At 35.2% G+C, this 72,089-nt stretch overlaps 1 protein-coding gene and 1 long non-coding RNA gene across 2 annotated transcripts; one reads left to right on the forward strand and one right to left on the reverse strand.

Annotated features, from left to right (window-relative positions):
* Window positions 1–18,340: 18,340 nt before the first annotated feature.
* On the forward strand, window positions 18,341–19,024 carry LOC133784030 (uncharacterized). Its single transcript, XR_009871086.1, has 2 exons — window positions 18,341–18,412; window positions 18,796–19,024. It is a non-coding gene; the product is annotated as an uncharacterized LOC133784030 (long non-coding RNA).
* A 15,048-nt stretch (window positions 19,025–34,072) lies between these two features.
* LOC133785118 (uncharacterized) lies at window positions 34,073–44,653 on the reverse strand. The gene is made up of 2 exons (XM_062224372.1): window positions 44,339–44,653; window positions 34,073–34,135 (listed from the first exon to the last, which is right to left on the reverse strand). Exons 1-2 carry the CDS (start codon window positions 44,651–44,653, stop codon window positions 34,073–34,075), a joined length of 378 nt encoding a protein of 125 aa, XP_062080356.1.
* Window positions 44,654–72,089: the final 27,436 nt, after the last annotated feature.

The raw sequence follows: 72,089 nt of genomic DNA on the forward strand, positions 1-72,089 counted from the left end.
TACTCACAGTTAATCACTAAAACAGAATGGGATGAGTTCTCTGTTTCCCGTATGACTGATGATTGGAAGAAAAAAAGAAAAATACATCAAGATCGTCAAAAAAAATATAAACAGGGCCATCATATTTCACGAGGTGGGTATTTGTTGGCAACGGAAAGGCTGCAACAACAAAATTTTGGACTCGATGTGTCTGAAATTGACAGGTCACAGTTGTGGTTGGTGGGACATTCTAACAAAAAGGGTGAGTCGATTGGTACCTAGGCAACAAGTGTAGCCCGCAACATAGTAAGTATAATACTTTTTATATGATTGGATTACTTATTTTTAATGAGAATAACTATATTTTTATATTTTGTTTACAGGCGCACTATAGTAAGCTCAAGAGTGATAGAAAATTTGAACCTGATGGGTGTAAGGATGTGCTTACTATGGCATTGGGCACCCCTGAAAGTAGAGGGCGAGTGAGGGGTATTGGGCTCAGTGTAACGCCTAGCCAATTCTTGAAAACCCCACTATCTAGTACGAAAAAGGGAAAAAAATTTAAGACTTCCTCAGTTGATGCTCGATTTGCAATGATGGAAGAAAAATACCGTCAACAAGAAGAAATAATGAAACAACAGCAGGAAATGATCAAAAGACAAGAGGAAATGATGCGACAATTTATGGAACAGATGAAAGGACAACACAGTGGCCTTGGACGATCTTCTCATGCATCAGTGCCAAACTATGGATCACCCATAGATTAGGCAACACCATCTCATCAGGCATCACCGAAATCGCAGCATCAACCTCTAGCACCACCGCTCCCATAACCAGAAGAGGCACCTATGTTTATCCCCATTCCTGGCTCAAATCAGGTATAACTTTATCTTTTTAAAATCTAAATTCTTGAACTTGTATAACATATTTATACATATCTAAATATGTGCAAGATAAAATGATTGAATGCTAATTTGCACAGACACTAGTAGCACAGACATCCATGGAGAAAACTACCGTAGTGCAATTGAGTTTGCTGACCAACCTGATGCTCTACTTGTTAACCCGATCCCTACCAGTGAGAATTATACAGTCAAACAAGCTATTGGGACTTTGATACGTTGGCCCAAGTCACTAGTCATCTTCAATGGAGTGACACAGGTAATTTTTTTTAAGACTATTAAATTTTTATTTACTTATTCCATTAGTAATTATTTGTTATGGGTTTATTATGAGGTGATGAAAAAAATAGGAAAGCAAGCTGGGAAAAAAACTTCTCTACCATTAGCACCACAAACACCAAAACTAGTTCCAAAACGAGCACCTAAGGCATCATTGTCACAAGAGGTGCAACAACCATCTCCATTGTCGCCTAAGTTGAGCCAAGTATATGAAATCGTCAATCATTGGCCTAAATATGATTATGTCGTTGAAGTGTCCATTCACTTTGACGTGTTTGGCCATGCTTTTGAATACTTTGCTTTGTTTCGGGATGAAATACTTGAATTTTGTAGAAATGAGATGATTGGACAATCATGCATTTTCTTCTACATGAGGTATGCTCTATATGAAGTCAATAATATTTATTGTAAGGATTTTCATTCATCAACTATTTAGTTTCTTTTAACTTTTCTTTTTAATTAATGATGTTTGTTGGTAGGATTTTGTACCAGACACTATTATTAGATAAGGAAAAGAGAGGATCTTGTTGTTTATGAATCCGAATAAGGTTTCTACTTCCGTGACTCGTGCAGATAGTCGTGCTCAAGCTTTATGAGATAGGATGTTATACTGCACGTCCAAAAAGCATGATTGGATATATATTCCTTATAACAATGGGTAAGTTTAATTAATATGATTTTTATTGATACAAAAAAATAGAATCTACAGTTAAAAACTTTGTAATACTTGTTCTTTCAACAATGAGCATTGGATGTTATTTTTATTATATCCCAATTGACATTATTGTTGTTTTCTCGATCCTCTCAATGCAACATTAGATAACATGACAACCATCAAGGAGAACATCCGTGATGCATTTGAGATGTATTTCCGGAAAAGAATGAAAGCACATAAAAAGATCAACAAACGCCCAGCAGGAGTAATGTATTTCCAACCTACTGTATGTTTCTATTTGTATATGAGTTTATGTATATATAAAGATGATTAAGATATTCAATACTAAGATTTGTACATGTATTACCAATCTTTATATAGTGTCGTAAACAACCAAACAATATTGACTACGGATATTACGTTATGAGGATGATGAAGAATGTACTTATCAATGCCCCTCATATCAAACATTTCTTGTCGGAACAAGTAACAAAGAATATACAACTACATAATATTAATATAGTATAATTTTTGTATATGCTTTGAATTTATTACCACTAATATAATTCTAATTAAAGTTTTTTTCTTTGTTTTTTGAGTTCAAGTCTGACAAACCATATACTACTCAAGAAATTGACGAAATTTGAGAAGAATGGGCGATGTCATTTTTACAATTGATTAGAGCAAAATGATGATATTATAATAGCTAGCCTACAATACATGTTGAGAAATTTAAATTTCTTTTAAAAAAAAAATTGGCGTTTTTTTAGTATTTTATTTTCAAATTTCTTTTAATACATTTTGGACACTCAAAGGGATATATTTTTTAAATCAAAATGAAGATTGTAGCTGCATTTTTTTTTTAAAAAAAATTACTTTTAAGAGCATGCAAAGCGAGTCCTAAATTATTAATTTAAAGACACTCAATGGGATCTTTTAGGACACACATTGCGAGTCCTAATAACATTGTTTTAGGACTCGCAAAGAGAGCCCTAAAAGCTTACTTAAAGGCATTCAACGGGATTTTTTAGGACTCGCGTTTGCGAGTCCTAAAATACCTCAGTTTTTACGCCTCTCAAACGGGAGTCCTAAAAGCTTTTTTAGGGCTCGCAATGCGAGTCCTAAAAGCCTTTTTTGTACTAGTTTATTAATTACTAAAATGAGATCTCTATCATTTAGTACCTTGAACCAAACTAAAAGGAAACCAACGTTTCACTTCTTCATCAGAAGTTATAGATGTTCATATCTTTGATTAACACTCCCATTCAATTATACTACCAAGTTCCCAAGATGTAAGTATGGGCTAGTCGGTAGGGTAAGCCGGTAACGAACAAGTCAAAGAACTCAAATAATACAATCAATTCGAATACTAGCCATTCAGAATTGAGATTGAATTGACCTATGGTCAACTATATGATTTGACTAGAATAGATAATAATGGTATGTTTACTTATCCTATCTACTGTCAATATTGGTCCAGTCCGATGTAACAAATACATCTGATCTTATTTACTTCGCCAATTTCTTAGAAAGAACATAACACTACAATGTATAAGTAGATCATATCGTAGATTGGCAAGTCAGTGCACTGACTAATCTTAGGACTAATTTATTTTGAACATATAATCATATTTATATTCCACTATGATTATGTCATTATAAATACAATTAGGTATATGTTAGGGATTTAATAAAAGTTTATATTAAACAAATAATCTTGAAAATAAAACATGTGGGCAATGTGATCAACCAAGTCAAAAAATGATTTCTATTCTTTTATTGATAATTGTTGACCCTGATTTTGGCCAACTAACACAGAGTCAAAATACGCTTGACGTGGAAAAATACGTTGAAATGAATGTGATGACGAAAATAATAAGAACATAAGAGTTTATAGTGGTTCGACTCCAGGATCTGGTAATAACCTACGTCCACTTGAATTGTTATTGAAATGAGATTCAAAGGGCTGATCAAAGAATTAGGGTTCAATGAGTTTCACTAACCTTTGAATAAGAAAATACAAATATTCTAGTGGAATCTCTCTCTAATCTCAGAAGATCTTCTAGCCAGAAAGAAAAAGAGGTCCTCTCCCCTGAGCTCTCTTCTTCTATTTATAAGCTCAGAGAAGATTTACATTAATTCGTTACAGATATTCTTTCATAAATAATCGGATACTCTGGAAATTATGGGAGATAATTTTGGGATTGAATCATAACTGCCTAAGATTTCCTCCGTGTATAGCATGCGTATGACCAGGCTAGTCGTAGGAAGAAGTTTATCGTGTGACAGTAGGTGTCTTCCTGGTCGATAGTCGGGCATGGGTTCTACCAAATGCCAGCCACGTGTATTTAATGCCTACCATGTCATTCACCTCTGATTTTTGGGATAACAATAATAAAATGAGATTATAAAGAAATTGAGTTTTAATAATTAGGGCATAAAACCCCAACAAACTCCCACTTGCACTAATTGAAACTAATGCATTAATTCTATTAATCCCATTTTCTTGATATGCTTATCAAATGTAGCTTATGGTAGCGTCTTTGTAAATGAATTTGCAAGATTGTCTTCAGATGCAATCTTCATAACCTTCACATCTCCCCTGGCCACATATTATCGGATAATGTAATACTTCCTTTTTATGCTTACTCCTCTTGTGACTTTGAGGCTCTTTCGAGTTGGCTATCGCTCCTGTATTGTCACAAAACAACACAAGCAGTTTATCCATTTCTGGAATAACACCAAGATCCGAATAGAACTTCTTTATCCAGCATATTTCATTAGTAGCTTTTGACACGGCTATGTACTCAGCCTCCATTATGGAATCTAAGATTACAGACTGCTTTATGCTTCTCCATATCACAGCTCCACCCCCAAGAGTAAACACCATTCTAGGAGTAGACTTCCTGTCATCGACATCAGTCTTAAAATCTTAATCAGTGTAGCCTACAAAGTTCAGAACACCACCCTTGTAGACTAACATATAATCCATAGTTTGCCTTAAATACTTCAAGATAGGCTTAACTGTTATCCAATGTTCCGGTGTTGGGTTTGACTGATACCTGCTCACTACTCTCACTGCATAGCAGATATCTGGTCTAGTACACAACATAGCATACATAAGACTTACAACTGCAGATTCGTAAGTAACTTTTCTCATTGCATCTTCCTCTTTAGGAGTTTGGGGAGACTGCTTCTTTGAAAAATGAATACCATGGCAGGACGGTAGACGCCCTTTCTTGGAATTTGTCATTGAGAAACGTTCAAGCACTTTATCGATGTAAGCTGCTTGAGATAGAGCTAAGAGTGTGTTCTTTCTATCCCTAATGATCTGGATACCTAGAACATAACTTGCTTCATCCAAATCCTTCATTTGGAATTAAGTTCTCAACCAATTCTTCACATCTGATAATTTCTTAACATTGTTTCCAATGAGTAGGATATCATCTACATAAAGAACCAGGAATACCACTATTTGATTTTCCTTCAGTTGGTAAACACAAGGCTCATCAATATTTTGTTCAAATCCGTAGGTTTTAATTATTTATCAAACCTAAGATTCTAGGAACGAGAAGCTTGCTTAAGTCCATAGATTGACCTATTCAACTTGCAAACTTTTCCTTCTTGTCCAACTACTTTAAATCCTTCTGGCTAATCCATATAAATGACTTTGTCAAGCTTCTCATTAAGAAAAGCAGTCTGACGTCCATTTTCCAGATCTCATAGTCGAGAGCGACTGCTATGGATAGGAGGATGCAGATGGACTTGAGCATGGCTACCGGACTAAAGTTTCCTCATAGTCCACACCTTCTCTTTGGGTATAACCCTTTGCAACTAATCGAGCTTTATAAGTCTCAATATTTCCATCAACACCTCGTTTCTTCTTGTAGATCCACTTGCACCCAATTTCCTTAAAGTCATTAGGTGCAGCCACAAGAACCCAGACGGAATTTGAGTACATGGACTCCATTTCCTGTTTCATGGATTCGAGCCATAGTTCCTTTTCAGTGGTAGACATTGCCTGTTTGAAAGACATCGGATCATCATTACTAGTGTCACCAACAACCATATTGGTTTCACCATCCAAACCATAGCGAACTGGGTTCCTAGAAACCCTCCCACTACGATGAGGCTTCGTGACTATTTGCTCAAAAATAGTGGTACTTTCTTCATTTAAATCGACTTATGTTGGTTGGACATGAGAGTGGGAATTTCATCATCAACTTGCGTTGATGACGATGGAACATTGGTTGGAGTCAATTCTTCAACCATGTCCTCTAAAACTACTTTGCTGCGTGGTTTGAAGTTTTGAACATAGTCATTTTCCATAAAAGTAGCATTCGTAGAAGTAAACACTTTCTTTTTTGAATGACTATAGAAAAGTCCACCCCAAGTACCTTTAAGATAGCCAACAAACATGCAAACTTCAGTTCACGGTTCTAGCTTTACTTCCTTTTTCCTCAGGACGTGGTCGGGACACCCCCAAATTCTATAATGGCGTAATCTAGGTTCACGACCATTCCAGCATTCTAAAGGTGTTTTGGGGATTTATTTAGACGGCACAACATTGAGAATGTCGTTCGTGGTTTCAATTGCATGTCCCCAGAATGAAGTTGGTAGAGTTGACTGACTAAGCATGCATCTAACCATTACAAATATAGTTCTGTTCTGGCATTCTGCTACACCATTTTGTTGCGGAGTACCTGGGGCAATAAGTTGTGATAAAATCTCAAGTTCAGTTAAATAATCTTGGAACTACATATCCATATATTCTCCACCCCTATCATATCGCAAGATCTTTAAAATTATACCTAATTGGTTCTGAGCCATAGCTAAGAATTCCTGAAACTTTGAAAATGTTTCCGATTTCCTATGCATTAGGTAAATACATGAGTATCTAGAGTAATCATCAATGAAAGTGACGAAATACTCAAAACCACCCCTGACTTGTACATTCGAAGGTCCACAAACATTTGAATGCACAAGTCCAAGTGGTTCTTTGGCCCTATCACCCTTTGCGGAGAATGGACGCTTGGTAAGTTTTCCTTCTAGACAAGATTCAAAGACACATAATTCACCTAAGGTGAGTTCCCTCACAATCCCATCCTTTGTAATTCTTTAAATTCTATCATAGCCAATGTGACATAGTCTCAAATGCCATAAATACATCATGTTGTTGTAGAGTCCAAGAACTTTACTTAGCTAGTTAGATAGTAGTAGCAATAGTAATAGTTGTAGTATTTTTATGACTGTAGATTTTAGTTCAGACCGGGATTTAGTTGGACACTCGTAGTAACACTTGTAGATTTTATAAGTTTAACCTATAGTTTAAGAATATTAATTATAACATAAGGTTTAATTAATATGACTGATTATAAAGGTGATATTTATTATAATATAATGTTTAGATAAACCCAATAAGGAAATGACACTTGTCATATGTATGTTTAATGAATAATTAAGTATTTTGAGGAATAAATTTAATAAGAGTAATATTTGAATATCCTAGGGTCTGCCAGCAGCTTTGAAATCATTAGAGGACTTAGTCAAGGTTGTTTACTCATTTCAAATTAGGAGAAAAAGTGCAATTACGTGTATAATATTTCAGCGTATGCCAATATATCGCAGCACTAGGGGGCGATATATCGCCATACGGGGATACGAAAAAACACGTAACTTCGCACGACCACCTCGACGAGCCTCGGGCATATTAGCCTAGGCGATATATCGACTCATGTGCATGATTTTTGAATGTTTTTGAAATCGAGCTTAATTTATTCTTTAACCTCTTGATAAGTCCAGAATCTTTCTAACCGAGTCTTCAGCCTCTGCTGAATGATTATTCAAAGATTTTTCAATTAAAAAGAAATTATTTTATTCAAGTTAAATGAAGATCTTTTCATTCTTGAACTCTATAAATAGGACCTAGTACCCAGCCATTTATTCATTCATCAAGCTAAGTTCAGAGTCTGTAAGCTGCTAGGTTATTTTATAGTGATAAACACTTGGGTTGGGGTTATAAGATTTATCCTTATAAGCTTAATAAACACTTGGGAAGTAAGGTTCATAGTATATTTCAGTTCGAGGTGTAGTTCGATTATAGAAGCACTCGAGGTATTCCTTCTTCTAGTTCCTTTATGTGCTATTCTTATAGTTTTTCTACTCAAAATCCTAACTCATATTCTCTATTTTGGTTAGGCAATCTAAGATCTTGAACGTAAGATTTGTTCTTGGGGATGGTATAGTTTGTTCATTTCATCCCTTTTCTTTAAGTATACTCACCTTTCTATTATGGTTTTTAGGAGTGTTCCAAAGCCCTAATTCTATTCTCATATCCCGATATATTGGTAAGGAAAATAGGATAGGATTTTATATGTTATATGTTATCTTATGTTATGTTGTGTTGTGTTATGAAATGTTATATTGGTAGACTTGGGCATATGACTTGTATAGCTAACAAGCCCCAATAAATTTATGGGCATATGACTTGCTTAGCTAGCAAGCCCCACAAATCTAATGGGCATATGACTTGATTAGTTAACAAGCCCCAAGTAGTATAATGGCCATTATAGTATATATGATATATGTTTATAATACGCTTATGGTATATGTTTATGACATGTTTTTAGCATATGATATGAATTTTATGTATATGATTTATGTTGTTAGATTTTCCTTGCTGGGCATTAGGCTCATTCCTTTATGTTTATATGTGCAAGAAATTAGCTATGGCAGCGGGAAAGGTTCTTGGCAGCTTGGGGATGTGTATTGAGGCTGGATGGAATCGATGGACTAAGCGTTCGATTAGAGGATGAAGTCTTCAAGTCTTTAAATCATATTTTCTATGTATTTTTCCGCAATTAGTTTTGCAATTGATTTATTAGGATCATGTTATGTTTTTATTTTTAAAACAATGGGATCCCATATCCTAAATGCATTTTTATGTATTCAACATTTGCTTTACAGTTTTAAATAAAGTTATGATGTTTTCATACGTACGTTTTCTTATGATTAGCATAGTAGTTTTTAATGGTCCAAAGTCTAGAATAGTTGGGTTGTTACAGTTGGTATCAAAGCAATGGTTCATTCGCATGAAGTTCTCCTCGATACACACACTCAAAGCTCTGAATCTGACTGCCAAGTAAATGTTTAAGTTATAGTTATTATGTTTATATGTATAGCTAACGATTTTAGCATTTATGTTTTCAGTTAAGAATGAACGGAGCATTAACCTATGAGGATATCCGAGCCATTAAGGCTTTAAAGAGAATAAGAGAACCGAGAAACACTGTAGGAGCACTAGAGAGAATCACTCGAAGACTGCTTTTGTTCCACAGAGAAATAGGTCACCTTCAAGAATCTAAGCAGATCATGATGAGAGCAATGGAGCAATACATTTTAGTAATTAGACTATTTAGAGATTTTCACCCCGTAATTGCAGCCTTAGAGGAAATATGGGAAACAATGGATGATGAAGATGAACTGCCAGTAGCAATGAGATATTATTTTCTCTTAATTATGTTCACTTCAAAATCAGAATTTCAGTTTACAAATGAGCAAAAGCATAGGATTTTTACGAACCTTCCTCGAGGGCATTTTGAGGCACATGATAATGAAGACTATGAACAGTTAGATGATGATATGCTAGATGAAGGATCGGATGTAGAAGATCCTGATTTTTAGAATAGTTAGTTTCATTGTTTGTTTTATTTATTATTTGTTTTATCACTACTACAAAAATGGGCAATTGTGTTAGCCAAACGCGTCAGTCAACGCAGTTGACTGACGCTGTTGACCAAGAATTAACATTTGTGGCAGTAGGACACTGCCACAATTGAGGGCCCAATTGCGTCATAACTTACACTGACGCTGTTTAATGGGACCGTTTGCATCAGTGGGGTACTGACGCAAACGGGCCGTTAATGGCGTCAGTGGGCCACTGACGCAACTGGGTCTCCAATATTAAAACCCTCTTCATCCCTAGCCGAGCCCCATTTCATTCAAACCGTTTCAGACTGCGTTTTCTTCCCAAACCAGCGGCGCCCAACAGAGGTTCTCCACATTTAGGTACGTTTTTTGCCATTTTTTTCAATTTTAATGTTAAAATAATGATTTATATAAGTTTATGAAACTTATATATAGTTTTTTTGGATTTTTTTGTATAAATTTTGTTTTTTGAAGATTATAGTTTGAAAACCCATAATTTTTATTGGATTTTTGGGGTTTTCTACATCAAGAACCCACATTGCTCAATTACCACAAGTAAGTGTAATTTTATTAATTTTTATGATTTAAATATAATTTTTGTGAATTTTTTTTATAAATTGACTATATTTCGGATTTTTAATTTTTAGATAGTTTTTTTAACTTTTTTTTTAAATTTAATTAAATTTCGAATTTACTATGTAAATGAGTATATATATATAGATTAATGTATTTATTTTGTATAAGTTTCATTTTATTAATTGTTTAGTTTGATTATTATTAGTAAATTTTTGTTTGTATTTTGTTAACTTTTTAAAATTATTTTTAAATTTTGGGTTTAATTGGTTAAATAGGTATATATTAAAATTGTTTTTTTTTTTAAGTTATATTTTATTTTTGATTTAGTTAGGATATTTATATTCGATTTTTATTTATGTGAGTTGTTAACGTTTTTTTTTTAAAAAAAAATTATTTCGGGTTTAAGTAAACAAATGAGTACATATAACAAATTATTTGTTTTCTTTAAGCATTTTATTATTTATTTAGTTACAATATAGCTTTATGATATTTTTCTTTATATTTTGTTAACTTTTTTATTATTTTTTTGTATATTGTTATATTTGAGTAGGTATTTTGTTGACAACTTTGTTGGTGAGATCAAGCTTTGGAGGATTTTATATTAGAGGTAATATTTTAAACCTTAATGTATAATTAATATATTGAACTTAGTAGCATGTACGAATTATAAAATAGTGGAGATAGGATCTGGATTGTGTGCTGCAGTGATATAAGGCTGTAATTGTGCATGTTTGATTGATTACTTGATTTGTTGAATATATGTGATGAATATAGGTTTATTTAAATTCTGGGAAATATAATAGAAATAGGGGAAATGCTGCCCAATTTTTTGTCAGATTTAGTAATTTGAGAATTATGCATGTTTGATTGATTAATTCGTTTGTTGTGTTCATGTGATGAATATATGTTTATTTAAATTTTGGGAAATATGATAGAAATAGGGGAAATGCTGGTCATTTTTTTTTAGGATTTAGTAATTTGAGAATTATGCATGTTTGATTGATTAGTTGGATATTTTTGTGTATACCATGTGCTATATAAATGCACATTTTAAATTTAGGAAATGTGATAGAAATAGGGGAAATGCTGCCCAATATTTTTGGACATGTTGTTTCCTTTATTTACTTGTCAATTAAGTAATCCACGAACTTAATTGTTAATGTTTGTTGCTTTGTTTGTTTTTTTTTTTTTTTTGTGTGAAGTTTGACAATGGATAGAGATTGGATGTCAGCAGATAGGTTATCCATGAAATATAGGAATGGAGTTGAGTTTTTCTTGGAATTTTGTGCAAGAAATACTCAATCTCCTAATAGTATTCCTTGTCCATGTGTTAAGTGTGGTAACGTTGTGAGGATGCCAATTTTTAAAATAAAAGACCACTTATTTAGGAATGGAATCGACAAAAGTTTATTGACTTTTTTAATTATATGTAGCGTGCTCGATGATTTAGTGCAATCGAAGGGGTTGAACCACATGTACACTTTCATGCATCCTGCTTTAGTGTCCACTAATGCAGGAACCAATGAAATACGTGCTAAAAATCTTTTCGATTGGTTTCTACAGATGGAGCTAGAGACACAGTTTCTAATTTGTCCTTGGAACAACAAGTAAGTCAATTTAATTTTATATTTATACATTTTATTTATTGATAAATATCTTACGCAAGTTTTTTTATTGTAGCTATCATTAGATGTTAATATTAATTCAGCCACATAGTCATTCGGTAGCTTTTTTGGATCCTGTAAACTCACATTTTCGCACAGAAATCAAGGAGATAATTATCATGTAAGTTATACATATTACTTAATTAATTTATAATTTCATTTCAAACTCATAATTGGGTAAATATTAATATTTTGTGCAGGGCATTGGATCTATATGATACTCACCGAAGACAAAAAGAGTCAATCAATCTTAAAGTTTGTGTTCCTAAGGTAAGTAAACTATATTACTTATCGTATTAAAGTTTTTGGCATATTTTTATTATAATCACTTGCTAAATATAATACTTAAATTTGTATAACTATGTTGTAACAGTGTCGAAACCAAACTGGGCCAACCGAGTGTGGCTTTTACATTATGAAGTTTGCTAGAGAGTTGATTTCACAGCCTAGACCAAATGCCTACTTGAAAAATGAGGTATTGTTTTACCTTTTAATTTTAATTTAAACTATCGTTCATGATTTTATTTGGATGATTTCTAACTTATTATTTTTAATATTTTCTAATTAGTTTACGAGTACAGGATGAGTGGGTTGAATTAGTTTTGGCGTGTCTTGCTTAGCAAATGAGCATGTTGGTGAGGAAATTTTAGTTAAATGAGTTTTAATACTTAGAGATTTAGAACACAAGTCTCCCTATATACATAGATTAACATTGAAATCTGAATTACTTTTGTAGATTTGAACAGAAAAGTTAACTTTAGATAAATGTTTAAAAAATTTATACAGTTGTTTTTCTGTTTCTGCTGCTGTTTTTTTCTTTGTTTCTGCTGCTGTTTTTTATGTTTCTGCTGCTATTTTTTTAATCAAAATAGGCCAGGGAAATTGGCATAAACATTTGAAATTTCCCTAGTTAATACTTTATGTGACAGTTCCCAACTGACGCAAAAAATACCCGTTTTTAACATTTGTGGCAGTTGGGGGAGAAGAAACAAATTAAGAAAAAAAGAAGACGAAATTTTCTTTTTTGATGAAAGTGTGGTTTATAGAGCAAACCTGCGACCGCAAGAATCACCTTCTGCGGCCGCAAGACCAGAGAGTTGGGCAAAATGGGTGAAATCCTGCGACCGCAGGAAGAGCATGTTGCAGCCGCAGGATCAGAGATCTGGGCGAAAGTAGAGAAATCCTGCGACCATAGGAAGAGTGTTCTACGGACGCAGGTCCAGAGGCATATTGAGGACAAACGCCTGGCATTTGCGTCAGTGGGGCACTGCCACAAACGCCAGATTTGTGACAGTGCCCCACTGACGCAAATGCCTAGCGTTTGCGTCAGTGGGGCACTGCCCCAAATACCAGATTTGTGACAGTGCCCAACTGACGCAAATGCTACTCTAGTTTGCGTCATGGGCAATTGCGTCACATATTAAACTGACGCAAAAACTCATTTGTGGCAGTTATAACCTGACGCAAATTGCCTTTTTTGTTGTAGTGTATGGTTGTAATTAGTGAAAACTCTTTTCCAAATAAATATCATGTTATTTTGTTATCATGTATGAGTTTGATTTTGTTATTGGCTCTAAGGCCATCTTATTAGGGCAGCAACCCCAAAATTAGTCCAATGAACACTTGCTTGTATCTGAATGATGGTATTTATGGATTAATATTGCTGAATTTGTTAAAAGGGTATCTGGAAGTTTATATTCTTTGTTTATGCACATGTTTAGTTTTCTTACTGAGCCTTGGCTCACGGGTGCTTAGTGGTGCAGGTAAGGGAAAAGGAAAGCTTGACCAGCCATGAGTTGGAGAGCTTCGGTTGTGGCATGTACATATGCGGCTACTCGACCACCACGACTGGGGTTATCTCAGAGGAACTAGGGTTAAAGCCCTGTTTTTTCTTCCTAGGCCGACTAAATGTAACTTTTGATATATTTGTGCCATTTTAAAGTTTATTTGTGATATTTTGGGATCCCATGTTTTTACGAAACTTTTAAATAAAACTCAACAGTTCTTTGACCAAAATTTTTAACCCTAACCCTTGACAGTAATCTTAGTTACACATTTTAAACCAAATGACTTGATTAGCAAGTCTGACACAATTTTAAGTACATAGTGTAATAGTCCTGGATTAGGAGAACGGTACAAAGAAACTCACCGGAGAAAACTTCCTCAGAAGGAAGCAAAACATCAACATTGTGTTGATTGGTGACAACTTCAAGTTCATCATGACTGAGGACTCCCTAGAAGTTTCAGCTGAAGGAGCTACCAAGTCTGTGAGGGATAAGAATGAGTGTTGGCAGGAAGATAACAACAAGGCGTGGTACTACATGTTGACTAGTATGGTTGACACTCTAAAGAAAAAGATGAAGAATGTCGAGACAGCCTACGAAATCATTGATTATCTCCGAGACATGTTTGGTGCAAAGTCAGCACAAACTAGTTTTAAGGCCACCAAGAAATATGCCAATGCTCGGATGGCACCATCCCAACATGTTCTTGATCACTTGATCAAGATGATAAACTACTGTCAAGAAGTTGAATTGCATGGAGCAACAATAGATGAGGAAACTCAAGTCGACTTAATCCTTAACAGTCTCTCTCCAGCTTTCCTGCCGTTCGCCACCAATTATGTGTTGATTAAACTCAATTATGATCTGATGCAGCTCATGAACGAGCTTTAGACTTTTGAGTCTATCATGGGTGGACCAAGTAAGGGAGGAGAAAAGAAGGCAACTATTACTACTGCTGCTGATCCAGCTAAGGCTGAAGCTAACCAACCTTCATCTTCGAAAGCTGGAAACAAGAGGAAAGATGGAAAAACAACAACCCCAAGCCTGTAAAGGCTGCAAATATGAGTGCACAACCAAATGCACAGATGCCTAAGGGGAAGAAAAAGAACAAGAAAGGTAAAGTTAAGTGTTTTACTACAAAGAAAAGGGGCATTGGAAACAGGATTGCCCCAAGTTTCTAGCAACAAAAAACAAAGGTAATGATTATACTTCATATATCTTAGAAACATGTGTTTTAGAGAATGACAAATCCGATTGGATTATTGATTCAGGATCTACTAACCATGTTTGTAACTCTTCACATCTTCTTGAATCGTGGGAGGAAATGGACAAAGGTGGCTTAAAGCTTAGAGTTGGAAACGGAGCATTCATTGCAGTCCAATCTAGAGAAAGAGCGCGTCTGAAGTTTGGAAATAAAATTTTAATTTTAAATAATGTATTTTTTATTCTGTATTTTATTATAAATTTAATTTCAGTTTCCATGTTGCAATTAGAACAATTTTTTATGACTTTCACAAGTTCTAATATATCTATTTCTTTCAATGGATCACAATTGTGTATTGCATGTTTGGAAAACGGGCTTTATATTCTGCGACCTAATGAACCCCTCGCTCTTTTAACAGGTCGCAGTGCCCCCCCAGGCAAAGACCTCCCAAGGCACCTGGACACAGGCTGAGTCGCGACTTCTCAAGAACAAAGTCACGACTTGGCCCCTCAAACCTAGAAATTCATCCAATTTCAACAGCCAAATCCTATCCAATTTAACCCAAACTCACCCCAAAACTATAATTCAATTATCACAATAGCTCTAACACCTTACAAGCAACAAAACCCAACAGAAATTCAGTCCTAAAACTCATTAAATCACCAATTAAATCCTTGAGCTTAAAGGTTCAAGAACACTCAAAACTAGCCCAACAAACACATAATTATGGCCAGAAAACATAATTTAAAGCTTATCTCTACTGAAGATTGAACCCACAAGTTGCAACAGATTTAATCCCCTAGTTTAAAGCTCTAATTCTTGTGATTCCTAGTCAAAATCCCCTTGGTTCTTCAGTGGTTTAGCTTGGAAAGAGTCTTGAGATAAAGGGAATGAATTAGGCGAGAGAGCGAGTCAGTTTGGTAGGAACTTCCAAATGTTTTGCCTTTTGTTTCCTTAAGCTAAATGAATTAAGTCAATCCCGAGGCTCAGGGTACCAAAAACATCCCCTAGGGCAAAATGTTCAAATTCCCCAATATTTCCTCCTAAACTCTCTAACTTCAAATATATCTCCAATTATTTATACTACTACAAAATACCCTTTATAGGACACTTTTTTAGGACACACACATAAATGCAAGTCCTTAAAAATGTTTATGGAGTTTTTAGGACACTCATTGAGAGTCCTGAAAAAACACAATTTAGGACTCGCAATGAGTGTCCTAAAAAAATATGCGAGTCCTAAAAAAATCTAAGCTAAAAAATGAGTGTTTTACTTAACAATTTTAAGGACTTGCTTTGGAAGTCCTTAATACTCTTTTAGGACTCGCAATACTTGAGCTGAAAAATTAGGAATGGTAACTTTTAAGGACTCGCTTTGCAAGTCCTAAAAGAGTATTAAGGACTCCCAAAGCAAGTCCTTAAAATTGTTAAGTAAAAGAGTCATAAAAACACTTATTGTTTAACATATTTATAAAACTAGTATTAGTTAAAAATGAGTTGTTTTATTGATTGGAAAAATATTGTAAAATAATTATCATGTATAAATTTACTAGTTATAATTTTTATAATATATGGCATTGTTTATTTATTTAAAATTTATGTAAAAATTAAAAAAATATATATTAATAAAAATAAATTAATATATTTTTAAAATAAAGTTAACTAAAGTGCACTTTTACCTAGTATTTAAATTAAATAGCAGTTTAAGTTTCAAATAACAATTATTATAAATTTGAAGAGAATTTGTATAGTTGTGATTTTTTAAATTATTTTTTATAGTATTAAGAGTATAAAATTGGGAGTTTATCACATTTTTTTTGTTTGAATAATATAATCAGATTTTTATTTATAAAATAAAAAAATAAAAAAAATATAAGTGACAAATCATTTTCTTCCTCCCTCCCTACCCGATCCACTTTCCTTTCTCCCTCTCTCTCTCGCATGCTCTCTGCTAGCCCCGAATGGCTGCCCTCCGATGGTCGCCACCGTGTAGACACCGGATCAAGAGTACCAGACACCACCGAAACTCCAGCCTCGCGAGCCCTTCGTTGCCGTTCTCCACCGCGAGCAGAAGCCTCCAGGCTCGCACGTCGCCGCCGTGGCTTCAAGGCCAAATTCTTGCTTCCTCTGACATCGTCTCAGGCGAAGGGTAGCATGGGTGAAACTCAGGGTATCAAGACGAACAAAGCCCAGCCAAGGATCGGGCTTTTAAGTGACCGGAGGAGACGGAATCAACTCTCCATTTGCTGCTTGTAGTCTTCTTCTCGGGGTGAGTTCTTGTTTGTCTCTAACGTTGCCTTTTCATGTGTGATTGTTCAAATTTTAGAACTATTTTGTTTTCTTGCAGTTTATAATGGATATGAAATTAGGGAAGTTCACATTGATTTATGTTACAAAGGGGGTTGGTAAATTCCATTGCTGTCAAAATTTTGTATGAGGTAATTAGTTTATATAGAGAAGTTCACATTGATTTTGATCAATAATGAGTGTACTACTGAACCTTTAACCTTTAATTAAACATATTGTTAGCCTACTCAGATGAGACTCCAAACCTAATAGGTTATAGATTGAGGAACTAATAGTAATTGGATGCAGGACAGAAAAATTTGTGTGTTCTTGTTTCTAAGGCCACTCACAAGTAATTTCTTTATGTTGGCTTGCAAAAAATGGTTTTTAGGTGGTGAGAGCTTGTCAGTTTCAGCTGCCCAAACCTTTTCTTTAATCTTAATTCAACTTTATTTTTATCTAACATTTGATTGTAGCTATATCCACACACATACACAAAAAAAGAAAGGAGTGATGATGTTGGAATCTTTTCTTGGTTAATTGATGTGGTCAGTTTTTAGTTTAACTTTGATAGTCTCATATTTAGATTAAGCTAACATTAATTTTCTCTTAAAAGATGCTTAATTAGATGCTTAATTTAGTCAAAACTTTTTGATTTGAATACAATTTGTGTAGCTTAATTATTCATTTTCAGTTTGATTTGATTGTTAAAAGCCAAATGATGATGATGATGTGTGCATTGTTTTTTTTTTTTTGTTTAGTTATTATTTTATTTTATTTTTATTGTCGGCTAGGTGTATTATTGACATTCATAAGTTGGATCAATAGAAAGTAAAAATTGTATTATCGTATTGTCAAAATAGAGAAAGATAGATATGATTTGTAACTTTGACATGAGTCAAATATATGAGAGAAAAGAGAAATACATTATAATATAACTCATCATTTCTTAATAATAATAATAATAATAATAATAAAATCAATGCTATCATGAAGTTTTGGCAAATTAACAAATTATTTTTCATTTCTTTTTTCAGAAGATATATATGTTAATTAATAATAATTGATGGAGCTAAAAGTTTTTCTTAAGGGAGGGACTAATTGCATTTAAAATAATGAGACTTTTTTTTTAACAATTTTTCATAAAATTTTATGTTAATATCTATTTTGTTTACAAATTTAAAATACAACCAGAAAATTAGGGGAAGTTGAGCCCCCAAACTTAGTAAATGCCGAATTATATTACAAAGTTAAAACAAAATTAAATATTAAAATTATTAAAATTTTGTTACAAATTTAGTTTGCTATTGTGCAATGGAGACTAACTGAGGTCTGCCAAAGATTGGAGCATGATCTTGTGATCCAGAGTTTTAATGGTATATTTTGCTATTGTTTTAATGGTATATTTTCTGTATTGTGCTACTGGTTTTTTGTGTGTATTTTGTGACAGATTTTTGGTGTATTTTGTTAACTAAGTTGAATGAATTAATATGGTAGATTTATGGTCTATTTTGTTGTTGATTTTGGTGTAGTTTGCTACTGTTTTGAAATACCTCTATGTACTGGATGAATAACATTTTATGAAACAGTACTATCTAACAAGAAATTGCTTGCTCCTTGACTATATGAATACCTATGCTGATAGTTTAATTCTTGCATCTATTATATAGATATATTTATAATTGTTGTGTGTGTCTACTTATTTATAAGTTTGAATTATTATATATTTATAATTAAAGAACTTTTTTATAATATGCAGGTCTATATTGAGATGCATTTCTTTGGTGCAATACTAGACAACATTGGCAGTTGAAGTTTTTAGAATAAAAAATATATTTCACTAACATTGTATGCATTTCTTGTTTAATATTTGGTGATGATAGAATTTGATTGTAGTATAAACTATCATGTAATATGATTTTGTAAGCTGAGTAGACTAAATATTGAAAATATATTTTTGAGTAATTAATAAAAAATATTTTGTTGTATTTTCTTTTAAAATTTTAGAAATCTAACATATATAATACATTTTGGACACTCAAAGGGATATGTTTTTTCTAAATCAAAATGAAAAATGTAGCTGTATTTTAAAAAAATAAAATACTTTTAAGGGCATGCAAAGCGAGTCCTAAAAAATTACTTAAAGGCACTAAACCAGATAAAATGTCTAATACCCAAAATACCCCTTGACTCGCCTCACGTCGGGTATTGGGTCCCATTGTGACTTTCTCGCTAGCTTGCTCCCTAGGATCGTCTCGTGCTGAGTAATCCAAATAAACCCACATAATAATGTGGTCTCTTACATATATCACATATATGCACATAATTATACAATTATGCCCACAATAGGCCTGTAATGCCCTGGATAACCAAGACTTTTATACTATGTTTATAAAGGTGCAAGACTTGCTAACAAAGTCATTTATTTATAAATGTGACACTAGAACCATAATCGAGTTAGGGTTAAAGGATTTTGGTCATAAATAGATAAATTTTCATTTAAATAAACGGTTTGTAAATGGGATCCCAAAAATAAGGTTTAAAGGACAGTTTACAAAATTTCAAAAGTTATATACAATCACAAGCCACTCTAATGGAAAAATAAAAATTTTAGGTTTTCCTGTCCATGTACTATCCCTCGGCTATGGCAGACGAGCAACTGACTATGTACATCCTACCCTCAGAGCTCTCCAACTCAGGATTGGTCCACCTTACCCTTGCCTTTACCTGCACCACGTAGCACCCGTGAGCCAAGGCCCAGCAAGAAAACCATAATACAAAGCATAAACAATACAGACAATCAAATGATCCATAAAGCAGTTAACCAGGTATTCAACACCTTATGACAGACACATAATGAGTGCTAGAAATCAGCAAATCACAAACCATTTCAACCAGTATTCAACAAGCTATAGGAAACAAATTAACAACAATAAACACATCATAGTCATCATACAATATCCAGGGTCGACGCCCTTAGGCCACACCCTCTATTTAACACAATGAATCCGCCTCGCTTAGGCCGAGCTCAATGATTATTTAGCTAACCTTAGCTCTCAGCGGCCGAGTCGCGTCCTGTGCGCAAATATCAATTCCGGCACTCTTAGGCCATTTATTTCATGCTCCCATGGCATATCATAATCGTACAACATTGTATTATTCAATATAGGGAACCCTAGTCCCAACATAGCCACATAAACGGGTGCAGTTTTCTTACCTTTGATTTCGAGCGGAGAAGGTGAACTGGTTCTGAGCACGGGTCCTTAGCCTTGGGCCTCGGCGATAAACCTTAAGTGGCCATCAAATTCTTCACAAATTCTCTGAGTATTTCCAGCTTGATCACCCAAATTCCCCCTGTTTTCAGCTTCAATTCCAGCTTGATTTCCCCTCCAATTCATCAAAGCTCACTAGCCCCCAATGACAAGCCTAGGTCCCTTTGCTCCATTGCTTCAGAGTGAGAGAGAGAATCGTGAGGGATGAGAGAGAGAGTGTTGAGAGCCTTTTTTCCTTCTTTCTTTCCTTAACTAATTCAACACCTTTCTGTTATGTTCTAAACAAAATTCTGAATATATCCTCTCCAATAAAAGACCATTTTGCCCCTCATATGGTTACTAATTCCTTAAGTGGCCCTAGGGGTAAAAAGGTCATTTTGCTCTCAATTCCTGCTAATTCTTCGAATGTTCCTAATATTTACCAACTAAATCTCTTCATCCAATTAATCACCATATATTTACCCAATGTCTAATAATCCCCAATATATTTTCTAAAATCCCAAAGATACCCCCACGCTCCCCCGAGCCAGGTATAAATCCCCGCCGTGACTATTTCGCCAATCCACTCACTAGGACTGTCTCGAGCCATATGCTGCAAATATATCCACATAATAATGTGGTCTCAACAATTCACCACCAATAATCACATTTATGCCCTCAACGGGCCAAAATTACAAATACGCCCTCATGAGCTAAACAGGGCCCACATGCATATTAATACTCATAAACATGCATTTCACATATCCATATAATCATATAATCATGCATATCACATAATCATTTAAATCAGATATAAACCAATTAGGCCCTCCTGACACGCTAATCAAGGCCCTTAAGCCTTGATAGCGATTTTGGGTCGTTACAATGCCAAATTATCATAATTTCCCTTCTAATAAGAAACGGGCCCACATGCATATTTAATACCCCTAAATATGCAACACTAGTCATATTATCACATAATTACAATCAATATAACAATTAAGCACATAATTTGGTCATCTCCAACTCCATACTTCTCTAGCCAATCCATACCCAAAATTAGGTCAAATTTGGTCATCTCCAACTCCACCGAGTCAACTGATAATTCCCTGCCATCCACTATAACTGGTAGTGACCTAATCCATCTCCTGGATACCACTAACTCCTCAGTTAAAAATATCGTACCAAACTCCACATAATAGAAATCACAAGGTCTGCATAACCCATCTATAATCCTACTAGCAACAAAGGAATGTGTAGCACCCGAATCAATAAGAAAGTATAAAAGGTTCCAGCACTAGAAAGCTGAACACCCGAGCTGGCATCAGGTTGTCCACTTTCTTCGGCTCCTCCTTTCTGGCTCTCAAGAAATCTTTCTCCATGTCTCACTGCCACTCTGACAGCCCATCTGTATACCCTGTGGCCTCCTATCTGGCCCTAAAGTTTAAATTGTTTCTGGGGTCTTCCTCTTCTAATCATTGGGGCCTCCGCCCTTTCCAAAACCTGGAAATGGAGGTTCCAGCCTCCTAGAATCCCTTCTAGTTGTATTATCATGCCAATCTTGTTCTCAACACTCTTAGTTGTAAGTGCCTTTTCCACAACTTGTGCATAGGTAGTCACTACTGTCACAGTTGTAATACGAACATCGTGGGCTATCATAGGCTGTAGCCCCTGAAGAAATCTCTCTCTTCTGGTCCCATCAGTGGGCACCAGATCCCTGGCAAACTTTGCAAATCTGTCGAACTTCAAGGCGTAATCAATTATTGTCATATTACCCTAAAGTAACCTGTTGAACTCTTCAGCCTTCGCAGCTTTAACTGTGTCATTATAGTATTTCTCGCTGAATAAGGTTCTAAACTCTTCCCACTCCATGGTGGTAACTGCTCTGGTCTGGGATACCACCTCCCACCATATTCGGGCATCCTTCAGAAACATATAAGTGGCACAGGCCAGTCTCTCATTACCACCTACCCTCATAAAGTCTAGGGCAGTGGTTATCATGGTCATCCACTGCTCAGCCTTCAGTGGATCAGAATCGCCCTCAAAGACTGGAGGGTGTTGCTGCCTGAACCTCTCATACAGGGGTTCCCACCTATCTCATCCTGCCTGGGGCTGTACAATTATCGGTACCTCTGGCTGTAAAATTGCAGGTACTATGGCCAGTAGGTTCCCTCTTGGAACATGTTGCTGCCTCAAGAGGCATGTCTCTTCTTCCTCCCTCTCTAACTTGGCTTGCATGTCAGCAAGCACCTGTTTCCAGTTCTTTGGACCTGGCAGTGGGGCCTGGCTCTGGTCATTCCCTTCACTGGCCTGTAACTCTTGGCCAGCCAGTGTCTCTGACCTTCGAGTGTACATGCCCGACCAGTCTTCAGGAACCCTTAAACCTTGGTAGCTCTAATACCAAGTTGTAATGTCCTCCTAATCAAGGACCATTACACTCTGTACTTAAAATTGTGTCAAACCTGCTAATCAGGTCATTTGGTTTAAAATGTGTAACTAAGGTTAGTGCCAAGGGTTAGGGTTACAAATTTTGGTCAAAGAACTGTTGACTTTTATTTAACAAGTCTCGTATAAACATGGGATCCAAAAATATTATGACTAAACTTTCAAAAGGTACGAATATATCAAAAGTTACATTCAGCCGGCATAAGTGGAAAAAACATGGCTTTAACCCTAGTTCCTCTAAGATAAACCCGACCGTTGTGGTCGAGCAGCGGCATATGTACATGCCACCACTGAAGCTCTCCAACTCATGGCTGTTCAAGCTTTCCTTTTCCCTTACCTGCACCACAAGGCATCCGTGAGCCAAGGCTCAGCAAGAAAACTCAACATGTGCATAAACAAAGAATATAAACTTCTAGATACCAATTTAACAAATTCAGAAATATTAATCTATAAATACCATCATTCAGATACAAGAAAGTGGTCATTAGACCAATTTTGGGGCCGCTGCCCTGAATAAATGGCCTTAGAACCAATTCTAGGGCATATGCCCTAGCTACGTGACCATAGAGTCTCCTAGCGCCCTCACCCTTAGCTTTGTCTCACTAGCCATAGAGCTAGCCCAAACCCTAGGTTTACCATCGACCTCAGAGTCGATCAACGTAAAACTACGTTGCTGGTTTAGACCTAAGTCTTTCGACCAGCGCGCTGTTGTCGTCCTTAGAAAAAGGTTTCCATTTAAAACAAACTCCCCAAGGCAAAAATGCTCAGGCGGATCGCGACCTAGCCTAGTGAGTCACGGTGCGCTCCTCCAATCAGTAAGCCTCCACCCCTCTCTCCAGAGGCACGGGCCGCAACTTGCCCTAACAGGTCGCGACACGCTCCCAGGTAGAGGCCTCCCAAGGTGCCTGGGCTAAGGCTAAGTCGCGACTTCTCTAGAACAAAGTCGCGACTTGGCCCCTCGAACTTAGTTCATCCAATTTCAGGAGCCCAAAACTATAATTCAATTATCACAATAACTCTAACACCTTCCGAACAACAAAACCCAACAAAAATTCAGTCCTAAAACTCATTAAATCGCCAATTCAATCCTTGAGCTTAAAGGTTCAAGAACACTTAAAGTTAATTTAAATCAAATTTTTTAAAAAATAATTTAATAATTGGTTTGAAAAACGTGATTTTTAAAAAACAAAAACATTAACCAGTTATAAATTTTTAAAAATAAATATCATCTGCTATTTGTGAAAAAATATCTAAAATAGTAAAACAAATTCAAATATATATAAAATATCTAGTCAACAAATTTTCAAATTTCAAATTATTTAAATATTAAAATCTATAGAATAATCAGATATTATTATTTTCAATTATTAGATATAAAAAAAATATCAAGTATTAAAAAATATCTTAAATATCTGTAACTTAATTATAATATTTTAATATATTAAATTATTTAAAATTAATTAGTTAACCTATTTTTAAATTTGAATTTGAATCTTTGTAGAAAATATCTATTTTTTAAAAAGATCAAACAACAAAAATATCGTATTTCAAAAAAGATATTTTGAAATAATAGAAAATATTAGATATTTTGTATTAACCAATTAAAATTACATTCAAAAAATGAAATGTTTAAGAAAAAATTAATTCAGGTCGCGACTAGGGAAAGTTGGTGGCCACGGCCATGGGACTATTCTGGACATTTTTCGTGCACTGGCCGCAGGCAAAGGTATATGGTGTCCGTGGCCACTAGTTGTTGTTACCCAGGTTGCGTCCACTGGCTGAGAAAAGAAAATTAATAAAATTTATGCAATTTTTCAAGGCAAAAATGTTTTCTAAATAATTTTTACCATGTTTTACATCAAATAAAACATTTATGTAAAAAAAAATTTGCAAAGAAAACACAACAAAAGAACCCAAATATGCTAATCACATAAATTCAATATGCATCATAAAAAAAATGAAATCCACCCAATTACTCAACACATCAAACAACTAAATTTTTAACATGATCATGCATGAAAATAAAGATTACCAAAGGCTCTCATACCAATTGTTGGGAAAACTTATACAGTATCTTCTTTATTTTCATGTAAATCATATATTAAACAAATCAATATAAGATAACCTAGAACATGTTTCTAAAATTGAATTCAAACAGAAATAATGATGAGAAAACTTACATTATATGCAGCGGAATGATAGAGTCCTTCCTTCAATTTCTCTAACCCTTGCATCCTTTCTGTCCCAGAGTATTACCAAGAAACTGAACCGTTCTTCAAATTTCTTCACAGCCTTCCAAAGTATCCTTAGAATTACCTAGACTAGGGTGGGCAATTCTCAACACATATGATAGATACAAAGAGAAGAAGAGAAAAGAACAATGAGGCTTAGAAAAGGACTTATGTTTATAGAGAGAATCTAAAAACTATCAGAAAACCAGAGATTAAACTTGTGTTTTGACTTGTGTTTTCAACTCCCTCTAAGCACTACTGTTATAGACTCAATTAGGCCATTTAATTTAATTAATAAATCAACAAAATAGTAGATAATATCAGCCCTAGGTCAAAACTATCATGGGCTTTAGGCCCATGAAATTTTCCTTTTAATTATAAGCCCGTTGGACTTAAAATCAAGGCCTGTATTATTTTCTATTGATTTATTTAATTAAATAATTATTTAAATCCTTTGTAAAATTAATTATTTATAATTTAAACCTTGATCTAAACTTATTTATTAATTTAGATATCAATTTATCTTAATTAATAACTTTGTCATAATTTCTCTTTTCTTCTCTAAATTACATAACTCTGTGAAACTATCCAAAAGTGACCTAGTCAACTTTGATAATTCTAATTGATAATTAAATCAATTAATTGGTACTATCTAGATGATTTTATCCAAGTTACAGTGGGGACCATGGGCCTATGAAATCAAGCTCCAATAAGTTATCATAACTCTAACAGATAAATTTACTAACTTATTAATTCCTCGTGACTCCACTAAAGACTCGGAATTGTACTCTTGAATTCATAGAACGCTCTATATCAAATATAGATACGCTATTAATTATCAATTGTTACAACCATAATTGTCACTCAATCCTCTATAGACGGTCTACAATGAGATGGGACTAAAATACCGTTTTACCCCTCATTGTATTTTATCCTTAAAACACTTAGTTCCTTGTAAATGATATTTCAGTAAACTAATATTAATTACTGAAATGAGATCGCTATGTTCATATCTATGATTAACACTCCCACTCAATTATACTATCGAGTTCCCAAGATGTAAGTATGGGCTAGTTCGTACGGTAAGCTGGTAACGAACAAGTCAAATAACTCAAATAATACAATCAATTAGAATACTAACCACTCAAAATTGAGATTGAATTGACATATGGTCAACTATATGATATGACTAGAATAGATAATAACGGTATGTTTACTTATCCTATCTACTGTCAATATCAGTCCAGTCCGATGTAACAAATACATCTGATCTTATCTACTTTGTTAATGTTCTGGAAAAAACATAACAATACAACGTGGAAGTAGATCATATCGTAGATTGGCAAGTCAGTGTAAATCCTGTGCACTGACTAATCTTAGGACTAATTTATTTTGAACATATAATCATATTTATATTCCACTGTGATTACGTCACTATAAATACGATTAGCTATATGCTCCAGATTTAATAAAAGTTTATATTAAACAAATAATCATGAAAATAAAACATGTTAGCAAAGTGATTGACCAAGTCAAAAAATGATTTCTATTTTTTTATTGATAATAAAATGATATTATAAAGAAATTGAGTTTTAATTAGGGCATAAAACACCAACAAAAACAAAATACAACTCTATGCAAGAAATACAATAGGCAAGGTAATTGATTAAAGAAAGGTTACAACTCAATTGCACAAAATACAAGTAAATAGAGAGATGTAGAAGAAGAAGATTACAAATTCAAAACAATAATAATACAAGTAAATAAGAACAAGAAGAACAAAAGAATGAACACAAACTCTCAAACAACCAAAGTGTAAAGTAGTGTCACCAACTTGAACAAGGTTCAAAACCTTTGTCCAAAAGTTTATTTCCCCCTATTCTCTAAGTACTAAGGGATCTCACAAGAAAATAACTCTTTGGAATTATCAAGTCTCTATGGTGTATAATTTAGCCAAGTGCGTTGTGAATAGAAAATCATTTATCTTACAAGTGAGCAATAGGCTCCTATTTATAGAGTTTTGAGACACCCTTTGAATTTCAAATTCCACTAACCCCATGGTTGTTACCAATGTTTAATTAGATGTTTATGGAATTAAAAATGAGTTTTGGGAGTTACTTGAGTTGTTAGAGCCATTCAAAGTGAAGAAAGGAGTATAAAATTGGTTGAACACATCTCTAGCCGCGGCCACCAGCATTCCTGGCCTAGGGCGTGTGCATTTGTCCATAGGCCACAGCCAAAAACATTGGTGGTCACTGCCATAGGCCAATTTTTGGCATATCACTTTTTTTTCATTTTCATATGGCTCTATACTCTTCTCACATGACTTTGTAACCTCCAAACACTATATGGGGGTTAAAATCATGTCTTCAACAGTCATATCACTAATGTCTTTGATCAATTCAAATAAAAAATGTATGATTTTTTAACTCCAAATCAACATAAAATCTACACATTATTAGGTGATATTTTGGAGTTACAAATTTGTAATTGATTTTGTAACTCCAAAATATGTTATATTTTGGCACACACATGTATCCAATTTGTAACTCTCAATTATATGTTACAAGATGTGACAAATCACATTTTTTTGGACAAATCATATTTTGTCATATTATTTAATCTAATCTTATATTATATGAAATAATATAACATTTCTTGAGTAGATTAAATATTAAATTTTTGTAATAGTTATTTAATCAATCAAACATTATATTAAAATATAATATTCCTCCACTTGATTAAATAATTAATCTCTATAGAAATCTTTGCATTAATGTAGAAAGTAAAATTTATTTCGACTTGAATTTTACCTTAGTGTAATTATCACAAAGTTTGTTGAGATTTTGGTTACCGAAGCATTGAACCATTATCCATTGATAACAAACAAGGGATAACACACACACATCTGCTATGTTCACTTGAGACCTCAATGTCTCGCTTTTGCACCGTTAGTGGCCATGTGCACATTCCATTCATAGACTTTTATTGATAATGGCTCCTAATTCTCATGAGGGCGGCACCACCTCTGATCTATATAGGTAGAACTCTTATAGTGTTTTGTTACCCCAAAATACTTATCTTTTCCAGACTGAGTTTTATTAAAAAAAACCTTTTGGTTTGAGCCCTCATTTTGGTAACACTCTAGTACTCATATCTTAGATGGGACAAAATTTTGATTACTACTACTATGCACTTGCGATTGACTTGTTATTACCTATTGAACCTAATACTAGTTTGATTACTAGTATTAAAATAGATTACCACCAACCGTGACTCTCTTTAGGGAGTCTAAGTCTCATCCCTTGAGATGTAAAAATGATTCAATTTGAGTTATTTCTTTTCTCATCTATGCATACTTAATCATTCTCTCATTTTTATTTATTCAAACCTTGTTGCTAGATATAGTTTGATTAAAATAGTTACACCATTAAAATGGTGATTTTAACCATAGTCAAGACTCCCACTAATTTATACTTCAATATCCAAGATAAACATTTTTCTTGAATATTAATTTTAGAATTCCCTTTGTTTCTAAAAATTCTCCTTTTTTTTTTAAATTGATTCCTTCTTGAATCAAAATATTAAAACAATAACTTTAGACACCAAGCATGTCTAGATTTATCCATTCTATACACATAGACAAATTGATTTAGAATGTGGAATTCCAAGTCACCTATTTAATAGGATGACAAAATTAATAAACCATTATGAACATAAATTGATTAACATTGGAGCATCACCCCTACATTTCTCACATAAAGTGAAAATATCCCTTTCAAATAGAAATATATTTATTTCTATTAAGTCATTTATCCTCCAAGATAAATCTAGACTTGTAATTCTCAAGGTTCATCGTGAGTCATTTAAGCAACATGGTTAATTTCTCAATAGATCAATATAAACAAAACCTCAATGTTTGTTTATTTTGATTTATTTACTTGCAAAAGCAAGACACGATTCTTTGAAAGTAACATTCACTTGGTTTGCTTTCTTTTATATTTCATAATGGCAGCTCAAATACCTAATGTTTTCAAAATATTACACTTTTATACCTAATATCTTCTTTGGCGGTAATATATTTAATGTCTTCAAAATGTTACACTTTTATACCCAATTTTTTTTGCAGTAAATATACCTAATGATTTTAAAATGTTGCACTTTTGTACCTATTTTTTAATATTATTTTTAGAAATATAAGAAAGTGAAGAAAAAATATAGGATTTTAGTTATTTTTAAATTTTAAAATTACTTTCCCTTTCAAAATAGTAAAAAAAAATTAAGATTAGTAAAATTACTTTCCTTTACTTTTTTTTTTTTTTTAAAAAAATTTATATTTTAAATTGATTAAAATATATAAGTTTTTAATTATTTTAAATCATTTTTATTAATATTATTAAAACATTTATTAATTTTTATTTTAAAATAGTTATTTTGAGAAAGAATAAGAAAGAGAAAATAATTTAAAATTTTAAAAATAAATGAAATCCTATATTTTTCCTTCACTTTCTTATTATTTATCAAACAATAAAAAATAGGTATAAAAGTGCAACATTTTAAAAATATTGAGTATATTTATTGCCAAAAAAAATTAGGCGTAAAAGTGAAACATTTTGAAGACATTACTAGTATATTTATTCCAAAAAAAAAAATTGGGTATAAAAGTGTAATTTTTTAAAAATATTAGGTATTTTAGCCGCCATTTACTCTTTCACAAAATGAAATATGTGAACACAAATACAATGTGAAATTTTCTCAAGAAAATGACCACTAATTTTCACTTTTAGCTATCTATATAATCTCAAAATCACTTAAACGACTTTTGTGCATTTTCCTAGAGTCTCTTTGAGATTCTTTTGAAAACACCACTTTGACATCCACTGCTTTTCTTTACTAAGATCAATTTGAAGATGTCAAAAACACTTAAATAAAATAAAATAAACCCTCATTGATTTATTTAAATACTTTGATTTCTTATACTTTAAAGTTGGTTTTACAACTAAAAATGCCCCTCATTGAGATTAAATTAATCATATCAACATTTTATTCTCTTTAACAAAAATTAACGAAATTCTCATCAATTCATTCACTATTTTTGGTTTAAAGTTTCTCCAAATTTGCAATGTCTCCTCATTGATACATTGAATATTTAAGGATTATTGTCACTAAATAATTATTAACTATGTTTTCATTTGACCACAATCTAGACTACAAGTCTATTGAACAATATGTTATCTCAAAATTTTAAATCCACCTTGATCCATTTTTTGTTGCAATGACAAGATACTTCCAAAAGATATAACCTCCTTAGGTTCATCGTTTCTTATCTCATAAAATGAGATGCTCACCTCTTTTAGTGGAAAAATTAAAATACACCTCTATGCAATAAATACAATAGACAAGGTCATTGATTAAAGAAATATTACAACTCAATTACACAAAATACAAGTAAATAGAAAGATGTAAAAGAAGAAGATTACAAGCTAAAAAAAAACAATAATACAAGTAAATAAGAAAAAGAAGAAAAAATAATGAACACAAACTCTCACACAACCAAAGTGTAGAGTAGTGGGGATCACCAACTTGAACAAGGTTCAAGACCTTTGTCCAAAAGCTTATTTCTCCATTTTCTCTAAGTACTAAGGGATTTCACAAGGAAATAGCTCTTTGAAATTATTAAGCCTCTATGGTGTATTTTCTAGCCAAGTGTTTTGTGGATAGAAAATGTTGTGTCTTACAAGTGAGCAATAGGCTCCAATTTATAAAGTTATGACACACCCTTTGAATTTCGAATTCCACCAACCCTCATGGTTGTTACCAATGTTTAGTTGGATGTTTATGGAATTAAAAAGGAATTTTGGCAGTTAGATGAGTTATTAGAACCACTCAAAGTGGAAAAAAGAGTATAAAATTTGTTGCATAAGTCTCTGGCCATGGCCACCAGCATTCCTGGCTGTGGCCGTGTGCATCTGTCCATAGGTCGTGGCCAGGGACACTAATGGCCACGACCACATACCAATTTTTAGCAAATCACATTTGTGCATTTTTCAAACGGATGTATATTGTTCCCACCTGACTTTGTAACCTCAAAAAAAAAATTATGGAGGTTAAAATCATGTCTTTAACAACCATATCACTAATGGATTTGATCAATTCAATTAAAAAATGTGTAACATAAAATCTACACATTATTTGGTGATATTTGGGAGTTACAAATTTGTAACAGATTTTGTAACTCCAAAATATGTTACATTTGGGCACACACATGTGTCCAATGTGTAACTCTCAATTATATTGTACAAGGTGTGACAAATAACATTTTGTCAAATTATTGAATATAATATTATATTATATGAAATAATATAACAGAAAGAGACAAGTAGGATATGTGGTATCCATAACTTTTATAACCAAGTGTTCGTATACTATTTCAAAATGATGGTTGTAACGCCCCTCATAAGTGAGAGATGCTACAGGTGACCAATAGACCTTTAACTATTAAATTTATAAACAAATGCAAATGAATGCAGAAATGTAACGACCCAAAATTGCTAATAGGGTTTATAAACACATATTATATGCATGTTTATGAGTATTAGATATGCATGTGGACCATTTACTATTTATAAGGGCATATTTGTAATTTTAGCCCATTAAAGGCATAAATGTGATTATACGTGATAAATGGTTGAGACCATATTATTATGTGGATATATTTACAGTACATGGCTCGAGACAGTGCTAGTGAGCGGATTAGCGAAATAGTCGCAGCAGGGTTTAATACCCGGCTCGAGGGGAGCCTAGGGGTATTTTGGGAATTTAGAGAATATTCTGGGATTTATTGAATAATGAATAAGTATTTGATAATTAATTGGACACGACAGGATTACTTGGTTAATAGTAGGAACACTTGAGGAATTAGCGAGAACTAGGGAAAATGACTATTTTACCCTTATGGGCAATGATGAGCTAAATTAGTCTAAGGGGAAATTTAGTCTTTTAGGAGTTATATGATATTATCTGTAAGCCTCTAGAAAATAAGCAGAACCTACCTAAACTCTCTCTCCTCGTCATCTTACACGTTCCTTTCTCCCTCTCTTGTGCCTTAGTGAATTTGTAGGTTTTGGAGGAGGAAATTTGGGGAATTCAACAAGAAGGTCTTGAGGATTGAGACTTGAAGTTTACAAGAATCAGTTGGGAAGTTTGGGAATTTAAGCTTAAGGACTAAAAGATTGAAGTTGAGGATTTAGCTGCCATTTAGGTGATTAGGATGAACTTGTCTAGGTTCTTGGGTGATGACTGATTGTTGGTTTTGGATGGTAATTTCAGTAGGATTTTGAGAGTTTGTAAGCCTAATCTTTGTAATTATGAGTACTGGACTTGGTTGGGGACTGGATATGTGTTTGGGAGTATATTAAAGCTGGATTTTGGGGCTGAGAGTTGAGGAGAAATGCTAGAAACCCACAGAATTCTGGGTTCGTGGGGGCGAGCCGCGATCCAGATCATGGGCGCCATGACCCGCGTTCCCAGAATGCCCTAGGAGAGCTTGCTGAATTGAGGGCGCGCCACGGCCCTAGGGGGGTTAGTCGTGACCCTCCTCCCCCTGATGCATGAGGTTGTGCCTCTGACTTGAGGCATGCCACGACCTTCAAGACCAGGTCTCAGCCCGCCTAGGCATTTTGGTCTAGAATCATTTTTAAGCTTGGAGAGGCTCAAGGATTCAAACCTAAGTGCTCGGGATGAATTCTACTACCCGGTTTAATAGAATTCGAGGTTCCAGAAGCTAATATTCGTTCCCTAAACATTTATTTGGATTAAGGAATTGATAGTTACCCATTTCAATTGTGACTAGGATTATCGCTAAGGCTCAGGAATGAGGATTGTGTTCGGGACCGTTCTTTATTCTTCGCTCGAGATTCGAGGTAAGAAAACTGCACCCTTGTGGTTGTGAATGGGGCTGAGGTTCCTAATAATTGAACATGTGTACTATGTGATTGTACGGTTGTGTGTAATATGAGAATGAACAGCCTAAGGGTGCTGGGGCTAATGATAAGCATACTGAACGCAACTCGGCCTATGCGAGTCGGGGTTAGCTAGATAAAAGAGGGCTTGGCCTAAGAGTGCTAACCATGAACATTTGTGTAATTGGTTAACATATGTACTTGAGAATATATGTTTACCATTGTTTAGTTTAATGCTTGTACTCTGTTAAATAATTGAAGTGGTTGGATTAAGGTTGATTAAATGCTACTATTGCTATACGTGTTTGTTGTTTATGGTTTTCTTGCTAGGCCTTGATTCACGGGTGCTACGTAGTGCAGGTAAAGGTGAAGGGAAACTGAACCAACCATGAGTTGGAGAGCTCTGGAGGCGTAGTGTACATAGTTATCTGCTAGACCACCACGACCGAGGGATAGCTACAGGGACAGAGCTCTAAAATTTGTATTTTTTCAATAGACTAGGTTTTGGTTGTATTGACTTCTAGGGATTTTGTTTACCACATATACCACATATAACATCTATTTTAATGAAAATTAATTGTTTATGATCAAAATATTTTAACACGAACCTGATAGTTAACTTTCAGATCGCATTTATGTTGAAACGACTTTATTATCAAGTCTTGCACTATTTTAAAATACATAGTGTAACGGTCTTGGTTATCCAGGGCATTACAACTCGGTATCAATGTGGTCTAGGTTTAAGGGTTCTTGAAGACTGGCTGGGCATGTACACTCATTGTTAAAGACAAGCTCGACTCAAGGTTTGTTAACTATATACATGTGATTACATGCTTAAATGTTTAAATGAAATATAAATGCCTTGTTACAAGATTAATAGGGAGCATGCGATACTGATAAGGCATGGCCCTTGACTGCTGTGTGATTATGATGAGGCATGCTTATTAGCATTGCTGCTACATATGAATGAATGTTTAAATGCTTGTTTGCATCTTGATTGCATATTGTCGGTTAAGTTTAAATGATGGACCACGGAAAGAATGTTAACCTGTTATCATTGCATGACAGCCGAGTCGTTGATTGCAGATAAACTTTGATAGCTATGCGTCCAAGGCAATCAATACGACTAGCCGACACAAGGGTCGAGGCTAAAGATGATGTGCAGGGCTAGAATCCTCGGCCAGTCCCTGAGAAATGGCAGCAGATACTTGCTGATATGCAAGCCAGGTTAAAGAGTCAAGAAGAGCAGATTCACATTTTGAGACGGCAGGCTCCGTTAGGGAGTGCTTCACCTATTGTGCCACCTGTTGTGGCACCAACTGTACAGCCACCTGTGATTGGGAACAGGTGGGAGCCACTTTATGAATGGTTAAGGAGACAGCATCCTCCAACCTTTGAGGAAGGACCAAATCCATTGAAGGCTGAATAGCGGATGAGTATGATCACCTCCATCCTGGATTTTATGAGGGTGGAAGGTAATGACAGGGTTGCTGGTGCCCTCTATGTGCTTAGTGAGGATGCCCGTATTTGGTGGGAGGTGGCACCATAGACCCGGGATGTTTCCACTTTTAGTTGGGATGGGTTCAAACAGAAGTATTACAGTGTTGCCATCAGGGCAGCAAAGGTGAACGAATTCATTGGATTGGTGCAGGGTAGCATGACAGTTATAGAGTATGCCCTAAACTTTGCATCAGACTTAGTGCCTACAGATGCAGTCAGACATGATAGGTTTGTCCGAGGGCTTAATGCTATGACAGCCCGGGATGTGACGATTACATCAGTACTTGGGCAAAATACTTATGCCCAGTCTGTTGAGAAGGCTCTTACCATTGAGGAGGCAAAGAATAAGATTTGGAGGGAGAACGCTGCGAGACGGGATGTTCGCAGGGCAGTGCGTCCATACACAGGATCTGGTAGGGGCAGAGGCCCCAGTGATCTGAAGAGGATGACCCCTGATACTTCAACCACTGCAGGTCTTGATAAGAGGGGTCAGGGTACTCAAGGTGGCTTCCAGGGAGGCGGTGAGACATGGAGAAGTTATCCAGAGTGCACGAGATGCAAGAAGTCCCATTCAAACCCTTTTTTTTTGTTTTTTCATTATTTCTTACCACTTTCCTTCATTATAAACCCAAATATAGCCCCAAAATCCTTTTTTTTTGTTTTGTTTTTTAGAGAAAAAAAAATACATTTGGCCGTGGGTATTATTTCTCATGGTTTCTTGCCGGATTTTTGTTATTGCAAGGTGTTTTTGAGCTTCAAAACAAGTATGGATTACTAAAACATTGTTTTGATGATAATTTTTTATTTTTATATGGTTTTTTTATTTTTTTATATTATTCAGATTTTATAATTAAATTTATTAATATTTTGTTAACTTTTCTAATTATTTGTTTATTTTGTTATTTTAAATAATGTGATAAAAATTTGGTTTATTATAAATATATATGTATATTAGTAAATTTTAGAAATTGTGACAAGAGATGAATCTGCTTTTTAAATATTTGAAAAAATAAATAGTTTGAAGATGGTCAAAGTGTTGTTCATTAGTTTCTATAACTAGTTTGATTTGTTTTTTTTTTTATTTATTGGTTTGATAATTAATTATGTAAGTAATGTTTTAGTAGGTCATCGATTGAGTGGTGACTTTGTTGTTCATCTCGGGTGAATTGAAGAGTAATATTGAAGGTTAGTTATTTTTTATTTTTATTTATATTACTACAAGATTTATGTATAAAGACAAGGTTAATTAAATCATGCATATTGGATTTAGTGAAAGTTATGTTTGAAAATTAGTGAAGTATGCTCTAGGAAATTTGCGTGCTGTGGTGATATAAGGATGGGTTCATTTATGCTTGATTATTGTGTTTGTTTGTGTTGTTTTATAGGAAATTATGAAATTGCAGTATGTTATAGAAACAGAGGATACTCTGCCAAATTTTTTAAAATTATTATAAGACTAGAACCTAATAATGATGGATTCATTTATGCTTGATTATTGTGTTTGTTTGTGTTGTTTTTATATGAAATTATGAAATTGCGGTATGCTATAGAAACAGAGGATATTCTGCCGAATTTTTTAAAAATTTTATAAGACTAGAACCTAATAATGATGGATTCATCTATGCTTGATTATTGTGTTTGTTTGTATTGGTTTTATAGGTAATGATGAAATTACGGTATGCTATAGAAACAGAGGAAACTCTGTCAATTTTTCTAAAAATTTTATAAGACTAGAACCTAATATAAGTTTTTTCTAATTTATTAGGAATTTAATATTGTTATTAGTATATGGATAAATCATGGGTGCTTGAGAGGAGAAAAACATCACAATTTCAAGATGGATTCAACAAATTTTTAGAGTTTTGCCTAAAGAATTGTAGTGATCCACAAAAAATTTGTTGTCCTTGTATCGATTGTGGTAATGGAGTAAAAGGGAATATTACCATGATAAAGGATCATGTATTTTGTCAGGGATTTGATATAAGTTATAGTAAATGGTATTGGCATGGATAATTATTAAATGACGACCCATATCCATTAGTTAGGCGAGGTGTAGATGATTTTGAGAGTAATGATTTTGATGATCATCCTATAACATTGCTTGATGAAGCACAATAAGAGTTTTTTCATAATCCAGAAAAATTTGATAGTATGGTTAGAGATGCAGATAGACAATTGTTCAGTGGTTGCAATAAACTAAGATTGCCAACAATGGTTAAATTTTATAACATAAAATTAGAAAATGGAGTTAGTGATAAGTGTTTTAGTCAATTTTTAGCTGCTTTCAAGGAGATTTTTCCGCTAGAAAATTATTTTCGAGAGTCTACATATGAAGTAAAGAAAACATTAAGTTTGATAGGGTTGAAGTATGAGAAGATTCATGCATGTCCGAATGATTGTATTTTATATCGTAAGGAGTATGCAGATATGGACACTTGCGCAGAATGTGGTTTATCACGGTACAAACCTAACAAAAGTAAGGAGATTAGGAAACTTATTCCTCAGAAAGTGTTATGGTACTTACCTTTGATTTTGCGGTTGAAGCGATTATATCGAAGCGCATAACACTCTAAGAGCTTAATATGGCACGAGACTGGAAGAGTGAAAGATGGTAAACTCTGGCATCCTAAAGAATCACAGGCCTGGAAGAAGGTAGATTATATCAATCCAAAATTAAAAAATGAACCAAGACATCTTCAACTCTGTTTAGCTGCTGATGGAGTAAACCTGCATAGATCTCTTAGTAGTAGGCATAGTTCATGGCATGTCTTCCTGGTTATGTACAATCTTCTTCCTTGGTTGGTCATTAAAAGGAAGTTTATGATGCTTTCATTAATGATTTCAGGCCCAAAACAACCAGGACACGATATCGATGTTTATTTGGCACCATTAATTGATGATTTGAAAGTTTGTATGAAAATGGTGTTGAGACATATGATGGTTTTAAAAAAGAAGTATTTAATTTGAAAGCGGTGTTGTTATGGACTGTTAATGATTTTCCAGCATATGGTAACCTATCAGGGTTGCGCACAAAAGGTTTCCAAGATTGTCCAATTTGTTGCACCAACACAAGGGCCTGTCGCTTGTCAAATGTTCGCAAAATGTGTTATATGGGTCATAGACAATATTTGCCTTTAAGTCATCCTGACAGAAATAAAGAAAAAGCATTTGACGGTACTGTGGAACGAGACCTTGCTCCTTTGCCATTATCAGGTCAGCAAGTTCTTAAGGAAGTAGAAAAAGTTGACTTTAGGTATGGGAAGTAGGAATGGATGTTTTCAAAGAAAATCAATTTTCTTTCAACTTCCTTACTGGAAAGATTTACTCGTTAGACATTGCTTGGATGTCATGCCCATAGAAAAAAATGTGTGTGAAAGTATAATCGGTACATTACTTGATATCCCAAGTAAAACCAAAGATGGTTTCTCTAGTCGTTTAGATCTTGTTGAGATGGGTATAAGACACCGCTTGGCACCTGAAGAAAAAGGTAAACACACATATTTGCCTCCTGCTTGTTTTACATTGTCTAAAGAAGAGAAGTAAGCCGTATGTATTGTCTAAATCATTGGCAAAGATGAAAGTGCCTGATGGTTATTCATCGAATGTTCGAAACATGGTGTCTATGCAATATTTGAAGTTAATTGGAATGAAATCACATGATTGTCATATAATAATGCAACAATTGCTTCCAATTTCCATTCAGTCAATTTTACCAAAAAGAGTTCGAGATGGTTTGACAAGTGTGTGCATCTTCTTTAATCAACTATGCCGAAAAGAATTTGAAATGAAGAAGTTGAATGCATTGCATGATGAAATAGGTGAAACTTTATGCAACCTTGAAAAATATTTTCCACCATCTTTTTTTGACATCATGATACATTTGATGATCCATTTAGTAAGAGAAGCGAAGTTGTGTGGGCCAGTTTGGGCGAGATGGATGTATCCATTTGAAAGGAATACGAAGGTGTTGAAAGGATATGTACGTAATCACCATCGCCCTGAAGCTTCTATGGTTGAGTGTTATTTAGCAGAAGTAGCTGTGGAATTTTGTTCAGAGTACATGGTTGGAGTCGACACAACCGGAATTAGCAAACAACGAAATAACTTGGATGGAGTAGATAGAGGATTACGAGGGAGAGGAATAGTAGTGACCATATCTCATGCAGAATTAGATCAAGCTCATTTAGTTATGTTGGAAAATAATCCTGAGGTTCAACCATATATAACGTATGTTATAAATTTAATAAAATTTATGCTCATTTTTATGTATAATTGAAATTTTAATGTTGTACTTTCTATTTTCAGTGGGCACATGGAGTTATTACAATCAATGATTCCAAACAAGGTTAAAAATAAACAAAAATGGATTATAGATGAGCATCATAAAACATTTAGTCGATGGTTGAAAAATACTATTCTAGCAAGGTTGGGAGAAGAAAACCATGAAGTGTCGACAGAGTTAAAACGCATATCATTTGGAGCAAGTGTTCATGTAATAAAGCACCATGCTTACATTATTGGAGGAAAAAGATTTCACACAAAGTCAAGAGATGATGCTCGAATGGTTAAAAATAGTGGAGTAAGTATTGTTGCAGAAGCAATGCATTTTGCTACTGCAAAAGATAATAATCCAGTAGTTGGTACTATGACATATTATGGGGTTGTTGAAGAAATATGGAAGCTTGATTATTCCTTATTTCAAATTCCCCTTCTCAAGTGTTCTTGGGTGGACAACAATAAGGGTTTAGAATTGATGAACTTGGATTCACTTTCGTTAATTTAAGTAAGAAATGTCACAATAATGATCCTTTCATCATGGCTACCCAAGCAAAACATGTGTTTTACATAACTGATCCTGCTGATGATAAATGGTCAGTTGTTTTACGAACCCCGGAGAGGCAGTTTATAGAAGATGAAAATGACGAAGAAAATGATGATTTGTTTCATGATAATTTTATTGTTGGACAACCAATACATGAGCAAGTTGAGCAAATCCATGATTTCAATGAAGATGATGATGATGGGGAATACATTAGAAATGATATTAGAGACAGAATATGGGTAGATTGTGAATCAACCAAGAAAAGAAAAAGGAAAAGAAAATGTGTCCAGTGAGTAATGTATTAATTTTTATGTTAAATATGTATTTATTTATGTCATAATTGTAACGTTAATTCTTGTTTATGTGCAGATGACAAATTCTGAAGAGGAGAACACACCAAATAGGCGAGGCCCAACAAAGAAGAACAATATAAATAATCAAAAAGCTAAGGGAATAAAGCGAAATATTACGTTTAATGATAAGGGTCAACCTATAGGGAAAGCATATGGCGAGATGCAATCATACCTTGGAGTTAAAATTAGGAGAACAGTCTCTCTCAATTATAAGGATTGGAGACAAGTCCCACAAGAATTGAAGAATAGAATATGGGAGGATGTATATGTAAGAAAATATTTTAATTATTTTAATACATTGATCATTTTCATGAATTACTTTGCATTTCATTAATCATTTTCTTTCTATTTCAGGGTGGCTTTAACATTCCAAAAAATTGGAAACCAGAATTAATTAAATGTGCGGGAAGAATGATGAGAGATTTTAAGAACAACATCACTAGTGACTACATCTACCCTTTGGTAAAAGAGGTTCTGATAGATGAACTCCAATTCCTTCCTAAGAAATTTACAAAACTTGAACTAGAAGATTGGAGGACATTTGTTAGCCATCGTTTATCTCCTCAGTTTATGGTACTATTACGTATATGATTTATTAGTTTTGAAGTATTAATAATTGCTGAAAAACTTACCGTTACTTATTTTATGTAGGCTTTGCGGGAAGCACAACGTGAAAAAGCTCTCAAATATACTTCGAGACATCGTACATCTCATAGAGGGCTTGCCAATGTTAGAGAGGAATTGGTAAGTAATTCACATCACTATTTTACAACTGTGAACCTGTTATGAAGAATGTTGCACTCACCAACTTTAATTAATTGTTGAATGTTGTAGAAAAATGAACTAGGTGTGGTAGATGTAGAACCAAGTTTGGATAAGAGCACGAGAAAAGTAGAAGGTTCTTGTTACAGATTAGACAAACAAATTGGAGCAAGAATTGTAAGTGGTTTCAAGCAAGTATTTTAAAGTAATGTAGGAATGATAAAGTACTTATAAGTTACTAATATAAGTGATCACTAGTTTGTTTGACAGAATGAGCTGAAAGAAAAAGTTAGTATTGGAGAAATCATTGCAAAGGGTCGGAATGACATATTAACGCAAGCTTTAGGGACACCTGAGCACCCAGGCCGTGTTAGAGAACTTGGGTATGATATTATTTTTTTATTTGTTGCATTTAACTTCATTCTAAAATATTTCAGCTTTTAAATAATTGGGTTGATTATTGTAGGTCATTTGCGAAGATTTCGTTCGTCTTTGGAAGAAAACCCAAAATAGCAAAAGAAATGGTTGATGTTGTTAGTAAGAAAATGTAGAAATTGTAAGGGTCAGAGCAGTTGGGATAGATGATATGGATGAACACGACAATAATGACGAAGAATATCACACACCATACATGCAGGATGACGTGCCCCCACAATTTACAACTAATGTGTTACTTTTTTCAAATAATATTCATAATGTGATGGCAGAGGGTGTTATAATTGATGGGGTGGGTTCATTGACTATTCATGGTGTTCAACTGACAGACGAATACGCGAGGGTGCGAGTCACCAAAATGTTACAAGAGGATGCTGAAATCCCATGTTCTGTTGGGGAGATACGCTATGTTTGGGATACCTATGACATATTCATTCATTGGCGAAAAGAATTAATGATGACTGATCAGGTATAAAATAATTCTTTAATTTGTTACCTATTAAAATATTTGTTGGTCCATTATTTTAATATTATTTTTACTTGATGTTGCGTAGGGTCCTCTAAAAAAGAAACCTCCTATGTTAACAAGCCCATCCAAGGATAAGACGAAACGTAATTCTATGAATAGCCCACATCTGTCATCAGCTGGATCTCATGTCAATCTAGAAAACACTCTGATAGAAAGCCAACCATTTGTCGATCACAACATGAATCGCATCCATGTTAGCCTTCAGTTTATGGTGAGAGAATTTTGCAGAGTTAAGGGAATAAACACAATAGTCTCCATTCCAGTGGACCCATCATTCATGAATCGCGAGTCAATCTTTATAACTTCAGAGGATGTGGAACAAGTTGCTACTTTGCATATGATTGGAGGCTTAGCAATGATATTCAGACTAAGGTATCCCTTCAACTAATTCTTTAGAATGATATGAAATTTAGAATAGTTATGAGTAATTCTCTGTGATCTGTTGCATATTTTCATAGTAAATTGAATGTTTACAGGTTTGGGTAGTCCTATTTATAAGGGAAACTCTGCCGAAATTTTTCAAAAATATTTAACACTTAAGAAAATTTTGCAGATGCATTTGGGAGTCCCTATTTCCAAATCAGCGTGTCTTTTACATGTTTTTTGACACTGTGCGTCTTAGCATTAATAATGCTAACGATGTAGAACGATCAACCATTGACTTAGAAAATTTGTTGATGACCATGAATAGAGTTGATCAACTATACTTTATACCTTGGAACATACGGTAATAAATACTATAAACTTTTCTTATTTGATTATTCATATATTAAAATTTTAATTATTTTATTTAACACGCTTATTATTTTAGGGAACATTGAATGTTGGTGATTGCTATGCCAAAAGGAAAAACCGTGTTCTTGGATCCACTGAAAGCACACAAACGTCCTGAAGAAATTGATTCAATGATAATGAGGTAAGTTTTAAATTTTTAAAAATATTTCTTAATATGCAACAACTATTAAATGTTACTACATTTTAATAACTTTTGTTATTTTTCTTTTTAAATAGTGCATATTATAAGGTTTCTTCCAATGAATTACTCAGCAATCCTACAAAGATATTCAATGTTGCATGTCCAAAACCACCACAAAGTCATGAATGTGGTTTTTATGTGTTGAAGTACATTAGAGATCTTGTACGAGCATCAAATGCAATGAAAACCTTAAAAGAAAAAGTAAGTTTATTTTTTATAACTTATTTTGGTATCGATAATCTATAAAATAATCTATGTTGTTATTAATTAATTTATACTTATTAATTTTACAGTTTAATGGGAAGAAGTAATATTGTGAGATTGTAGACCTCTTGCCAATCCAACACAAATGGTTAGGTCGATTGATGAAATACATTTATCAGTAAGCATATTTTGTTTATGAGTTCGTTTAGTTCTAAGTTTAGTTTTATGTAAATGTATTAATGTTAATACTAGCTATCTTACTTAAGTTCTTGTGTTTTATATGTTTATGTATGACATTTCTAATTAATGAAAGTTAGCATATTTTCATTCAAAAAAAATTATAACTAATTCCAATTGCAAAAATATATATAACGATAAATTCATATAATTAGACAATTTAAATAAAATTAGGGCAAAAAAATTTATATATATATAAATAGAATTGGGCCATTTAAAAATAATAAAAAATAATTATTAAAAAAAGGGGGGCTTTCTACTTCGGTTGTTATGTAAAAACCGAAGTAGAAAGTGGGGATTCTACTTCGTTTTTTACATAATAACCGAAGTAGAAAGTCCCTTGGTTGGCACTTTCTACTTCAGTTATTATGTAAAAACCAAAGTAGAATCTCCACTTTCTACTTCGATTTTTACATAATAACCGAAGTAGAAAACCTATTTTTTACTTCAGTTTTTAACTACTTTTTACTTCTCTCCGAACTACTGCGGTTGCGAATTTTAGCGAAAACCGAAGTAAATCCAGCTTAAAAACCGAAGTAAAAGCCATTTTTTCTTGTTGTATGTCAATAACTATACTATGAGTTTGAAGCAATAACAAGTATCCATAGTGGCTTATCGAAATATAACACCTATTTAATATCAACGTAAAAAATAATACCATTAGACTCATTATTCTCAGCTATGCTCATACAACATACATATTATTCAAATAACATATACTCCATAAGAACTTATCTCACATCACGATATACACATATCAGATAACCCAATAGACCATACAATTTCAACTTTTAAACTAACATATACAGGTGAGACATTGTACTTACCTCTATTGAAGCTTTTACTAACCAAATAATATGTGATGGTGACTAGACCATATGAGAATACCATTATTCTTACTTTTTATTATAGGCCATGTGGTACAAGTAAAAATCAACCAGAGTCAAATAATATTCAAAATTATACAAATACACAAATTTGTCCAACAAAAACAGATTTTACATGTTGTCGTAGATAATTCATAACAATTCAAACAAAAATCAGAAAATTATGATACTTTCACCATTTGAAACTAGACTCAAATACCCTTCCTTTATACTATTATAAGACTTATTTTAAAATATATTTGTGTACCATAGAAATCGTGTAATCAAGTTAAATAACAATTCTCGTTACAAGCTGACAACTTTGTTTTCTAAAATTGTAAAAAAATCATATAAAATTAAAAACTTAATGTTTTTGAGTGATTCCAAAACCTATAAAACCCTTAAGATGTCTAGTTTACGCATACAAAATATTCCAGAATTAACTTTTAGTTAATTAAAATATGAATTCATCAATACTATAGTTACATTTATACTTAACTTTTAGGCCACTAAACAGTATTGGTACTTCAGTCATAGCCAGTTGCATACAACTTCAAATATGTTGTTAGTAAGACATAATTAATCATGTATAGCACCTATAACACATAACATGAAAAACATAGAAAGGCGGGGCATTACAATCCCCCGACTTTGTAAAAGTTTCATCCTCGAAACATAGAACAACTTGAAATAATGTGCCTTTATTTCCTTTTTTAACTTCGTATGTTACCTCTTCTACTTTATTATTTTTCCATAAAACATTTACTAGTGAAATTTCCTCGTTGTGAAGCTTCTTCATTGTACGGTCAAGCATTTCTACTAGTTTTTCCTCATAACTAAGGTCATCTTGAACCTGAATGGTCTGTGGCTTTAACACATGATCAGGGTCTGGTATTTGTTTCCTTAAGACATTATGAATAGCAGACATCTCTTCAAGCAACGACAACTCATAAGCCATATTTCCTACACGCTTGACAATTGGAAAAGGTCCTACAAAATGTGGGCTTAATTTTTCTTTCTTTCCAAATCTCATAACACCCTTCATCGGTACCACTTTAATATACACTTGGTCACCTAACATAAACTCAGGGTATCTATTATACTTGTCATGGTAGCACTTTTGACGAGGTTGGATTGTGTGCATTCTTTGTCTAATAGACTTAATTGCTTTAGTAGTTTCTTCTATCAATTGAGTTCTCCCTTGTAACCCTTCTTCTAGTGTCTTTTTCTCTACATCTCCATGCCAAGTATTTAGTGGCCAAAAATGTTGCCCATATACGTATCATATGGATCCATCTCAATGGTCACCTAGTAACTGTTGTTGTAGGCAAATTCTGCCAAACACAAGTATTTTCTCCAACTTTTCTTGAAATCTAATGCACAAGCACGTAGCATATCCTCAACTATATGCTTTGTCCTTTATGTTTGGCCATCTGCTGCGGGTGGAAAACAATGTTGAACTTTAATTTTGTTCCGAGGTATCCTTGAACACACTTCCCAAAGTGCGAAGTGAACTTTGCATCTCGATAAAAAATGATCTCTTTTTGAATCTCATGTAATCTAACAATCTCTTTAACATATAATTCAACTAACTACTCTAATGTGATTGTAGTCTTAATAAGGAAAAAGTTGGCAAACTTAGTACATCCATCCACAATAACCTATATCGCATCATGACCACTAGTAGTCTGTGGTAATCCCATTGTAAAATCCATAGATATTGAGTCCCACTTCCTTTAAGGGATTTTTAAAGATTGTATTTCACTCCCAGGTCGTTGATGTTCTGCCTTGACTTACTGACACGTTAGGCATGTTCGAACATATTTTTCAATGTCTCACTTCATCCCTCGCCACCAAAAACTGCTCTTCATATCTCTATACATTTTAGTGGAACCTGGATGCATTACATATGGTGTCTCATGAGGCTTCTTATGTCATCCACATTTGGCACACAGACTTTTGTTCCACAAAATAATATCTATTTATCATCTATGTAAAAATTATAAAATTTTCCTTCCTGAATACCTTCCTTAATCTTTTGAAATTCAGGATCACTATTTTATTTAACCCTTATATCCTCAAGTATTGTCAGATTTAATGTTAGAGATGAGAGTTGTTTAGTGATAACAACTAGGCCCATATTTGTAATTTCCACCTTTAGTTGTGGAACTATGTTAGTCATTGAAAATAGTGTCCCTGCAATCTTTCTACTCTGAACATCATCCACCCTATTTTCTTTGCCAAGGTGATAAAGGATCTCACAGTCATATATTCCTTTATTAATTTCAGCCATCGTCGTTGTCTCTTGTTAAGGTCTTTCTGAGTGAAAAAGTACTCCAGGCTTTGGTGATTGGTAAATATTTTGCAATGAACACCATATAAGTAGGGCCTCCATATCTTCAGTGAAAATACGACTACAACTAACTCCATGTCATGTGTATGATAGTTCTTTTCGTATTCTTTTAGTTCTCTAAAAGGATGTACTGTCATGTCATTCTGCATAAGGACTGCTCCAAAACCCATCTTGGATGCATCACTCTAAATGGAAAACACTTTATTACCCTCGGGTAAAGTAAAGAATGGAGCATTCATCAATCTTCTCCTGAGTTCTTAGAACCTCTTATTGAACTGATCATTCCATTTGACTTGTTATCCCAGCAAGTTAGTGACAATAATGGAAAAACTATATTGGAAATCCCTTCCAATAACTTCCTATAATATCCCACAAGGCCTACCAAACTACAAACTTCTCCTACATTCTATGATTGCTTCCAATCAATTGCTGATGCTACTTTTGTTGGGTCACCATTACTCCATCTTATGCCACACAATCTAACCAGAACTCACACTTGGAGAATTAGCATATAGTTTGAGCACCCTTATAAGAATATCTTCGTGTTCCTAATGAGTCCTTGAGTATATAATGATATCCTAAATAAACACAATTATAATTTTATCAAAATAATCCTTAAGTACCATATTTATCACATTCATAATGGCAGTAAGAGCATTTGTTAATCCAGAGGGCATGACCATAAATTCATGTGCACATACCTTGTTTTGAAAGAGAACTTTGGTATATCACTTTTCTTGACTTTCAACTTGTGGTATTCTGATCTTAGATCAATCTTTGAAAACAATAGCCCTTTTGGCTGGTCAAATAAGTCATCCACTCTAGGCAAGAGATACTTGTTCCTAAGTGTGACTTGATTTAACTCCATATAATCAATATGTATTCCCAAAAATCCATCTTTCTTCTTTACAAATAACACCAAAGCTCCCCAAGATGAATAACTAGCACGTATGAAACCTTTTTCAAATAGTTCTTGCAGTTTCTTATAGAGTTCTTTTAGTTCTGATGGAACCTTTATGTATGAAAGTTTCAATAAAGAACTCTTTCTAGGTACCAATTCAATTTAATACTCAATTTTCCTATACTCACTTAGCATTGTTACCTTTTTCTCTTTATTTTTGTTATTTACATAGGCCAAATAAGTCTCGTATCCAATATACATTAGCTAGTCTCTTTGCCACAAAGACAAATAACATGATCTAACCTTCCTTTCTAGGGTTTCCTTTAAAGGTAACTGGTTCCTTACCTTCAGATTTGAAAACAACTTGCATGTGATGATAATCTATTGAGGCGTTATATTTATTTAGGAAATATATGTTGAGTATCACATCATTGTCTTTCCTTACAAGCACAATCATATCCATTTACAACTTTTTCTACCCGCTATACTCATTGGTACGTATCGTAAGCGATGATCATATTTAAGTATTCCCTTGAGGAAAGTGAAACAGTGAATATATATCTAATTATATCTGACGATGTTTCTAATGATTTAGCAAATAAATCAAATATATAAAATTATGAGTAGCAACCATATTAAAAGGACATAGGATGGCCCTCCAAAAATAGTGATATGACTCGTAACAATGTGAGAAGATCCCGTGGCCTCATCCTTGGTAAAAGCATAACCTTTGGCATTGGTGGTTGGTGGTGGAGCCTTTAATCTTCCTTGATGTATTGTAGGCCCCTCTAATTTAGCCTACAATTGTGCACTACACCATAAAGTCTTGTGAATAACTAAGAAGATTGTTGTTTCTAGTTGGTTCTTCTTAGAATCTTGTAGATATATGACCTTCCTGGCCATAATAATAGCACACATTGTCCCCATGTAGAACATATCTACATGGTTTCTAGCATACTTGTTGCACAAAATACAAGCATTCTGCTCATTGGCTAACTCACACTTTTTGATCATTTATAGTGGCTTTTCTAACCCCATCCAAGCAGACCCATCTTTATTATTCTTCTTCAATACACTAATAGGATACATGTGGAATAATTGGCGCCTCCATGAAGGTTGGACTTTGACATTAACCCTTTTTTTAGTCCATATCCCAGCATAAGTAATATTTATTGACATTTGTCAAGTGGCTAACATTATCTGCTACTCATCTAATTGTGTTTTACATTCTACCAATGGTATTAGTAAGTTGTTGGTTGTTTTCAACAATTGTGACTTCAATATGTCCTGGAATCCCACAAGTAGCTCCACACCAGGTTTGCAAATTGTTCTAATTAATTCAAGGTAAACTATTAATGCTACTATTTCTTATACTTATAACAAAGACAACCTAAAGACCTCAATAACTATTAGCAATAGCAACATAGATTATACACTAAAATCAATCAAGTAATTTACAAGGTCTTATGATAACAAAACATACTAACAATACCTACATGGAAGATGTCGAATAGACGAGTAACAGTAGTGTGATGAAGTTTCGAAATAACTTGGGTCTGATACCATTATTGTAACACCCCTTACAAGTGAGAGACGCTACAAGTGAACAATAGACCATTAACTATGAAATTTTTGAACACATGCAAATGAATGCGAAAAATACTCTTGTAATTTTTTTTTTGTTTAAAATGAACTCCTACAAATAAAAACATTAAAACCCACTTTTAAACTACTAAGTTTGGATTGGACTCAACAGTATTCGAAACATTAAACATAACTAAATAAAAACTAATGCAAATTCGACCATTCCTGAAAAATCACACTACTACTGTTATTTGTCACATCTAGCCGCCTCCTTAGGCTTTGTCTTTAACTTTATTATCTGCACATGGGAAACAACTATAACCAAATACTTAGTAAGACACTCTTAGTCTCACTAAAATTGAATCATATAAGTATCATGTACAAATATAAACATCATATACTATGTATCCATTACCATTATTATCTTTTCTAGTGGGCTCTAAGCAATGTACCTGTAACGCCCCAAACTCCCGGGACCGTTACGGTGTGCCTTGTAAACAGTGCTAAACTCGCTAATCGAGTCATTTGGCCAAAAACGTGATCTAGGTATGATTAGCGATTTAGGGATTAAACATTTTGGTTAAGATGTAACGTTTCACTAGAACGTTTAGTATATACATTGGGATCCCGAAAATAAAGTTTCAGAGTTTATTACAGAGAATATTTACAACAGGCCGTTCTAAGCGGCAAAACAGGGTTCAACCCTAGTTCCACTTTAAACCTCGCCCGTGGCGGACGAGCAGCTGCATATGTACACTTCATCACCTAAGCTCTCCAACTCAAGGATGGTCCAGCTTCCTCTTGCTTTTACCTGCACCACGTAGCACCCGTGAGCCAAAGCCCACCAAGAAAACACAATAAAGCGTGACATAGTCTCAACAACGATCATAATAACCATTCAGGACTATCAGTCCAAGCAGATAGGTGACAATAGCCAAAAGTCACAATAATGAGCATCGCTCCTTCTATCCATGTGACGATAGGGTCACCAGGGCTCAACTGACAAGTGATCCTTTCATAAGTTTGATTAGGACAGGTGCATGGTGAATGGTCACCAACATAACCTTCCTCCCGACCCTAGAGTCGTGCTATGGACAGCGTCCCTTGGCCATGACAAACAGTCACCGGGGTCATATACCTTGGCCATAAACATCTGGTCATAGACCAGGCAAGCGCTTATAGTTCTCATTGACCTTCCGGTTGGTCCAGCATTAATACCCCATATGAGTCATTCAATGCCGACCTCGATTAGATCTAATCTTTAATCGGCCCGGCGTTCACAACGCACTGCCACTTTTGACCCTTGGGTTGGTAAAACACGACCAGTGCTCAGCCCGTGGTGAACTTAACTAATAAGTCACAGCTTCACAGACGGATCTGACACCATTGTCGATTCTGACTAATAAGTCAGCGCCATACACAAGTAAGCCATGCCATCAAACATATATCACATGTCCAATATCCATAGACAAGGTATTTAGCATGCTTACTAAACAGATGCCAGTACAATTAGGACCATATACAACCACAGAGGCTCAAGCTCTGAACAATATCAAACCCAGTGTACAAAGCATGTCCTAACCACATGTTTCTCAAGCATCATATGCAATATATCCAGCAATCCAACATGCACCAATAACAGCCATGCATGTCACGTTTAATAGTCAACCAACATGCATCAAGAATAGCCATGCATGTCACACATAATAATCAACCGACATGCATCAATAATAACCATGCATGTCATACTCAATAATCAACCAACATGCATCATAATAGCCATGCATGTCACATATACACAGGGTGCAGTTTTCTTACCTCAAAGTCGAGCTAGAACGATTAAAGAAACAACCCTTGAGAACGATCGACTTTTAGTCCCTTAGCGGTCACCTAGTCATAACCAAATACAATCTCCAATTAATGAAAATTACCAAAGATAGGGTCTTAACCTAAACCCCACTCTCGGGACCTCGAAACATGCCCACACGGTGAGTAGATTCGATCCCGGGCCTTAAGGATTGAAACCCCAAGCCAAAAGCCCTTAAAAACACCCAAAACAGGGTTTTGAGGGAACAGGGTAGCGCTACAGTGCTGCCCTTCTAGCGCCCCAGCGCTCAAGACAGAATCACAAACCGCCCAGCTGAGCCCTGTGTAGCGCTATAGCGCCCTCTGATGGGCGCTGTAGCGCTACCCCCAGACAGCACCACCCCTGAAACTTCCTTCTTCGACTTTCTCAATTCTAATGCTTCCAAATCCCATTTTTGGTGCCAAATGAACCCAAAAACCATCCCCACATGTCCTAGGGACCACAACCCCAAGAACCCTAGCCAAAACTCCAACCAATTCCCAAGTTTCCAACTCAAAAACCAGCTGAAACTTAACATAGAAAACAGAGCAAAACCAAGAGTTCTAGTGGCTAGAAACTCACCTTAATCTTGGCAACACACCCTCTTCAATGGTGGAGCGTAACCCTAGCTTAGCTAAGCTTGGTTCCTTGGCTCGATTCCTCAAACTGAGCTCGAAAATCCAAAGAGAAAAGAGGAGGAAAATCTATCGGGAGAGAATGAGGAGAGACTCTGTTTTTGTTACTCTTTTACAGCCTTAATGGCTGATATATATCTCTTAGGGTAAAAAGACCTAAATACCCTTAGGTCTAAAATGAAACCTTAGCAGCCACTAAGGGAAAAACCGTCCTTTCACACCTATTTCATTAGTCACAATTAACACCCTCCAATTCCCGTTATTCCCAATATTCTCAAACACCAATAAGCCATATCTCATTACCCTTTAATTCCCGGTAATGCTTTAACCATTAAATTCACCCCGAGACTCACCCCGAGCCCCGGACTTAAACCCATTATGACTAGAACGAACACTTACATCTTATGATCGTCTCATGTCGATAGCTCGAACCAATCCACCTTATAATGTGGCTATATTAATTAATCACAATCATGCACCCAAAATACACAATTACGCCCAGAGTGGCCAAATTACCAAAATACCCTCACAATAATTAATTCTCCCATATGCATGCACTCACCGTCATATAATAATATAATTCACATAAATATGCATATAATCATGAAATACTATAATAAATCAATTATGGTCCTCCCGTCCTCCTAATCAAGGTCCTAAACCTTATTAGGAAATTTGGGGCATTACAGTACCGGTGCGCGCGATAAAGGCAAGACACATGGGAGAAACCCATTGAGCTTACACATGACATCAATAATCATTTACCAATATAGCCAACAATATGGCATCTGAAGATACCCAATAACAATATGGTACATGCTCCCTAGTTACATTTAATATTTGTCGTATTATGTCAATAACTATACTATAAGTTTTAACCAATAACAAGTATACATAGTGACTTATAGAATGATAACACCTATTCAATATCAACGTAACAAATAATACAATTAGAGTCATAGTATTCCAACTTATGCTCATACAGCATACATATTATTCAAATAACATATACTTCATAAGAACTTATCTCATATCAAAATATACACATATCAAATAACCCAATCAACCATACAATTTCAACTTTTAAACTGACACGTACAGGTTGCACAGTGTACTGACCTTTATTGAACCTCTTACTAACCGAATAAATTGTGATGGTGACTAGAGGATATGAGAATACCAGTATTCTTACTTTTCATTATTGGTCATGTGGGACAAGTAAAAATCAACCAGAGTCAAATAATATTCAAAATTATACAATTACACAAATTTATCCAACAAAAATAGATTTGACATGTTGTCGTAGAAAATTCATAACAATTCAAAGAAAAATTAGTAAAATATGAAACTTGCTCCATTTGAAACTAGACTCAATTACCTTTATTTTAGGCTATTATAAGCCTTATTTTAAAATATATTTGTGTACCAAAAAAATCTCATGATCAGGTTAAATTACAATTCCCATTACAAACTGTCAGCTTTATTTTCTAAAATTGTAAAAAAACATCAAATAAAATTGAAAACTTAACATTTTTGAGTGATTTAAAAACCTATAAAACCCTTGAGACATCTAGTTTATGCATACAAAATATCAAGATCTCATTAAAGCTAAGAAATTCTAGAATTGATTAATAGTACAGATAGTCCAGCAAAATTGTTTCCAGCACATTGAATAGATTTAATTTTTCATATAAAATCATAAACTTTATATATCTTCTCAAATAATGTCATACAAGAATTAATTTAATATATACCATAGCCCAAAAGTACCAATTATAATTTAAATTCATATATAATCATATAACTATTAATTATAAAACCCTAAATTTCTCTAAGCACATAATAACAACATATATGAATAGATTTAAGAAAACAATTACCTTGATCTAGGAAAGAAAATAATGAAATAAATCAAAGTTGAACTTCTCGACATGCAATTTATTGATCCCTAGAAATTATCTCTTGATAAAAGAAGAAGAAGAAGAGTGTAGAATAGATTTGTTGACCTGTGAAATTGGCCAACAGTTGTATGTAAAATATACGACACCTTTTGAACGGAATAAGTAATATAAATGACAGAATACGATTATCTTAAGTAAACACACAGAAATTTATAATGGTTTAGCCATGTTCATATGAAGAATAATAACCTAATCCACTTAGTCTTTAGTATTGAGTTACTCGACAATACAAGTATGAACTCAGTAATTCACTTCTCAGAAGAGTTTTTCCAGTCCATAAGAGAGTTAAAATAGAAGTCCCCTTTTTATGAAGCCCTGGGTCATTTATTTATAGTACCCAGGGGCTATTACACGATCAGTAATACTGGAGATCATGGTTTGGTACACGATCATGGTGAGCAGAGATACGTGTCCACATTCCCACGATTATGAGATCATGGGTCTTCTCTTGTTTCTATAGATCGTGGTGGATAATGCACGATAGAAACCGCCGACCAAAGCTTGGGTGCTGGACTTGTGACTTTCTGGGTGCTGGACCTGTTCATCCTCTGGGTGCTAGGCCTGAGCCAAGGAGGGCTAGGCCTACTGATCTCAGTTCGAACGAGAGTGATTATGTCTCAGTGAAGTGTACTTGGGGGTTTAGGCTGACCACCCTATGGAGGATAGGGTCAGGCCGACAACCCCTAAGGTCCTTGGGCATATTGGGCCGACCACCCCGGGGTAGGGTCAGGCCAACCACCCCTAAGGGGTACAGGGCTTGCTTAGGCCGACCACCCCTAGGGGGTATAGGGCCTGCTTGGGCCGACCACCCCTAGGGGTACTGGCTTGGTCGATTTTCCTATAGGTCTTAGACCGATCCTTTTTGCCCGTCGGTTTTTTTTCAATACTTTGTCGTTTTTCCCCAATTTGTGATGTCACGTGTCACATTCTCATTCACCATGTCATCCTTGTAATTTTGAGGGATAACAAGATTTATCTCAAATTCTAAAAGAATGAGACTTTAAGTTCTTTTTTTTGATAAATCATATCAATTTTTGTATTATGCACGAACTAATTAAAAACACCAATCATTAATTACATTTGTAAATTTCCCAACCAATCCAAATCCTTCTTACTGACCTTCCTTGATAACAAAAGACTCATCCTATTACAAATATCTTATTTTATATTCTCTATAATAGTAGTAACTATTAGTTTCTTTGCATTCCAAAAATTCTCCTTTCTAAATATAATACACACCAGCACATAGAGCACAGCTATACACTTTCCTTTGGCATCTAGAGTGCTTACATCTTCTCACCCAATTCGCAATACCCATAAGCTCATAATTCTTGGAACCAATAGCACAAGTGTTCCAAGATTAGATATTAACATATTAAGTTCATTCAATATGTTTAAATAGGTTAAATTATTGCTAAATAAAATTTATGGGTTAGGATTAGAAATAAACTAATTAAATGGATGGTCAAGATTAGACATAGTTTTTGAATTAAGTAGTTGCGCTTAATTATTTAGATTAGGTATTGGGATTAAGACCTAATTCCCGCAATATTCTTTCAAGAGACTCAAGATCAACCTATTTTAGTAAAATTAACATAACTCTTGACTCACAACTCGGGATTGACTAATTTGTAATGCATTAGAAATCTAGAAAAATTATCTACAATAATATGTGAAATAATTCTCCAAATTCTAATGTTATCATACTCAAATTTAAAGCTAAAATAATATTTTTTGCAACTTACATATATTGACACATATCTTAGAAATACTATACTTCAAAATTTATAAATTATCATATATTTTCAAGTAACATAATATAGTATCATATCAATAGTCAATTAAAATATGAAATCATCAATACAATATATTGGTACCTTCATGCGTAACCTTCAGGCCAATAAAATAGTATTGGTACCTCCGTCATAGCCACTTGCATATAACTTCAAATATGTACTATTAGTAAGACATAATTAATCATGTATTATACCTATAACATGCCAAACTTAGAAAGGTGGGGTGTTACAATGGTGCTCTAATCTCTTACATTTTATGCAAGGGCATACCATCATATTTGAATCTTCCATATTTACACGAGCATCATTTATAAATTTAAGTGTTCCATCTCTATACTCTTGCGTAAATCTAAATACCCAAATTGATGGATAAAAATATAGTTTAAATTTCTCTATATGATAAACATATTTAATATATATGCTAAATTTTTCCTTTAAAAAATAAAATTTCATAATGCAAAATTAACCTTAAACAAGAAACTAATCATGTTAAAAAAAATTAATACTTGTGGTTCCAAAAATTTCCTTTGATGTCGATCAGGTTTAAAACCCAAGTTTTAATAATATGCCACAACTAAAAATATAGTAGTGTAATACTCCAAGCCTTAAGTATTAAAATACAATAACATGCACTCTTAACTAATTGACAAAGTCCACTATCCAACAAGAAAAGAGTGCAAACTCTTTATAAAAAAAAAAAAAAAAAAAGAGTCTAAAAGCTTAACTAGAAAAATAAAAAACTATATCCTCCATCCATAAACTAGAAGAGTAAAGAAATCTGGACAATTAGCACATAAATTCTCATTATAAAATTAATTAATGTAGGAAATTCAATCCCTATAGCAATTCAAAATCCATACCTTGGATGATTGTGAAGAGTGTACGTAGTATTGCATATGTCCCTCTGCAAAAGAAAACGCGAAAGGCAGAGAAGATTCAAACAATCACAAATTTGTTCTTAATAGAATAAAAAATAATAGAGTAATCTTAACCCATTATATTTACCAGCTAACAAAAAGTAACTAAAGAATAGAACACAAACCCATTTTCATATTCATTTAGTTCAAGCCCTAAGCAATTTAGAGGAGAAAATAAAAATAATTATCTACCATATAGAATGTAAAACAAGCAAAAACATCAAGAAAAAAAAAAAGCAATATATAATAACTAGAATGCAAAATAGTAAAACGAAGGAGACATTAATAAACATACTTACTTTGAATTTTAAAGCTCCATGAAAATGGAAAACCCTAACCATGGAAGAATTGTCTCTGCATTTTTCTTTTTTGTTATTTCTTTGCTTTTTAGAGTAGTAGGTCCGTATCTTTGTTTTTGTTGTTCCTTGGATTTTATGTTTATATTTTATTAAAGTTTTGCGAAAGAAAAATTAGGCTGCGACATAAACCAGAGGAGGGAAATTTTAAGGGTATCTTAACAACATATATTGTACGTTGTCTAATATAAAACAATTGATACAACTAGTGCCTAAATGTGGTGATATGATCATAAATAATGTACCTCGCTTCTCAATAAATAACAACGTTTCCAAAAAGAATGTTGTAAAAAATAAAATTAACAACATTCCCTTTTGCACGTTGTTAATTATGTGTTGTTTTCTAGTAGTGAGGACTGATTTGCATAACTTTATTTGTAAATGGTAAAAATATTTTAATATAGAAGACTATAATACATTTATTGAAATTTCATAAAATGCAAATTATATACTTTGAACAATTCATTTACATGTTTAATAAAAGATTTAGTTATAAATTATTACTACCTAACAAAGAAGGCATTCCATTTGTTTAATGTCAGAGAATATCTTTTTGATCTCGAGTATTACACCACAAGATATCAATGAAGTGGTCTCAAAAGGGTCACATGAGAAGAAGAAAAGAAAATGTAGCCAAAGACAACTTGCCGGAGATCAAACTACAAAGATAATGTTGAGAACACCGGCAAGTCATCCTTGGCTGCATTCAACTCTCTCTTTCTTATGCAAAACTCTCGACCAAAAATGACACCGTTCCGCTCCTACCTGTAAACTCATGCTATGAAATTATAGGCTATATGCATATTAATATATACATAAGATCGATGAAGAAAAGATATGTTGGAGTCGATATGAATTGGTGGTATTTATAGATGTAGAGATTGATATATGTATATGATGAGAAAATCGAAACCAATTAATGATAAATATGCATATATTCTTTGTCTACCCAACCATCCAAAATGGGAAATGCTAGCAAGCTAGCTTGCCACTAAAAGAGAATGGCCCCCTAAAAAGCAAGCACTAAAAGTTTTGGTATCATTCATGAAAACCTGTTCTCTCTTTTTGAGAATAAGATAGAATATAGTGTGGCTGACTTTAGGCAGAGCACAAAACATATGGGCGACAATTTCGGTGTGGAAGATAAAGGGATTGGACCGTTGAATTTCAAAATCTATTTTCATTCAAAAACGTACGTTTTCTTTACAGAGAAAATTGTTGGAAAATAAATTAATTAATTGTAGTATGGGATCATATCTTATATATTCTACTTATATAACACATTCACACATTCTTTAAATTAATATCTTGTTTTATGGGAATAGACTGTATGACTATTCAAGATACACGAGAGATTACAATATAAACTTTTTCCAACAAAAAAAACTCATTGTCTAGCCAAAAATCATGCTAAACCAATTCATGAGTCACAATATTAAAATTACAATTAATTAAGAAGAGAGAGATACCCTAGAATATTAGAAAATAAAATTTTACTGTTAGTAAGAAAATATACCCAATTCATATTAATAAACACTATTGTTACTTAGAGCCCAACCGAAGAAAGAGAATGTGAAGACACTAAATTAACCAAGAATCCTAGAACTCGAGTCAATTCAGCACTACTAGAAGAGCAGGAGCATCTGCCTGAAAAACTGCTAAGTTACCTCATAAAATGGTGTTTAAACGGTCTACTCTTGAAGAATGAGGCTAAACATACAACACTACAACCAAATTATATATGAAACAAAGCTAAGCATAACATAATTTAAAAGGCATTAAAACATTCATAAAAGAAGAATTAATCATTATATTCCGATCACTTGGAAAATTGAATTTGCATTAATAATTACTAAACATAAAACCTCTCAACACACATTAAAATTCTAGAAACCCAAAAATCTATATAGATCATAAATCTAAAATGAAACAAACTTCTAAGTAAAAGAACAACACTACTAACTGAAGGAAATTAATTGCAAATATAAATAACATTAAAAAAAACCAAAGATTATGATGTTATTAACCTTAATTACCATCATTTGGACAATTAGTATTTGTTCTTCTATTTAGCCTGACTTTGCATATTTATTAGTCCTTCAGTCATGTCCATGACATCAGTAAATAAAAATTAAATGAAAAAAATTATTGTAATGTTTAATATTTAACGATCAATGAAAAAATAATACTAAATGTGAATTAACTTTAAATCCCAAAAAGATTTTTTGTTTTTGTTTTAAATAATAGTAGCTGAATGCTGCGCTTAGAAATGGAACAAGTTAGAGAACAAAATATAAGGTGGTAGTGAGATGGAGAGGATATTATAGTTTATTATAATGCTAGGCAATACAAATGCAATTCGTACAGTTATTTAGAAATATATATATATATATATATACAAGCAATCACTACAAGGAAAAAGACAACAAAAATCTACGAAAAATTCTTTTTTTTTTAATTTATTAAAATAAATAAGGTACAATGACGAGAGTCGCTGTAGGGTCATCAACAACCCACAACCAAGCCCTCCAAATTCTTGGTACCCTACAGCGACGACATGAGTCCTTGTCAAAAAAAAAGAGAAGAAAATATGTTTGTCTATAGCGACGACTTGTCGTCGTTGTAGGATAAGGAGGGAAATTAACCGCCAGAAATTGGTTGCCTATTTTCACTCCCTATAGCGATGACATGTTGTCACCGTAGAGTCATGGTTAAAAAAAAAAGTGATTAATATGTTTGTCTATAGCGACAACATGTCGTCACTGTAGGATAGGGAGGGAACTCAACTGCCAAAAGTTGATTGTCTATTTTCCCTCCCTATATCGACGTCAGGCCGTCGCTATAGAGTCTAATTTAATCCACTGGGCAGTTATTTTTTTTGTCTGCAGCGACAATGTCGTCGATGTAGGGTCAAACCATTTGAGTGAAACGATGCGTTCAACATCAGCGACGACTTACTTATACTCTATAGCGATGGCATGTTGTCGCTATAGAGTCCATCGATATAACTTCCTAGGCGTCATCTTCTTCCCCATATTTCCCCTTTCTCAAAAATTACAAAGACTGAAAAACCAGACCCACCGTCGCCCTCCATCGCCCCACGGTGCCCCAGCCCTTTTTTGGACCTCTCCACTGCCCCACGGAGTCCCAGCCCCGTTTTAAAAAGGTTTATGTATTAATATTTGTGGTTAGTTAGTTTTTGGTAAAAATGAGTTTTTGATGTTTGTTTTTTTCTTTTATTTTTTTAAATAACTGATATTGTTTTTAATAGCTCAGATTGTAGAGATCTTCCCTTCAGTATTGTTTTTAATTGTATTTTTTGTTTTGTTTTGGTGATTGATGTATGCTTAATTTATATTTTATAGGTGTGTGATTAGTTATTTTAGATAATGTTAATTTTTTTCAGATTCATTTTGAAGACTTAAATGATTATTAGAAGTATATTTGTTTTTTAATTTGATTATATTTGTGTTCTTTTAAGATAAAAATTATATGTTTATATATTTATTTATTTATGTTTTAAGAAAATATGACTGTATGTTATAAAAAAATGTTAGGTTAGATGATATAAATTTTTTTTAATTGTATGTTAGGTTAGATAAATCCATGTTAGATGTTTAATGTTATTTAAGATTATAGTTTACAAATAAATGTTGATGAATTTATTTATAAATCCATGTTAAGAATTTGTATTATTTATTTATAATATGTTTTTTGTTATTGATATGAGAATTTGAATGATTTTATTCAATTTTATGTATGCTATGGGACTGGTTTTTTTAGTTTTTATGCAGATTTTACATTTTGGGATAGTTTAGATTACAGCTGTTATGCTACCAAAATTTTTGTAGATTTAGAAAAACTAAACATTACAAAATACTTTTAAAGTTAGTTTGATTAAAATTTTTAATTAATAAATTTTAAAGCAATTAAAAAAATTATAAAGTGTAAATTAAAATAATAATTTTACAAGTATAAAACTTTATTAATATTTTTTATAAAATAAGTAGAAATTAAAATAATAATCTTCAATGATTAATTAATAAATTTGTAATTAAATATTTGTTTATTTATTTAATTTTATAATATCTTCAAAAAATTTGATAATATGTAGATAAAATAGGCAATTAAGTTAACTTTACTCTTAAAATTAAGTTCTCCACTTTGACTTCTCCACTTTCCAGGGCAAAGCATCCTTGCTTGTAGCGTCTAGGCGCTAGGGGGGCAGCGCTACGCTGTTTTTCTAGGGTCCTATTTTTGGCACTTTTGAGGGTTTTTGGCTCGGGGTTTCAACTCCTAAGGCTCGGGATCAAATCTACTAACCGTTTGAGTACGATTCGAAGTCCCGTGAGTAAGGTTTAGATCAAGAACCTTTTATTGCTCATTTTCATTGATGGAAGTTATATTTGGTTATGACTAGGTGATCGCTAAGGAATTAAAGGATCGATCATTCTTTTATTATTTCTCGCTCGAACCAGAGGTAAGAAAACTGCACCCAGTATGTGACATGCATGGTTATTAATGAAGCATGTTGAGTGCTCTATATGTGGACATTGATTGCATATTAAATGCTTAGAAATCTTGCTTATCTGTGAATTGTACTGACTTATTAGTCAGAATCGGCAATGGTGTCAGTATTGACTATGAAATTGTGACTCATTGGTCAAGTTCGGCAGTAGTACTGAGCACTAGTCGTATGGTATTGACTTATTAGTCAAGAACGGTATTAACGTGTTTAACGCAAGCCTGAAATATTAGATCTAATCGGCATAAGCATTATCATCATAAGCATGAAATGCTTGACTGACCTTAAGTTCGATGAAAACAAAAGTGCTTGTCTAGTCTAAAGGCTAGTTAATTAGAGCCAGGGCCAGAAGGCCCAGGTGACTGCATCGTCACATGGCTAAGGGTGCGAAGCCCAAGTTCGTGACTCACTCATTAGTCAGATATCTGATTCAAGTTCGTGACTCCATAGTCACTCATCTAGTTTAAGTTCGTTACTTAATCATTAGTCACTTATCGGATTAGGGCTATAAGCCCCAGCATGATTATTAGAATCTCGATACCATCTAATTAGGACTACACGCCCCAGCATGATTATTAGAATCTCAATATTATTTGATTAGGGCTACAAGCCCAGTATGATTATCATAATCATCATTTAATATTGTATACATGCAGTAATGAGTTTTCTTGCTGAGCCTTGACTCACGGGTGCTATGTGGGGCAGGTAAAGGGAAAGAGAAGCTCACCCACCCTTGAGTGGAGAGCTTAGGGGGCGATGTGTACATATGTGGCCGCTTGACCACCACGGCCGAGGTGTTTCTCATGGGAACTAGGCGTTAACCCTAGTTTTGCCACTTAGGTCGGCGGGTTGTAATTTTTACACTGTAATGACCGTTTTGGATTGTAAATAACTTGTAAATGCTTTTATGGGCTCATATACAGTTTTAAGTTTTAAATGAAATATATCATTTCCTTTTGATCGAGATTTTCACCTTAGCCTATTAATAACACCTAGATGCACGTTTATAACCAAATGACTCATTTAGCGAGTTAAGCACGGTTTAAAGTTCACAGTAACGGTCCTGGAGTAACCAGGGCGTTACAGTTATACCCTGGTTATACATGGTTGTCTTCCATGAACTTCTTGGCGAAGATGATGCACATGAAGGTTTTGAATAAATGGAAAAATAGTTCCTTTGATGAACTTTTGATGTTTATGAAATTTTCATTCTCGAAGGAGAATAAGATTCCGACTACATTCTATGAGTCTAAGAAAAAAATGAGGAAGTTAGGGTAGGTTATCAATCAACTCATGCTTGCAAGTATGACTAATGTTTGTTCTGGAAGGAGAATTCTCAAAAACAGAGTTGTCCTGTATTTGGTGAGAGCCGATGGGTTAAAAAAGATACAAAGGAGAAAAAAGCCACCCGCAAAGTGTTGTGGTACTTCCCTTTGACTCCTAGTCTGAAGCGTCTTTATGGTTCAAGGTATACAGCAAATGATATGACCTGGCATAGTACGGGACGATCGAAAGAAGATGGTGTGATGCACCATCCTGTTGATGGGGGTGCTTGGAAACAATTTTATTCCAGATATCCTGATTTTTTCAAAGAAGCCGGAAACGTTCGATTGGGTTTAGCTGCTAATGGTTTTAATCCATTTGGTAACATGAGTCTATCTTACAACATGTGTTGGGTAAAATTTTGCACGTAAAATATGCCTCCTTGGTTGTGCATGAAAGAGTCATCATTCATGCTGACCTTATTGATTCCCGGTCCGAAATCACCTGGGAAGGACATGGATGTCTGTTCGAGGCCTGTGGTATACGAATTGAAGGAGTTATGGGATGAATGAGTTCAAACCAGAGACGCTGAAACGAACAGTGTATTCAAAATGCTTGCAACACTATTATGGACTATCAATGATTTTCTGGCCCATAGTAGTTTTTCTGGTTGGAGTGGCCAAGGATATATGGCATGTCCTTCATGCAATGAAGACACTCCTTCATGTCGGGTAATTGGGAAGACGACTAATGTTGGTCATAGAAGATTGTTATCTTCTACGCATAAGTGAAGGAAGAGTCCCTTGTTTGATGATGTTGACCCTTGTTTTGGCCAACTGACACGGAGTCAAATTCTTGATGTGATGGAAGGTATTGAAATAGGTCTAATGGAAAGAACAGTAAACGACACAACAAATTATAGTGGTTTGGCCCCACGAATTGGTAATGACCTACGTCCACTTAAGCTATTATTGATATTAATTCTCAAAGGACTGATCAAAGAACTAGGGTTCTTCAAGTTTCACAAGCCTTAGAGGGATGAATAATACAATTGAAAGATAATAGCTATAATTCTCTTATAAAGCACAAACTCAAATCAGCCAAAAGGTAAAAATCTCTCCCTTGAGCTATTTCTTCTATATTTATAGGCTCAAGGAGGATTACATAAATTTGTTAAAGATATTCTTTCCTAAATAATCGGATACTCAGGAATAATGGGAGATAATCTTGGATATGATTACTTCTCAAAATATACGGAGTATACGACCAAGCTGGTCGTATATAAAATCCAAATGTTATGCCAGGGGAACTTCCCTGGTCGATAGTCGAACAGAACCTTTGCTAGGTGTTAGCCACGTGTTAAAAATGTCTGCCACGTCATCCACGCCTATTTTCTGGATAACATTTGCCCCCCAAGTTTATTTATTGCGACCAGCAATAAGTAAACTTAGGAAAACAACCTTTCATATGCCCCACGAAATCTATCAGAGCCCTCATGCGTTTTTGAAAATCGTGATCTAATCACGTCTAATCAAGCCTTTTCAGTTTTCAAGAAACCACTCCGACGGCTGTTACACTCCCCCATGCTTCGAAAAAGGGAATTCATGATTACTACTTTTTGTCACACCTTAGTTTCTATAAGTAACCCTCTCGTTCACCTTTTAACCTTTTACTTGCCATTTCCTGCCAAGAACTCTCAAGAACTCCATCCCAAAGCTCAGAACATCGAAGGTCTCCCATCACTTTGCTTAAGGGTTCTTTGTTTGCAAGCCCAAAGTCGTCCCATTTCATAATCTTCAACCTTCATCCAGGTAAAATTCTTCTTCTTTTAAACTCTTTGAGATGCCATGCATACTGCTTTTGAGTTCTGAAACTTTTTGCATTCTTGAGTAGAAATTTGTGAGGATTATGTATATGCCATTGATGCTTGATAGGGTAGTGTACTTTTGCTCTATATAAGTTAGGAATCAATTTGATAGTCAAGATCATAGGCTTAGGGCGTAAAATCAACGTAAAAATATGATTTTTAGGCTAGTTGAAAAACTGAGTTTTTCCCGCCCCTTTGGAGTTGAAAAAGCTTATTTTCAGAAAACTTTTTACTTTCACTTTTTGATTCATTTTTCAAACTGCTAGCATAAAACTTAGTGTTTCGGTTAGAATGCTGCTGGTCAATAAACGCGAGCAACGTTATTCCAACATAAGCTCTCAGACTGTGCGTCTTATCTCCTCCTTTGTCTGTTTGCAGTTCATATGCAAGACCCGTGGGGAGGAGAAAGAACCATCGGCGACGATCTCTTAGTTCAACTGCTTGAAGACGAAGAACAACCTTCGACCTTGATATCAGATATTCCTTTTTCTCGCGTTAGCCTAAACACTTCCCCAGTTTTTACTCAAAATATGGCTCGTACCAAAACCAAAGCTCGAAAAAGAAAAACTCCCAACACTTCTCATCAGCCTACTGCTGATGCTCCCTCGACCAGTGGTCGAGACGAAAATGCCCCTGATCCAAATGTGCAAAGGCATGCCTGCCCTCAACACGCTACTCAGCTTGACGTCGAGTGGCATGTAGTCTTTAAAAGTAGGGTGAGATCAGAATGATCGCCAACTACTTAAGCAAATACAATCTGACAGGGGTGACCCTAGTCAAACCTAACCCAGACCAAAGGGCTAATCTGCCTGGAGGTGCCTACAGCGCCTGGTCGCGGTTTCATGTTGAGGCAGGAGCCACTTTGCCTCTTCATGCATTCTTTCAGAGGGTGGCCAATTATTTTGGAGTTGCCCCCTTCCAAATTACCCCAAACGGATATAGAATGCTCGCTGCACTCTATATCATGTATAGCCAGAAAAAATGGCTTGTGCCATTGCCACATGAAGTCAACTACCTGTTCGACCTCAAGTCTAACCCTAAACCAAGAAGTCACGGGGTTCTTCCATTTTTGTCATCAGGAAAACGGGCGCACTTTCCTGACTGACACAACTCACTTCTCAAACGTAGGGAGGTACCACCAGGAGTACTTCCTTACGCCCGACCTGGTCACGGACAATTTGGCCTTTGCTCGTGGAAGTAAAACTTTTTTATCACTAGCTGAATTCTTCTCTTGGTGTTTTCCTCCGCAATATCTTAAAATCTTGATGTATCCCAGGCCCGTGGCTGCGACCAGACCCAACTCCGGGAATGGTGTCGAGGGCAACACTCTTAGCTGGCATGCCAGATGCTGAAAAGAGTGTCAAGACTCTGGTTACTGAGGCTAACCTTAGGTTGGCTGGCCTTTGGGCCCCCGAATCAGAGACGAGGGGGCCTTCGACAGGGAGTGCTCGCGCTGAAGGAGAACCTGAGCAGTAACCTCAGGTGTCTCCCCCGCAGAGGAGACCAACTGGGGTTACAATCAGGGAACCTGCTAGCACTCCTCGAGCAGAGAGGCCCTCGGCTCCCAAAGGAAAAGGAAAGCAGAAGGTCGCCGAGCCTACCGAACTCTCTGACGACTCGTCGGATGATAATGGTATAATAATTTCGCTTTTAAACAATTTGCTGATTCCTTGTCATCTGTTCGACGGGGATGGAAACTTTAAGAATGCTCCAATCTTAAATTCAGATTTCTTCCAAGCAGTAAGTAGTTCAGTAAAGAATGTAGCGACCAATAGTTGTAGCGTGGGTACTTTACTTGTAATCTTTTCTCTTTCATTTTTTGGCCCTGTGTGACCATCTTGTCTTACTGCTCGCGTTGTTTCCTTTGTGCAAATATGGACTCTGAGGACGTGTTCGAGCACTACAAGGTTGCTGCTGCCTCTTCTGGCCATAAGAAGAACAACAAGAGGGATCGAGGGGAGAGTAGTAGAACTTCCTCAAAGAAGGTCCGAACTGACGATCCTTCGGCTACTGCCCCTTCGAAGGAGAACTCACCACCTCCATCGCCACTCAAGCAGCCGGCCTTAACTCCTTCGGTCGGCCAAGCTTCCAATCCTGCCACACCCGCCAACCAGCAGACTTCTCCTAAGGCTCCTAGCAGCCATACATTGCGCACTCCACCCGAAGGCTCCCTGCCCAGCCTCGTGGTCAGCTTTGCCAAGGAGAGAATATACAAGCTCTCCAAGCATAGACGCAGTCAGGCAGCCATTACTGAAACTACCTCTATGGAGGCTGATAAAGTTCTCAATAGAGGACTGAACGAGATAGTTAGCGTAAGTCAACTCCTCATGATGTAACATTTATTTTCGATTCCTTGCCTTTACTTTATCTTTTTCTATCTAGCTTCAGGGACTACTGACCATAACCGCTCGCTGGCGCCATGCTGGGGCGTTGGTGTCTCGGGGCAGGAACTTCAATGCCAGGCTCGCTAAGGCCAAGAAAGCACTCGAAGCTACAAACAACGAGCTTACCAAAAAGAATGGTGAGTTGCTTACGAAGAAGACGGAGCTGTCTAAGCAGAACAAAGAACTGCTCGAGGAAAACGCTACTCTGACCAAGGAATTGCTGGAAACCCGGAACGCCCTGAAGAAAGCCAACGAGGCCAGGGAAAAATTCAGGGAAAGTGCCACACTCAACTATCGACAAGCTGTTCAGCTCGAGCTTGATCTGATCGCAAGCAGGCAGGAGGCGGAGGAACTCGAAAAATGAGTGACAGAGCTTTAGGAAGCTGGAGCTAATGTAACGCCCTGGTTACCCCAGAACAGTTACGGTGAACGGTGCACCGAAAATTTGACCCGTTACCCGAGTCCTTTGGTTAAAAACGTGTTCTAAGTGTCATTAATAGGCTAAGGGAAAAAATCAATAAAAAGGAAAGGATATATTTTATTAAATACATAAAACTGTTCATGGGCCCACAAGAACATTTACAAGTTATTTACAACTCAAAAAGGTCATTACTGTTTCAAAATATCAAACCCGTCGACCTAAGCGACAAAAATAGGGTAAACCCTCTAGTTCCTCTGAGAACTCCTTGGCCGTGGTGGTCAAGCGGCCGCATATGTACACATCACCACCTAAGCTCTCCACTCAAGGCTGGGTGAGCTTTTCTTTCCCTTTACCTGCACCACATAGCACCCATGGGCCAAGGCCCAGCAAGAAAACACAATAAAGCATGATATATTATCAACAATGATCGTAATAATCATTCAGGACCATCAGTCCAAACAAATAGGTGACAGTCGCAAAAGTCAATAAAATGGGTCCAGCTCCCTTTAGCCTTGTGACGATAGGGTCACCGGGGCTTTATAGATAAGGGAACTTTTATTAGTTCGAACAGGATAGGTGTATGGTGACTGGTCACCAACATAACGCTCCTAATGACCTTAAAGTCATAACTCTGGAACAACGTTCCCTAGCCATGTGACAAGTAGTCACCGGGGCCACAAGCCCTGGCTCTAGTAACTAGTCTCAGACTAGACAAGCGCTTATAAGTTCATCGACCTTAGGGTCGGTCCAGCGTTAATGCCTTAGAGCCATTCAACGCTGATATCGATTAGATCTAATCTTCATTTGGCTCGGCGTTCATGACGCTATGCCATTTCTAACTCTTAGGTCAGTGTCCCTGACTAGTCAGTACATATATAACTATACAACATTCGCTAGCATTTAATAGGAAATCCATGTCCACATTTATCAATCAACATGCCTCAATACAATCACGCATGTCACATATACACAGGGTGCAATTTTCTTACCTCTGGTTCGAGTGAAAATTAATATAAGAACGACCCTTGAGAACGATCAATCTTTTAATTCCTTGACGGTCACCTAGTCATAACCAAAATATAGGATTCATCAATGAAAATGAATAACAAAGGGTCCCAAACCAAAACCTAGCCTTAGAGACATCGAATCCTACTAAACTAGATAGTAGGATCGATCTCGAGGCCTAAGGCTTGAATCCCCAAGCTAAAAACTCATTTCTGGCCAAAAAATGCCCTATGGGCCGCGGCTCGCCCCACAGGCAGAGGCGACCCTTCCCAGAAATCAGCACAAGCCACGGCTCACCATAGCCATGCCGCGGCTCATTACGCAAAGCAGCAAGGAACCATATTTTCTCCCCTGCATTTTCCCTTGAAACTAACCCTTCAAACCAATCCCAAACATCAACCTAACACCCAATTCAACCCCTAAACTTCATCTACAACTCACCCTCACCAAAACCCAAGTTAAACACCAACCAAACTTCCACTAATTCTAACTAACCACAAAGAAATCACAAGCTGAAAACTTAAACCAAAACAGAGTAAAACCAAAAACTAATGGCTGAAACTCACCTCAAACTTGAGATTAAACCCCCTTCAATGGATGTACCAACTCTATAAACTCAACTCCTTGATTTCCTAGCTTTATTCCTCAATTTGGGCTCAAAAACTCCAAAGGAAGACAATGAGAAGGTGATGTATGGGAAGGAGAAACGAGGGCTCTGTTTTTGTTCTGTTCTTTTACAGCCAACCAAAGTCTTATATAAACCCAAGCCAAATGACCTTAATGCCCCTAGGTCATTTAAAGTTTCTAAAGTGTCCCCAAGGGTAAAATTGGTATTTCCCACCTATCTCGTTAATCATAATTAACGCTTTCCAATTCCCGCTAATCTCAATATTCCCAAATACCAAATATTCTTATCCCGTTACCCTCTAATTTCCGCTAACGCTCTATTCACCAAAACACCCCGAGACTCACCCCGAGCCCCGAGCTTAAGCCTTTTATGACCAAACCGATAATCTATATTTAAAGATCGTCTCATGCCGAATAACTCGAACCAATCCACATTATAATGTGGCCTCACAATATATCATTGACAAGCAAACAAATATACAATTATGCCCTCAACGGGCCAAATTACCAAAATACCCCTGTAAACAAATGTGGACCCACGTGCACGCATTTAACATCATATTATAATATAATTCTCATAAACATGCACATATTCATTTAATGGAATAATTAAACAAGTATGGCCCTCCCGGCCTACTATTCCCGCCATTAAACACATCAGAGAATTCGGGGCATTATAGCTAAGAACTTGGAGAAGTACAAGGAAGCCACTCATCTTTTCTTCTACGAGTTCTGGAAGCACAACCGGGAGGCTAACTTCAACTATCTGTCCGAACGCTTGAGGAGGACATTAATAATGCAGTGTGCCCTTCGCTTGGAAGAAGCAGAGAGGGCTGAAGTGCCTGCCTCCCCAGAGATTTCCCTGGCAGCAGGGATAGATGGTGCAGACACTGAAGCTGGCACAGCCGTCGACCAAGACGTTCCTCAAGACCCTCCAGCTCCTTAATTCTTTTTTTTTCTTTTGTTATCTCAACTACACGACCCACGGGTCATGGTGTAAAGACTATTTTTTTATTGTTGCAAGGGCAGCTATTTAACTTTTATTTGAACAGTTACATCCGAGCAGTATTGCTCGCGGTGTAAAAGGATTCCTTTGACATTATAATATTTCTGCTTTATTATAATATATGTTCGCATGACCAAACCTAGCATAGTACTTTGGCTTGATTTAACAAAATATAAATTTTGACAAATACTCTAAGTACCGTAGTATGCTTTCACTTATTTTGTTCATGTGTTTACATACCTCTTGGTATGCTTTGCTCTCTATGTGCCTTATATGCCCCCCCAAGTGATCGAGGAGCTTTAGGTCCTTGGTCACTTGCCTTGACCACGACCTGTACGAACATTACTGTTTGGTATAAAATGTAAAACTTATAATACAGCAAAAAAACACACGTAATGAACAAATACTTGTAAAAAATTACAAAGTTTGGCAAGAATGACTGGCTGTGCACAGTCCCTTATAATTCTCATATTTAAATGGACTAAACATGTCTTTACGAGTGATCTTTGAAAGATCTTACACTTATAAGCGATTAGCCATATAACATGACTAACCCTTTTTCACAACTTGTAAAAAGTAAAAATTAATACTAGCTAGTCCTTTAAGAAGGACTGTTTATTGATAATACTTGCGCAGGTGTTCTCCATTCCAATAATGTGGAATGAGATCTCCATTTAAGCGTGCAAGTTTATAGGTGCCTGGATGAAGGACTTCTTCAATCTGGAAAGGTCCTTCCCAGTTTGGTCCGAGTACTCCAGCAGCTGGGTCGCGGGTGTTTAAGAAAACTCTTCGAAGCACTAAGTCTCTGACGTTGAACTTTCTTTCTTTTACTTTGGAGTTAAAATACCGAGTGACTTTTTGCTGGTACGCAGCTACTCGGAGTTTGGCTTTTTCTCGTTTCTCCTCGATCAGGTCTAGGGACTCCATCAACAGTTGGCTATTTTGGTCTTGGTCGTATGTGATTCTGTGATGTGAGGGCGGATCTAGCTCAACCGGCAACATATCTTCATACCCATATGCCAAGGAAAATGAGGTATGACCTGTTGCTTTTCGATGAGAAGTTCTATACGACTAGAGTACTTCAGGCAGTTGTTCTGGCCATGCTCCTTTAGCTTCCTTGACCCTTTTCTTCAGGGTATCCTTCAATGTCTTATTTACTTCCTCGACTTGCCCATTTGCTTGTGGATGAGCAACTGAAGAAAAGCTCTTGATTATGCCATGCTTTTCGTAGAAGTCTTTGAACATGTCACTATCAAACTAGGTGCCATTGTCTGAGACAATCTTTCTTGGCAATCCATATCGACAAACAATGTTCTTGATGACAAAATAAAGTACTTTCTTTGTCGTTATGGTTGCGAGTGGCTCAGCCTCGGCCCATTTGGTGAAGTAGTCGACCGCCACAACTGCGTATTTCACCCCACCTTTTCCTGTCGGCAAGGACCCGATTAAATCGATACCCCATACTGCGAAGGGCCATGGAATTTTCATTTTCTTTAACTCATTAGGAGGTACCCGTGGGATCTTGGAAAATCTCTGACACTTATCACACTTTCGCACAAACTCCATCGAGTCTTCGTTCATTGTTGGCCAGAAATAACCTTGCCTTAGAATCTTCTTTGATAAGCTCTGCCCCCCAGCGTGGTCTCCACAGAATCCTTCATGTACTTCTTTCATCAGTTCTTTAGCCTTTTCTAGTGTAACACACCTGAGCAGTGGCATTGAGTATCCTCTTCGGTAAAGAACACCATCTACCAGTATATACCTAGCAGCCTATCTCTGAAGGGTCCTGGCTTTGCTTCTATCTGCTGGTAGTATACCGCTCGTGAGATACTCTAGGTATGGTGCCATCCACGTATCTGCTAACCGAACCTCCATATTGGTTTCGTCTGCTCGTACGCTTGGCTCGCGCAGCCGTTCAACTGGCACTATGTTTAAAGTGTCAGCATCTTTTGCACTTGCGAGCTTGGCTAAGGCATCTGCATTTGAATTCTGATCTCGAGGTATTTGCTGGAGGGTATATTTTTCAAATTGCGCCAATAGGTCTTTTGTTTTGTTCAGATAGGCCACCATCTTTAGGCCTTGCACTTGATACTCCCCTAAGACCTGATTCACTACCAGCTGTGAATCGCTGTAAATATCCAACACTTTTATGCTCATGTCTTTGGCCAACCTTAACCCAGCGAGTAGGGCTTCATACTCAGCTTCGTTGTTCGAAGCGGTGAAATCAAACCTAATTGGGCAGTGAAATCGATTCCCTTCCGGCGTTATCAATATCACTCCTGCTCCTGCGTGAGATTTTCGTTGGACGATTCGTCTGTAAATAGCTTCCACGAAGGAGCTTCAACTTGAGGCTCAGGCACACTAGGCTTTTCACCCTGCTCGCGCGTCTGGGAGTTCAGTGAATTCAGCAATGAAATCAGCCAAGACTTGTCCTTTTATTGCTGCTCACGGTGAGTATGTGATATCGAACTGTCCGAGTACGACTGTCCATTTCAACAACCGACCAGTAGCCTCTGGCTTTCGAAAAACTTGCCGAAGGGGCTGATCAGTCAAGACTGTGATTGGATGGGCTTGGAAGTAAGGGAGTAACTTCCTTGAGGCCAAAATTAGGCAATAGGCTAATCTTTCAATGGGACGATATCTCAATTCGGCTCCGATTAACCTCTTGCTCACATAATACACCGCCTTTTGTACACCTTCTTCTTCTCTCACTAACACCGCACTAGAAGCATATTCGGCGATTGCCAGGTATATGAACAAAGTTTCCCCATCTATGGGCTTTGATAAGACGGGAGGTTGCGCCATGTGGGCTTTTAAGGCTTGGAAAGCCTGTTCGTAGTCTTCAGTCCACTCGAACTTCTTGTTCCCCCTAAGTAGATTAAAGAAAGGGACGCACTTATCCATCGATTTTGAAATAAATCTACTGAACGCGGCAATTCTTCCAGTCAAACTTTGCACATCTTTGATCTTTACTGGAGATTTTATATCGATCAAAGCCTTGATATTTTAGGGATTAGCCTCGATTCCTCTCGAA

The sequence above is a fragment of the Humulus lupulus genome, chromosome 6 (assembly GCF_963169125.1).
Source record: "Humulus lupulus chromosome 6, drHumLupu1.1, whole genome shotgun sequence".
NCBI classification, from domain to species: domain Eukaryota; kingdom Viridiplantae; phylum Streptophyta; class Magnoliopsida; order Rosales; family Cannabaceae; genus Humulus; species Humulus lupulus.

What these genes read in the sequence shown, in the direction of transcription:
- LOC133785118 (XM_062224372.1), bottom strand. Translation starts at nt 44,653, where the DNA reads ATGAAGGGTGTTATGAGATTTGGAAAGAAAGAAAAATTAAGCCCACAT. An exon ending in AAAATAATAAAGTAGAAGAG is followed by an intron (nt 34,136 to 44,338) that starts GTAACATACGAA and finishes CTTGCATATCAG; the next exon opens with CAAGTATCTGCTGCCATTTC.